The 72,089-nt window shown below is 37.7% G+C and overlaps 2 long non-coding RNA genes across 3 annotated transcripts; one reads left to right on the forward strand and one right to left on the reverse strand.

Annotated features, from left to right (window-relative positions):
• The first annotated feature begins 39,171 nt into the window (after positions 1-39,171).
• Positions 39,172-42,271, forward strand: LOC149663982 (uncharacterized). Of its 2 annotated transcripts, none has more exons than XR_016368345.1 (3): positions 39,172-40,152; positions 40,212-40,358; positions 41,742-42,271. It is a non-coding gene; the product is annotated as an uncharacterized LOC149663982 (long non-coding RNA). The 2 variants fall into 2 exon arrangements; XR_016368344.1 differs by lacking the exon at positions 39,172-40,152 and having other exon boundaries at positions 40,224-40,353; positions 41,742-41,817; positions 41,878-42,271.
• On the reverse strand, positions 40,211-42,709 carry LOC149663983 (uncharacterized). The gene is made up of 4 exons (XR_016368346.1): positions 42,369-42,709; positions 42,040-42,234; positions 41,417-41,977; positions 40,211-40,310 (listed from the first exon to the last, which is right to left on the reverse strand). It is a non-coding gene; the product is annotated as an uncharacterized LOC149663983 (long non-coding RNA).
• Between the last annotated feature and the right edge of the window lie 29,380 nt (positions 42,710-72,089).

A 72,089-nucleotide genomic window follows, 5' to 3' on the forward strand; every position in this document is an offset into this window, starting at 1 on the left:
CATAAGAAGGCCCCAACACTTATGAAAGGATTCGTTCGTATATGGGCGTAAAATAGTACAGACTGCAAACTTCATAACCTTTAAGGCGACTAACAGTGTGAAGGTTTTAAGACAATACGGGTTGCATACGAATAAATCCAATAACTCACATACCCCTACCATAAACATGGTTACATAAAATATTATCTCCTCGAATAACTGGGTAACGACCAGACGGCCATTTTTAGAGAGGCCACGTGTGGCGTTAAAAAACAACGACGGCATAAACGACATTACGGAGTTGTCCTAAACGCTGGGACGTACAAAAGCCAAGGGCGAAATATTAAGCATGACAGCCCAACCGCGTGGTAAACGCTAAGCCTAACACGGGCCTCGGTAGCTGATTCCCCCCATGGGCCACCATATGTAACGTTATATTACATGGGGGAGGTGTGAGCTAACATCATGCGATAGGTTCTGAGGTTCCGATCAAGATTAAAAATAATAAAGACTTCTTACTTTAGTACTTGAAACGATTTATTTTCAACTATCTTTGGCTTCTAACAGCGTTACCCCGGGATTGACTCTTCTTAACCGACCGACTCTGTAGCTCGACTCATCCAGCTCCTTAGCCAAGGGGGTGTTTCCCATTTATATACCCTCAATCTCGTCTCCTAGTGTCGTCTGCTAGAGGGCTTTACCGTCGTCTGCTACAAATTCTCAACATCAGTAATTAAGAAACAAACTCATTAATTCTAAACATACATAATTAAGTAACAGTCATTAATTCTCAACATCAATATTTAAGTAACAGTCATAAATTCTCAACATCAATAATTAAGTAACAAAGTCATAAATTTTCAACATCAATAATTAAGTAACAAAGTCATAAATTCTCAACATCAATAATTAAGTAACAAAATCATATATGTTTTAGTATCAATAATTAAAAAGCTCAGACAAATTTCCAACATTGATAATTAAATAACTAAGACAAATTTCCAACATTAAGAAAATCCCTGACGGGATTTTCTATTTATACTCAATCCGAAATCGTAATGTTAAACTCTATGGAGCTTAACATTATGAGGTGGAAAAATTTTTGAGAGTTAGACCCAAGGTTGCGCGACCAAGGGGTACACTTTTTGTACAGCCTAACTTTACAGCACAAGCAAAGGCTGAAAAGGTATAGTATCTCATTTCTCGTAGTGTAAGGTTAACTTGGCCGTTTTCAAAAAAAAATATTTTTAAACCACGTGCTAGCTTACGCGCCAGCACGCGCTGCATTTCAATAAAAGTTTCAATTCAAATCTCGCGCTTAATTTCACCATTTTGATTCTCTAATTAAGTTCACGTGACTTTTTTAAAACTCTTTGGGCCTATTTTTTGTCTTTCTAAGCCTAAGGTTAAATGATCACAAAGAAATAGCTGGAGAATTTTTATAATTTTCACATGGTTTCAACGAATATTTAGCATAGTGTGTTTTTATACAGTGCATTGTATAAATTCCAAATTCCAAATATAAGTTACGATTTAGTGAAATACTATATAATTAGTCTTAAAAAATTTGATGATTGAGTTTGACTATTTCAGAACTAATTTATTCCCAAATAACGTTTCTCCCCAAAAAGGAACAGATATTATACAAAAACGAGTTTTGCTTCGCAGGCCCAAAAAACTGCATTTATACCCATCCGCGACACTTTTTCAAACACACAAAGGGCCAGAAATTAGAAATTATTATATGTATTGCAATTTGAAATAAGTTTAATCGTTATGAGAAATTTGTTATGATTAGAAATTTTACAACAAAAACGGGTATAAATGCGGCGTTTCGGAACAAAGAGCTAAATCAAGGATGATTATGACTCGAGTTCGAACTGAAGTTTAAAACTTATACAAGATGTAACAACACACATATAAGAACACCTTTTCTGAATGTATGATAAATGTCAGAAATACGACACTGCTTTTAAAGCCACAAATCAGAATGAGGGACCTCATTTTAGGAGTAGTAAAGCGACATTTTACTCGAAATAAGCGTTCTTCTTACCTGTTCCACCCTGAAAAATTAAAATGCTAAAAGCTCATTTTGTATTTTTTCGCCTTAATTATTTGACAGGGATAAGTTTTTACGGGAACAGATTCTATATATTTTCATACGTGAAAATCTAAGCTTTCTTTATCTCGAAACGCCGCATTTATACCCGTTTTTGTTGTAAAATTTCTAATCATAACAAATTTCTCATATCGATTAAACTTCATTTCAAATTGCAATACATATAATAATTTCTAGTTTCTGGCCCTTTGTGTGTTTGAAAAAGTGTCGCGGATTGTGTATAAATGCAGTTTTTAAGGACTGCGAAGCAAAACTCGTTTTTGTATAATTGATAATTAAATAAGTTGTAATTACGTAACTAAAACGCATATTTTAAAGAAACCCATAATAAAGTCCTTATAATTGTTGCTGTCTGATAAGTTCTGTTCTCTTGTGTGAGTGTTGGCCTTGAAATAACTACGAATTTCTGACCCTGCATTAACGAATTAAAGACACTATCATATCGTATAAGGGAGTCACAAGTAATTTACTGCAAAAGTCGATGTATCATGGAAATATTCCAGAATTGACACACATTCATGAAGACAAAATGCCTAACAGATTTTACAATTACACCAATGTTGCTTCTATTTGATAATTATAAGTTCGAAAATCTGACCAGTTCCCTTCAAGAAAGCAAATCGTTTGGGAAATGGAAGTTAACGTTACTTTGCTCTACACATCCAGTGACTTTGCCCGAAGCTCAGTTTTCCACCAAGACTTACTAACCGGGATCGTTTGCGAAATGGCAGCGAACGTCTTTTTTGGAGCAGGTTTGCATTTCAGTTTTCGCAAACGAGCTTCTTGAATATATGTGAAGAACAAAAAACTATGTTACTTGCGTCAGTCAAACTCTCCCACGAGTCGAGTGGTTCAACATTGTAAACACATTGACTAAAGCAGTAAGAAATGTGACAATTAAACGCAATTTGTCCATTTTTAATCCTTTAACACTCGATCAGAAATTCTCAATTATTACAAAATCTTGACATATACATACATCTAGACAACAGAACTTGATAGACAACAACAACGTTAATTGATACATGACTCAAAGTAGTTATCGCCAGGAAACCAAGAGAGACCTGAAAACTTTTTAATAGCAAAATTACAGTACCACTAAACCCTCCCCCCCCCATCGAATCAAAAAGTAACAATCGGGAGAGTTCTCCCCCTTAATTACGTAACGAACATAATTGACCTCTTTTATACTAGAACTTTGATACTATAAAGCTTTCTCTTCTATTTACCTCTAAATATTCTGTACATAGTACTGGTAATACTCAATGGAAATGCGTTCATTGATTAAACCCAAAGTACTTAGATATAAAAACAAAAAGTACACTTCGTTGAAACTTGCTCGTGCCATGAAATATGAGAAGTCCTCCATTATCTCAGAATAGTGTCGACCCCCTCTGCATATGATTACCTTCCCGACCGTGTCACAGGGTCAAGCCATGAATAGGCTCATAAAGTAGCAGATGCTAGCTTTAGTACCAAAAGTTAACGTTTATATCGCCAGCATCATGTACTACTTTCTAAAACCTATGACATCAAGAGGCTCTTCCCTGATTGCTTAAACCATGTAATCGGTTAAGCGGATTGTAGTTTGCTTCTCAGTTTACATGTCGTCTACAGTCAAAGGCAGGGAATTGTTAATGAAGTGTACTTTTTGCATATATCTATACACTTTTGATAAAACCCTGTTCTTGTAACGTAATTTGTGAACAGCCCCAATAAGATTCATTTATTCCACACAGGAATATTGTAATCTGAAAAAAGTAACAATCGAGAACTCTCTCTTAATTATGTAACAAACAGTTTGGACCTCTTGTATGCTAACATATATACTAACATTTTGATAGTAAAGCTTTCCCGTTTATTTTTCCTCTTAATCAAAAGAACATACTGGAAATGTACTATTAATCCTCAATGGGAATGCCTTCCACTATAATTTTTAACTCTCTTTAAATGTGCTATTAGGTTTTTGTGTCAAAGCATAATTTGTTACATAAAATTTCCCATACCCTTTCCACCTCCCATGGTAACAATTAGCAACATTGATTCAAACAACCTCCAACCCTGTCCATGTTAAGTAATTTGTGAACAGCCCCAAAGCCCCCACCGCAAGAAGATTTTGTTATTCCACACAGGAATATTGCAATTTGAATTCACATTGAATTCTTTATTACACACGGGAATATTGCAATTTGAATTCACACTGAATTCTTTATTCCACACATGAATATTGCAATTTGAATTCACACTGAATTCTTTATTCCACACAGGAATATTGCAATTTGAATTCACACTGAATTCTTTATTCCACACAGGAATATTGCAATTTGAATTCACACTGAATTCTTTATTCCACACAGGAATATTGCAATTTGAATCTCTCTATTTCACACAGGAATAATTTACTGGAAATTTGCACACATTTCTCTATTTCACACATGAATAATGTACTGGGAATTTGCGCACGTTTCTTTATTTCACACATGAATAATGTACTGTGAATTTTCAGAAATTTCTTTATTCCACACAGGAATAATACAGTTTGAATGCGCACACTTTTTTTTATTCTATTCAAGAACATCGCCATTTGAATTTACACAGATTTTGTTATTCCACACAGGAATATTACAATAAAAATTCAAATAGAGGTCTAATTAACTTTTATTAGGATCGGCCGACACATGGTGGCATGCCTAGGTGAAACCATATGGAATGACCCCGTAATATTTTCATGTCCATTCATTTAAAGATTTAAATTTTCAATTCATGTAAAATCAATATCATAAAGGTGAAATAAAACCAAGTTGGCAGTATAATACATCTTTCTTATGTACTTTATTTTAATACCTCAAACATAATGACTACTCTTGAGTAATCTGCCTATACTCTCTGTAAGTTAATATGTCTGATACGTGCTTTATTGTAAGAGAGCTTCTTCTCGCGCGCAAAATAAAGCCAGCTATAGAAAATAGTCTTTCTTCATCTGCTGATGTTGCTGGTTCTGCTAAATATCGTTTAGCCATCAAAGCTAATGTAGGAAACTCGGTAACTTTAGACCTCCAATAGTCCAAGGATACATCAGGCTGAGTAGATCTTTGCTCAAGAAGATATGATTGCACCTCGTTCATAGCTGTCCTTCTCGAATTATCTGAATCAGATGTTGTTAGATTAATTAGGGTTAGGGTGAACATCGTGTAAAAGAAACTCGTTTATAGAAAACTTAAAGTTAATTTAATTAGGCATCAAAATATATTATACAATTTGGGGTTGTTAACAGCTCACGAAAATTAAACCGACTAGCAAGAAGCGAAGCAAAAAAAACAACTGATAATTATTATAACAGATAAGCGTTAAGGTAACCTTTGAACCAGTCATAAAAATTGCCGTCACGCCACCTAGGCTAGTAATATAGTTCACGATCGGGTCAAAGATCAACAAAACTCCCCCTAACTATATTACATTTCGTTCAACATATTTCTGTTAATATACATTAATAAATATTAATTGTGACATTTTTAAGCAGTTAACTTTAACATTAGCACGAACTTCTCAAAATTAGGTTTGGGTAACGCCTTCGTGAATATATCTGCTATGTTTTCTTTCGATGAAACATAGCGCAGAATGAATGTCTCTTTGGAGAGGATGTCACGGATAAAGTGGTATCTGACATCGATGTGTTTCGTCCGATGGTTTTCGACAGGGTTTTTGGTGAAGTAAATGGCTGCTTGGTTATCACAATAGATGACGGGCGTTGGAAGATGGATTCCAAAAATGTTCTGCAGTTCTGTCAGTACCGGCGTCATCCAGAGCAGTTCTTTAGTTGTTTCTGTTAGCGCTACATACTCAGCTTCCATAGTGGACAGACAAATAGATTTTTGACGGAAGGATCTCCAAGAAATAGGGGAGGAACCCAAGAAACTGATATAGCCGCACGTTGATTTTCTTGTGTCTCGATTTGACGCATAGTCGCTGTCGGAGTAAAATCGCAGATTAGCATCTTTCTCCTCTCGGTAATGTAATCCGAAATCCGACGTCGAAATAATGTAGCGTGCCAATTGACATAATTGTTTCCAATGATTCATTCCAGGGTTAGCGTTGAATTGAGATAGTGCTATTATGGTGTAGAGGATGTCCGGTCGCGTTCTATGTGCCAAGTAGAGAATAGACCCCACTAACGCTTGATACGGGATGTCTTTCATTTGATCGATATCTTCCGCATGTATGGGACAATCATTCCTGCTTAAGGTGACGTTGGGGTTTAACGGTAGGCTGACTGGTCCTTCACAACTAATATTGAAACGTTTCGTGAATGAGTCGACGTAGTGTTTCTGATGTAGTTTTAATCCTCCGGGAATTTCCTGCACTTCAACCCCGAGCAAGTAGTTTATTGGGCCCAAGACTTTAATAGTGTACACTGCAGCCTAGATGTTGATTACGTCTTGTTTTGCCACTTCAGATTGGGCTAAAACTACTAAGTCGTCAACATAAACCAGAACGATGGCTTTCTTCTGTAGTAGGTAAATACAATTTGTTCCTGATAGTTTCGAAAATCCATGCTCTTGAAACATTTGATCCAACTCTAAATACCACTGGCGGCCACTCTGGGGTAGGCCATATAATGCCTTTGATAATTTTAAGCAGTGTGTGTTGGCGTCCTCGGTCGCAAATCCAGGGATTTGTTTCATGTAGACGTTTTCGTTTAGCTGTCCATACAAGTATGCATTTTTAACATCAAGGTGACAATGAAGCCAGCCCATGTTAACGACGAATAGTGCCAAAAAGAGTCTGATCCATGTGAAATTGACCACCGGTGAAAAAGATTCTTCATAATCGACACCTGGCACCTGGTTGTATCCTTGCGCTACCAAGCGTGCTCGATACCGTGGCGTTTGGCCTTCCTTCTCCTTGATGGCGTAGACCCATCGGCATCCAATAAGCTTTGCATTTTGAGGTGTTGGGATGGTCTTCATGACATTTCTTTCGTTGAGTGTGTGTACTTCTTCCGCCATAGCTGTTAACCAGGTTTCTTTTTCTGGTGACGATACCGCTTCTTCATAGGATGTAGGAACTTGTACCTCCGTGTAATGAGTCTCAAAATATTCGTCCTCGTCCTCGGCATCATTTCTCTGTTTGGTATTGCTTCCAGATACATACAGAGATGGATCATGAGGTACATTCTTGTCTGCGCGGTATCGTTGGATTTCTGGTTTCGACCTCAATCGCTTTGCTATAGGCTCTGATTGAACATCCTTTTCCCTGTCTCTTTCGTCCTGTATCCTGTCTTCGTTGACGCTTTCGTCCTGTATCGTGTCTTCATTGTCACTTTCGTCCTGTATCCTGTCTTCATTGTCGCTTTCGTGTTCCGCTGGCCATAAAAAATGAACTTTTTCCTCAGGCTTTTGGGCGCTTTTCATGGCTTCTATTCCCATACGCTTTTCGTCGAAAGTGACGTGTTTGGTTTCCTTAACTATGTTTTCGTCAGGTAGCCATATGCGGTATCCTTTGGTGCGACGTGCATATCCCAGGAGAATGCCCGGTTTTGAGCGCTGATTGAATTTATGCTTCCTTTGACGTTTATGAATATGCATGAACGCAAGGCAACCTATTCGTTTCATATGTCTTCCGCTTGGCTTGATATTTCTCCACAGTTCCATGGGCACTGCATTGTCCAAATGGCTGTGTCTTAGTCGATTTTTGATATACGCCGCTGTCAGTACCAACTCGGCCCATAGGAACAGCGGGAGCTTGGCTTCAATCATTAATGTACGTGCCATATCCACTAGAGTTCGGTTGAGCCTTTCCGCTACCCCGTTCATTTGTGGTGAATATACGTTCGTACGTTGGTGTTTAATTCCGGCTGCTTGGCATACTTGTTCAAACCTTCTTGAACAAAACTCCATACCATTGTCGGTACGGATGGCTTTAATTCGCTTTCCTGTCTCGTTTTCTGTTGTCATTTTATAGTCTTCAAAGCAGCGCAGAACTTCGTCCTTCGTTTTGAGGATGTAGACTGTAGTGTGTCTCGTATAATCGTCGACGAAGGACACATAATACTTCGCTCCCCCTAGCGAAGTGACGGGAGCAGGACCCCAGACATCCGAATGGATCAATTCTAGCGCTTCTTGGCTGCCCACCGATCCTTGACGTGTAAAAGGTCGCAAAACGCTTTTACTCGTTTTACAAGCAAAACACGTGTCTAGTTGTCCGTTATTTAGCTTCAACCCATGTAGCATGTCATGCTTTCCCATGTACTTCAAATCTGCTTCATTGATATGGCCCAGTCGCTGATGCCAGAGTGTCAACACGTCATTAGCAGTGTGACCAACGTAATGGGCCCCCACCTTGTCTTCCTGCTGAATGATTTCCACATCCAACCCATATAGACCCTTCTGGAGTGGCGCTTCCAATGCTATGGGTCCGTTTGGAAAATATACCGTGCATCTTTGATTACAGATCTCTACTTTATAACCAGCTTCGTCGATTAAATGGGCTGCGATCAAGTTCTTGTGCATCTTAGGTGTGTAAAGAACATTCTTCAACTGGAACTTGTTAGCGCTATTGCCGACCATTGTTTTTATCCATACATCGCCAACACCCTCGGCCGTTGATTGCCCCTCACCAAGAGAGATTTGTTTTTGTTGCTTCGTGAATGTGGAAAACCAGGAACGTTCGTTGCACATATGATGCGTAGACGCGGAATCTAGCAGCCAGGTGTGGCTAGTTGTACTGTTGCAACATACCGATGCGTAAAACGCCCCTTCCCGTCCATCCTTTCCCGTATTCTTTGCTTTCGGTCGCTGGCTTTTCCCTTTTCTGTCTGTCCTGCATTCGGAGCTTCGGTGTCCCGCAAGTCCGCAATTGTAACATTTTCCACGGAATGCCGGTTTACCTTGTTGGTCGGAAGGTTTATTACTTCGTGCTGTCTTCTCCCCTTTCTTCACTTGCGCTGCAAAAGCATCGGCTGATCCTAGTTGCTTTTCCTTCAGCGTTTGACGCCCATACTCCGCCTCTAGTTTCGCTATCACATTTGAGGACAGAAAATCCGCATCATCCAAATGGTACAACGTTTGCACCAGTGAATCATAAGACGACGGGAGCGATCCAATTAACAAATAACAGAGATCCTTATCTGGAATGTTTTCCCCTGCCTCTAACAGCTGCCTCCGTACAGTCTTTACACGGCCAATGAATGCTGACATGGGTTCTTCAGGCTTGTACTCGAGTGAATAAAACTCCTTCCTTAAGACCCCGATCCTGGCTCGTGACTTCGGTTCAAATGTATTCTTAATTTTGTCCCATGCTTCTTTAGGCGAATTAATGCCATCCAATAGGCTCCGGTAGTCTTGCCCTAGCGTCATAGCTAGGATAGAATATGCTTTTGAAGCCTTACTCTGGAAGCGCTGTTGTACAGTATCTGGTGCCTCTGAATTCGGTTCCACTTCATCTCCCGTTATTATATTCCATAAATTGCGTTCCCGTAAAATCATTTCGATTTCGAATCGCCAATTCCGATAATTTGTTCCTTCTAATTTAGCGACTTGTCCTACCGAAAACGCGTTGCCACTGTCCGCCATATTTGTTACAAGTCTTTGTTCCACCAAAGTTCACTTAACCTGTCTGGCCCTGACACGCCAACCACGCTCTGCTACCACAATGTTAGATTAATTAGGGTTAGGGTGAACATCGTGTAAAAGAAACTCGTTTATAGAAAACTTAAAGTTAATTTAATTAGGCATCAAAATATATTATACAATTTGGGGTTGTTAACAGCTCACGAAAATTAAACCGACTAGCAAGAAGCGAAGCAAAAAAAACAACTGATAATTATTATAACAGATAAGCGTTAAGGTAACCTTTGAACCAGTCATAAAAATTGCCGTCACGCCACCTAGGCTAGTAATATAGTTCACGATCGGGTCAAAGATCAACAGATGTTAACAAGGCTAGAGATCCAAAAGGAGTGTAAGGCTTCGGAACATCTTCCGAAGTCGCCCTGTGTGTTGCTAAGTGTAACTTTTCCTTTAGTGCAGCCGCTATAAGCACATTTTCTGCAATATTTCGAGAGGGGCATTTGAATTTTTTATATTTTTCGTTCCAGGTTGGAGAAGTATAGCCACCTATAAATGGGGAAACAATTAAACTACGAAACTACGAAAAACAGCTAAGCAAAATTTAAAGTCCTATAGAAATTTTTGATATTTTTCAATGATAAAGCCTTTAAACGAGACCAATATTGTAGTCAATCGCTTTGCTTAAGATTTCATACCACTGAAAATAATAATAACACATGAGTTATATGCAACTAACTATATAAAAGTAATGTTCTTGAAAATCTAAAAATGGAATACGTACTATCAAAAAGCAAGGTTTTTTGGTTTGGGTCGAGGAGGGATGCTAATATGTAAGTGGTATCGTTAAGGACACTCTGGAATCGTATTTCCAAATTAGTGAGAACGGAAATTTGCAAGTCTGCAAATTTGTCCGTTTCAACTTCAAAAGTTTCCTTAAAAACGGATAATAGCCCTCCAATGACTTTAGACGAAATTAATCCAGATTGCTGAAAGTAATCCGTTGCTCTTTTTAAAGGCCTAAGAATTGATACTAGCTGTTTTGCGTCTTCAACATCATCTTCGGTGGGCAAGTCAAAGTGGATTTTCACTTTCTCCTTTTTCGCTTTCGAAAAAGTGATCAACATTCCTTCTACCATGTTATCCTGTAATTAAATTTCGAATTGTTTTGCATTAACATCATGGTCTGGTTAATTAACTGATTCAACTCACTTGGAGAAATCGTTCTAGGGCGAAAAACAAGGAATTCCGTCGTACACCACCCGTTTGCTTGAGATCTCGGCCGTTTGTTTTCGACTTTAATTCCTCGGTCCACTTTGGTAATCTCCGAAAAAAATTAATCTAGTCTTGCAATTTAGTAAGCAGTGGTTTCGTAACAATGTCGCGCTTGATGGCATCATTAATTGCTAATTGCAAAGTGTGAGCAATGCAGCACTTTCTTCGCCACGTCATGGTGTCATTCATTAAGCTTTCAAATTCTAGGCCCAGAAATTCAGTAGCGTACTCGGAGTCATCTTTCAATATCATCTCAAAACATTCCGATGGTTGTAAATCTAGGGTTGTTAGACTTTTCACATCAGACTGAATGGTTTTTAATTATAAAATTTTAGGTTTTTTTAGGCATACTACCTGTTTCATCTATATGAGATTCTTTAGATGGAAATAAACCATCTTCTTCTTGAATGACTCCATCTTTTGCGAAAACATCCACCATGTTAATAGCTCTTGTAATATTTGAAGCGTTATCCGCGCAAACACAAGAAATCTGAAAATAGTGCGTTAACTAAAGATAAACAAGAAAAATTTTGGGTGCCTTTACATTTGATTGATGGACACCGATTTCCATGAGCTCTTCTGTTAGTTTTTGTAGGATGGCTTCCCCAGAATGCTTGCCGGGGAAATAAGTGAAGGAGAGTAAAAGATTGTGAAATTTCCAGCTCTTGTCGATAAACTGGCATCTGATGCCCATAACAGACTGCCTCTGGCGGCTGCTCCACAAATCCAACGAAATGTGCAACGTTTTTTTGTCGATTCCAGACAAAACATTCTACCCAAAAGGAAATAATTCTCATTATTATTCTAACTGCATGTTATATAAAAAAGGCAAAAAATCTTACTTTAATTTTTTTACCGAAGGTTCCAAATCATTCACAAATGTCTGGCGACACTGTACTGTTATTTGAGGAGCAACCGCATACATAAATCTTTTCCACCCTCACTTTCGACGAGAGAGAAAGGTAGCGCACTGCTACAAATTAAATCAACCACGCCTTTTTTATAGGCAGGCTGTTGTGGATCTGTCAGTTTGACCTTTTTATCTTTTTCTTTGCATCATCCTGTGACATCCAATCGTCTAGGCATAGACCCCTCTTCTCAGCTCTAGGCCTTAAATATTAATCTGGGTGTTTTTCTAAACAAATCGTGTTAAATATGACCGAAGAGCGACAGAACCAATTATTTAAAAGTAGAATAAACAGGAAAAACCAAAAGGTTTTAATAGATTCTACTAATTATTTATCGTGGAACATCCAGGAAATATATAAGCACGGTTTTAAATATTCCAATAAATTTTCCTTTTCACCCTCTTTTTAAGAAATGAAATTAATATTACGTACCAAAATATGACGCTCAAAATTGTTGGAGCAATCGGATTTTAAGTATCCTTCGTTTTCTTTGCAATGTTTACACTTTAGCACCACTTTTTTCGAAGGTTCAAGAAAACTATGTTCGTAAACAAAATGCTCCTGAATATTCTGTCTTCCAAAACCACCTGATTGAAACTTTTTCAAGAATGCTTCATCAAAACGATAAGGATGTGCAATGGCTTTAACTAAACACGATGAGCTTGTAGCATTATCACTAATGCCAAGACTCTCAGGAGTGCTAGCAGATTCCGTGGATGAGAAACTCTCATCCGTAAATTCCGTAGTCCTACAACACAAAAATTATTAATTTACTTGACACTTCAAATATTTATAAAAAAAAAACTTTTAGTTCTCGGTCTTCGCCAAAGAAAATTCCGTTCATTCGAATCATTCCCCCCTCAATTCATCCCCCATTTCCCTCCTCGTTAGTGCTGCCAGCACTCTTCTGGCTGCAATTACCAATGTAAATGCTATACACTAAGGTTTATTTTTTGCTTTAGAAAATATGTTTATATTTAACTGGTTTAAAATTTAGATATAGTATAATATCATTTAAAGGGAGGGTGAAATGGAAAATCAAGTGATTTTCGATTCTTCTACTAATTATAAGAACAATCTGCACGGTAAAACGTTTAAGAAATATATCCGAATCATTTTAAAATTACAATTAGTTTGAGATTTCATGGATAATTTTAAATAAGTACCTCCGACCAATCACGTAGCGCCCTGCCTTTTTATTTACAAATAATTGTGGCACGCTCCGTGTCGAATGTAATTTTGGACGAGATTTGATGTGCGCTAGACATGGAGCATGCTACGAGAATTTTGTTAACAAAAAGGCAGGGAGTTACGCGATTGGTCGGAGGCACTTATTTCACTAATTTAAATTTTAAAATCATTCGGAAGTATTTCCTGGAAGTTTCACGCTGCAGAATAAAGTAATCGATACAAAATCACTTGATTTTTCCTTTCACCCTTCCTCTCTTTAAGCGCTTTCTTTTGATACCGATATTAATAACTTTACAGCCATTATATTGTACGCTGCGAGCATCCATGTTGCGTACTTTAAGACTAATTCTTAGACGATTAATAATAAATGGTTGTCTGGTGTTTTCTTTATCCCTTCTCTAAGGTTTAAGCATAAAAATACATAAACTTCGTGCAGTAGCTATTAATAGTTCTTACATGCCTAGTTTACCTACCCATTTACCTACGTGACGAAGGTGAATGGGTCAAATTTATATGAATACAAAATTAATTTATTTTTAACTTATCAAAAAAGTCACTCTACTTACGAGCTATTTGAACTCTGCGACATTTAAAGATGATTGAAGTTACTCGCAACACACAAACAAGAGAGATGAGATTACGCGGATAAAGACTAGTCACTCGAGTCATGGGCCAGAAATGAAATATTTAGATTTTATTTTTCAAAGTCCATTTCGACGGTACAAAAGGGGTAGGCAATGTCCTGTAGACGGCGTAAGTAAGCCGGGTAAGTGGAAGAGAAGAAAAAAATATGGTCACACCTGCTATCACAAAATCTTTATTTATTTATCCTCTCTTTATCTTATAGAATACCCATGGTATAGTTTTCAGACTTGGGGGATTCATACCATTTACAAAGGGAGGCTAAGCTATTTGGCATACAAAGTACAGTAAAACGTAGCCTTTCCTCCTGGTGTAACTAAATGGTATCAATCCACCTAGTCTGAAAACTATTTTTGTGCCTACGGTCCATCAATTCTATTTATTTATTTAACACTACAAAAATCTGTACAAAGTCAGCGGGTGGCTTGGATGGGAACAGCGATATTCAGATATAATATTAATGAGAAAAATAATATATGTAAAAAACTAAAAGAGTTAAATGAAAAATATGTATAATATGTAGATGACGGTGGAATGCCCAGGAATGGAGGCAGTTTGTTGAAATAGGCTGAAAGTTTACGTCGAAAGATCGACTTATTTGTTATAGAAATTAGTTCCGAGGATCAACTGTTCCAATCATCTATGACGGCCCTAGCAAAGTATGCTTGGCGAAAAGTGGTCGTGGCTTGACGCTTAAACAGTTTACGAGAGTAACCACGGGTAATTGGGTGTAAGTAATGGACATCTGTCTGTTTTTGTTATGATCTAAGTATTGTCGAATCGATACGATATCTAAAGAATAGCAAAGCTGCAATAGTAAAAGGCTAGTCCGACACGCATTACCAACACAGAGATGTTCTTATAACTTTGTAACAATTAAAAGTAAACAATTACACATAAGCTTACATATAATAAGGGGATATTCCGTTATTTATAAGATTAATAAATTGATGCTTAAACCGACAAAAGAGTTTCAAGCTCCCCTATTTCAACATTCAAAGAAATCGAGGGAAATTTAGAAAGCAAAAGAAAGTATTTTCTGACGTTTTTTTAGAATGGTCTTAAGGCACCGGGATATTACAATTATTGGGTGTTTTACCGAATTCTTTCTCTTTCAATCGCTTCTGGCCATAAGTTCATGTTAGAAACTTATAAGATGCGAAATTTAAGAGTCGCCATAAGTCTATGCCATAAACTAAAGCTTTCTGTACGTGTATTAATCGAGCGTTAAGTACGTAATGTTAAAATTAATAGGAAGCGATAATTGTGCATCGGCATAAGTCTAAGTTGTTAACTCATCGAGGTGATAATCACTAAAACTATCTGTTCTTCGATTCGCCGGAATATTACAATTACGGCATAAGTCAATTTATTAGGGTAAAAATTTTATCACTGTTTAGGGTAGAGCATCGAGGGGCTATTCGCTGTGATTTTATGAACTGTAAATCATTTAGGAATTGTAAGAGATAGCGCTATTCACTCATCAGGGTAAGGTATAGAGGGGTTATCCACTTGTACGATGTGGCTGCTATTACGAACCCTTGGGTCGTCTTGTTTCTTTGGTGGAGTGACACCATCTACCGATAGTTTCTCGAATTTGTATTTTATAATGGAGCTGTACTACCTTACCTATTATAACTTATTTCCCATTGAAAGAAGCCTTTAAATCTGCGGGCTGATCACATCACCGAAGAAAAATAAACTTCCCTTCTTGGGCAATGCTCTTTCCCTCCCCCACAAAAAACGTCCCTTCTTTGGCACTGTCCCTTCCCAAAAAAAGAAGGTAAACATGCATCTCCAGCCAGTTGCCTTCTTTAATTCTAAGAGGAAAATTTTTTCCCAAAAAAGAAGGCTCACCTCTCTTCCCGAAGGAGTACCTTCCGAATCTTAGAAGGGGGGTTCGGTGAAGTTGAAGCTCCTTCCCAGGCATTTTTGGATCTGGGGAGGGTAGTGGGAAGGGAATTGCGCCCTCTTCTACCCAAGCTTCTTTTCAAAGAAGGCGCCCTCTGCTTCTATATTGCCGCCCTCTGCTTCTATATTGCCGCCCTCTGCTTCTATATTGCCGCCCTCTGCTTCTATATTGCCGCCCTCTGCTTCTATATTGCCGCCCTCTCCTCTACGGAAAAGAAGGGTATAGAAGGCGCGGAGCCCCCCCCCTAAGGAAGACTCTTCTGAAGATTCCCATCACTGAGTGGTATCGGATTGGGTCAGGTAGACATTATTGATAAGTTATACAAAGAAAAGGTTATATTACTAAATAATATTTAAACATAAAATCTTTGCTACAGTGGGTTGATATTGTAACAGGATAATATTAGATTAGATTAATTTAATTTAATGATTTTGAATGGTTTTAAATTGTTAATGTAAAAACGTTATGGGCGTCTTAATTTAAAAAAAATAGCGCGCTTAAAAGTGAGAAAAAATGGAAGATGCGAAACTGATATTTAGAAAACTCTTCGAATATATTAATTTAAATCAGTATTTATTTAAAATTTGGATACGAGTGTCTAAATCTCAGTTCATAAAATCTGTTCAATGTTAACTAATAGGATGAGTTTGTCTCAATAGTTTCACCAGCTTATTAAAGAATTATATTTAATCACATAGCATTACCAACAGGGGTTACGTTTTTAGCGTGTTTTTTACAGAAAACACCATTGGGGCAAGACTAATACAGAGTACTAAAAACCCTTCACTAGAAAAATGTAAAATGAATGCAAGAATCATCGCCTTTTTTTCGTAACAATAGCATGGCCCTACAATCCTTCCTCCTCTCCCTTTCACGGTTATTATAGTAGGCAACATCAAAATTACTCCAGAACAATCGTTAACCTTAAACTTGCTCTAGGATTAACAATCTTACCGAGTTATAAATTACTTTAAAGGGAATATGAACCTATTAGTATATCTTTGACAGATATGATGCTCCTTTCTGGTACGAATATTGAAATTTTGGACTTTACGCGGGGTAAATTTGATATGGATTCTTTAAGCACGTTAGATTCCCTTTAATGTGTCTGGACTCTTTCCAAGAGCAGAACAGTGACGTCAGTTAAGTTACTGACGAATCTCTCCCTTTTTCTGATCATTGTATCACTGACCTCGTACCAGCCGTTGTCTTTTCTAACAAAGTTCATATAATGTCCCTCGGCCAACGATTCACCTTTAGTTTGAAAAAGCATCTTACTCATAGTGACATTTTGATTTTCAAAACTTTATATTTTGGTCGAAATCGTAATTGGTCGACCATCTTTGTAATCGCCACGGAGAAGACACAAAAATACGTACTTCCCGCTGGATATCAATACATCACGCTCTTGTATTTTTGGGTTGTTACAAAATACGCATGGCACTTCTGTTAATCTCATCCTTTTTCTAGAGATTTCCAATCAATTTTATCTCGATTTTCTAGTGGAAGATTGAAAATGTTGCTTTCAACAATATTCTCCGAATTTTGTTCAACTTGACATTTGGGGCATTTGGTAACGTTTCGCGACTTTGACCAAAAAAGATCTTTCAGAGCCTTAGAGTAATCGGCTTCCATTTCTTGGCTTAGTGTCGTCAAGAGCGCCATCAAAAATTCACTAGCGTCTTGTTGATCGTTTTGGGTAAAATGATTTTCGACAGCCATTCTCTGTTCCAACCCTTTGCGACTGAAACTTCCTTGAGAACTCTCGATGTCGTTTATCGTGTTATGGAGGCAACGTAAAACTGGTTTTTCAACGAATGATCCATTGTAAGATTTAACCAATTCTCTTAATTCCGGCACTAATAAGAGTAGTTGCAAAACGCAATTAGAATAGCACGTTACTTGATCATCATTAGCTAAACCCTTCAAGGGCAAACTATCCAAACTCTGTTAGGCTTTCCTTTTCTTCTTTGGTGTTTCTTCACATCTCTCTTCCTCGCCTTCTAAATGGCTTTTAGATAGAGTAGGTGCACTTCTTTTCCCACCTCGACTTTCTTTCGACTCCGTTATTTCCAAAAGAGGCGGATCTGGCCTATAATTTTTGCGAAGCCTGTTATACTCCATAATGGCACGTCCATCCGTCTTAATTTTAGTCGGATCGAACTGTAATAGATGAAGTCCGGCTAAGGACGTCACTCTCGATAAAGCGACGTACGCCATGCCCGTTCCAAATAAATTCGAACCCTAATCTATAATGGCGCATTTTAAACTCATGCCTTGGCTTTTTTGGATCGTAATAGCGTATGCCAGGATAGCAAAAATTAAACGCAAATTTTCTCAACTAAAAATCTGAGATATCGTCGTCGTTATTCGGTTCGCGATCTACTCTGAGAAAAATGCCAACAACGTTTCCTTGTTCGTCCATCTTGAATCCGGTTACGAAACCCATCGTACCATTGACAACGCCTTTTTCAAACCTGATATTCCTTCTGACCATTACTCGGCAGCCAACGCCAAAAAATCTTTCGGTAGTTGGACGTTCACCGGATGAATAGAGAAGTGATCGTGCAGATCATTGGCTTCTCCCTCAGAAAGTTTTCGCAACAAAGCCTCGGGCTGTGTTAAAAGTTTGTAGACGTTACCTGGCGCAAGGCTAGACTGATTTTCATCCTGCTCCTGTATGTTAGAAGCGATTTGGTCACCTTGGACGTCGGGAGGACCATCCGCTGGTCCTTCTGATGGAACCGCAGCGGAAGCGCGTGTCACCGCATCAGATCCATCGTTAAGAAACGCAAGTGGATCTGTTACGCTCAGTAATTCAGGGGGAGTCAATGAATTTTCATTTCCATCAATTTCTTGCGTTCCACAAATATATTCCTCGTTCATTGCCGAAATATCAATGTCTTTATACAAAGGATTAATTTTTTCAGCACAGTAAACGCTATCAACACTTTTTCGAGGCAAACAACCTGTTGCCAAACTTTTTGTCCGCAGTAGGAAGGGACCGTCCATAAACTACGTCACACTCTTATGGGGGGGAAGGGGTTTCTAAATTTGTGACGGTCCGTGACAAGGGGGAGGGAGGGGTTCTTCGATGCGTGACGTCACATTTATCATTGATTTTGTTACGAAGTCAGTAACAGGCAGATTGGCTCTCTTATGTTATAGAAGAAGAAAGACAACATTTCATAGTCCAACGTTACAATAATTTACCAAAATTGTTATTCCATCATCGCTTAAATAGTACAATATTTAAGCAATTATCTACTATTTACACCTTTATATAGCCAATTTAAATAGCGCATTTAAAATAAATAGCGTAAACTCTCTCATGTCTCTGTTTATTTGCTCCTATTATTTGTGAGGATGAATCAATCAACTGCCGATTGAAATGGTTTCGATTCTTTGGCAAATTTTCTAAATCTCAAGTTCGATTAGTCTGTTTTCGGTGACAGTGTCGAAACCTAAAAAGTGTGCCACTTTAACTAAGCTTTATGGAACTTTTTTGAATCTTGTAAAAAGCACATCCAGACATTAAAATTCTAAAGGTCAATCAGAGGGAAACAGCTTAAAACGGAAGAGAACTTGAATTTTCAGCCGAGCAAAATATTTCTGAGAGGGCGGCATATCACTCAAGAAATTAATCAAATTAAATTTGTAAATTAAGACAAATAATAGTGCGGAGGGGGGGGGTTAAAGAAATGTGACGTGGTTTTTAGGGGAGGGGTCTGAGAAAAGCGTGACGAAGCGTGATCTGGGGGGACGGGGGGTCAGAAAATGCTTTTTTTTTGCGTGACGTAGTTTATGGACGATCCCTTAGGGAGTGTGATAAAACAAAGGGTGTTCATTGAAACCGTGGTAATAGCCCTTTATGGTTTAAATGCGACTTCTTTCCGGTTGTTTATGTTACTTTTAAGGGTTTAATCAGGAGTTGCGATTAAACCATTTCCGGTTCTTTATTGAACTCTTTGAGGTTTAAAATCGGGTTGCAAATAAACCTTTTCCGGTTTAAACACGGCACCTTTCTGGTGCTTCATTACACTTTTTGGGGTTTAATCGGGGGTTGCATTTAAACCATTTTAGGTTTAATCACGGCGCCTTTCCGGTGCTTTATTGCACCACTCTTTTGTGTTTATTCAGGGGTTGCGTTTAAACTATTTCTGGTTTAAATACTGCAGCTTTCCGGTGCCTTATTTATCTCTTTGGGGTTTACTCGGGGATTGAGTGTAAACCATTTACGGATAAATACCGCACCTTTTCGTACTTTAATAAAGAAATAGACCTGGAGTAAAAAATTTAACCATAAACACAAATTATTTAATAGATCATCGTTATTTTTAACATCAATCTCATATTGACTCTTTCATGCATCTGGTGTTCTTTTTTAACTTGGAAATTGCATTTTGTATGATTTAGTTCCAAAAAGCTAGCTTCTATAAAATTTAGGGTTTTGAAAGATCCAGAGTAATACTGCACATCAAAAATCCAATAAGTTGCAATTAGAGTCATCATGGTGTTTGTGAAGTTTGAAACCTGTGTCACTTCTGTTGCATCAACAAAAATTTTGTAATCCGAGCAGGACAAAATTTTTGGCCCAGAATGTACAATGAGAGGAGTCTTTGGTATACGTGAAAAATCATTCTTGTGATAAAAAACCTTTCATGATTAATAAAAACTGACTTTGTAGACAAAGACGGGAAAAAGTAAGAGATAAGTGTAGAAAATTAAATGCCTGAAGTAACAGATATTAAATTTTCACTTTTGAACACATGATTATAAAACTTCAATTATTTGAAAAAATTCTTATCGTAGTTTTTTCACCAAAATTACTTTAGTAAAAATATTTTAATATGACACTTATATATCATTTTAAAAATAATACGCGTTTTCCATTTTTTTTCTCAAATATTCCAATCAGGTTGAGCCCTATAAGGAGAATAAAATGGACAGAAAAACGTTAATAGCTGATAAAGTAAAAACCGTATCAAAACAAGAAGTGTTCGTTAATTTCAAAGTTTTCGAAGTTTCAAAAATTGACGTAATGTATAGCTCTCTGAAGATCACGATCAATCTACAGATCTTTTCGACACTAATATGAACATCACAATAAAACTGCCTATGTTACTTTCCGCTTCGCAATATTTCTCATTTAAAAATATAAAAATGAAACTCGTAAATCTCAATTTTTTCAGATATGAAAGTATTTGAACCTTCTTAAAGACCATGCCAGTCTCTCCTCCCTGGTAAAACGTAGTATCAAGCTAGTATCCTTTAAAAAATTCTTGAAGAAGCCTTTTTCTAGAGCTAATATTGGGAGCAAAATACTAGGGTAAATAATGTTAAAAAAATTTTCCGCAAATGAAATTTTGGTGAAAAAAACTAAGATAAGAATTTTTTCAAATAATTGATGTTTTATAATCATGTGTTCAAAAGTGAAAATTTAATATCTGTTACTTCAGGCATTTAATTTTCTACACTTATCTCTTACTTTTTCCCGTCTTTGTCTAAAAAGTCAGTTTTTATTAATATCTGTTACTTCAGTCTTAATATTAATTAAAATAGTTTAGAAACCTTAGGAGAGAAAACGTTTTAGGGCGTTGCACTTTTATTAGTTAAAGCTTATGAACTGACCAAGCATCTATTACATAACTTCACTGCTTGACTTGACAATCAACGTCCAGTCAAACTAAAATTGCTTTCCCGTCATTTTCACATGCAAATCCCTGAGCAAGCGGTAGGGGACCGTCCATAAACTACGCCACACTCTTATGGGGGGGAAGGGGTTTCTAAATTTGTGACGGTCCGTGACAAGGGGGAGGGAGGGGTTCTTCGATGCGTGACGTCACATTTATCATTGATTTTGTTACGAAGTCAGTAACAGGCAGATTGGCTCTCTTATGTTATAGAAGAAGAAAGACAACATTTCATAGTCCAACGTTACAATAATTTACCAAAATTGTTATTCCATCATCGCTTAAATAGTACAATATTTAAGCAATTATCTACTATTTACACCTTTATATAGCCAATTTAAATAGCGCATTTAAAATAAATAGCGTAAACTCTCTCATGTCTCTGTTTATTTGCTCCTATTATTTGTGAGGATGAATCAATCAACTGCCGATTGAAATGGTTTCGATTCTTTGGCAAATTTTCTAAATCTCAAGTTCGATTAGTCTGTTTTCGGTGACAGTGTCGAAACCTAAAAAGTGTGCCACTTTAACTAAGCTTTATGGAACTTTTTTGAATCTTGTAAAAAGCACATCCAGACATTAAAATTCTAAAGGTCAATCAGAGGGAAACAGCTTAAAACGGAAGAGAACTTGAATTTTCAGCCGAGCAAAATATTTCTGAGAGGGCGGCATATCACTCAAGAAATTAATCAAATTAAATTTGTAAATTAAGACAAATAATAGTGCGGAGGGGGGGGGTTAAAGAAATGTGACGTGGTTTTTAGGGGAGGGGTCTGAGAAAAGCGTGACGAAGCGTGATCTGGGGGGGACGGGGGGTCAGAAAATGCTTTTTTTTTGCGTGACGTAGTTTATGGACGGTCCCGAACGCCATTCACTAGGATATATAGTTCGAGATTTTTGGGCCATGTCTTGGGACTCATCTTCAAATTTTTCTCCTCGTGTATTGGAAGATAAATTACTCTTCCCTTTAAACCTTTAACCGTACCGAACTGTATGTTGGAATTGGTTTTAGTACCTAACTGCACCACAGTGTGGAAGGGCTTCACACGCCGAATTAAAACTTTCTCAAACATGTTTAAATCAGTGACATCTGTCGGAGGAATGTCAACCAAGAAGTTGTTCAGCAAGCATCTTATGGGAACTATTCCCTTTTGTAAATCCGTAGAGCAGTAACGACATGGAAGCTTTCTGCCTCTCTTGTTTCTGAATTGTTCATTATCCAGCCAGCTCTGAAAATCAGATAGGCCTCGTTATCGAAAACAGCACTGTCTATCATTTTTACCTCTCCGAGTGACGATGACGTCACGGAGAGGTATTACACTGGCCGTGTCTGTCTGTCTGTCTGTGTGTGTGTCTGTCTGTCAGACCCCACGTGACCGCGTTCACAGTTTACAAATCGGAGCAAACAAATACCCGATTTCCGGAACGCGTTCGCGGTTCACGGAAATTTGGCCATTCATCTACCAACACCAGTCTTTACTAACTGGCTTCTAAGGACCACAATCTGCTAGTCTTTGTCCATCCCACATGGACACTAGTCTGAACTTGCTAGCTTCCAAGCACAACCATCTTCTGTTCTTCGTCAATTTCACCTTGACACCAGCTTCTATGCACCACCATCTTCTGTTCTTCGTCAATTCCACATTGACACCAGCTTCTATGCACCACCATCTTTAGGTCTTTGTCCATTCCACATGGACGCCAGTCAGTCCATTCTGGCTTCTTTTCCTTCGTCATCGTTTGGTTTCAAGATATACGCGGCGATCGGCTAGGGTTACGAGAAACGTCTAGCCTCCCAATGGCAGGGCTTCCACCATCGGTTCACGCGAATGCGTTTTTATCTATTATTATAATGGCAACGAATCGTATATATACCCCAAAATTTGAAGAAAGCGGGCAGGAGGGGCACCCTTCACTTTAAACGTCAATATAAGCAAAGTTTCGAAAGATAATAGGAACAACTTTATTTAAAACGATTTAACTATTTTTAAAGTTATTTACTGGCGATTAAAATAATTAATATCATTTATATTTAATTAATTATTTGAGATAAACTTATTTCTATGTGATGACACAAGTGAGAGTTTATATAGAACGAGTAATGAAGATTGCATCCGAATCGAAACACTACACGCATATCAAAGTAAATATAATGCGAGTAGGATGATACGATCTCTCACAAAACGATAACATTTCCTTTTTGCAGAATATTAAATGGAAATATTTTTAATATTTTTCGGCATTACGATTCTTTAAGTAGTTGTGTAGCTATAAAGCTCTGTTTCATCTTAATATTCCAAGAACAGGAGTAGCAAATTTCCAATTTAAATTTATGGTAGCAGACGACGTTCTTACAAATGACAGGCAGGGATTGTAGAATCTTCATTCTATAATAGGTTTTCACAAGCCCAAGGCTGAGGGAACATTAAATGCTTTTCTTCCATGGTACAACTATTCCGAAAATTTTCATCCCCCACTTAACCTGGGAAAAAATCTCAAACTATGGCTTTCATACAGCCGGGCTGCCAGACGTTCAGTGCGAATAAACTTACAAAACCAATCCATGTGGTTTGCGCACTGAACGCATTTCGACTTGTAGCCCAGGCTCTTATTATTTGAAAGCATGCAGGGCCGGAAATAAGCACAGGACACTGGACATTGTCCGAAAATTTTAAAATGTCGCATAATTGTTTTAAAAACGAAGGGGGTCACTGGACAATGTGTCCAATAAATATTTGCGGAATTTTCATAGCTTGAGCATGAAGATGCGATAGTATTTTGGCAATAAAATAAATAGAAAAGACGTTTTAGTAAAATATTTAGTCTCCTGTATTATTGCTCCATGGTGGCAGATTTCTAGAAGCCGATGGGGTAATGGAAACGGGGATAAGGGAGTTGAGATGGATTGGAAATGATGATGGGCGACCTGCGGCACCGTATCTCTCCCAATGTACCTCGCGCAAGCCCCTATCCTTCGGTAGGCGATTGCTAAGTGCTGCCGCGTAGCGAAATTTTATTTGTATGAGAACTAGCTTCTATTTTTAAGATACGCCCTCCCCCTAGTTTGAAAGAGATCTTTTTTACAAGCTGGTGTTAAAAAAATTCAACGGCGAAAAAAGTATTTGACAACCTAAGAATATATTTTAAATATAAAAAAATGCTGTTTAGTTTATACGCCCCCTATTTGTGAAAGACCTTTTTTACGCACTTTTATCATTCTTTATTTGAATTTCAAAGGTAGTACTTCATAATTCAATCTTCTGTAATAAAACACGCCACAACAGACATCATAAAAGACGCCAAGACTCTATATGAATTGATCCTCAACCCCGATAAAGAAGTTAAAAGTCTCATGACTTTAAATGACAACACCATCTTAGTTAAATCAGAAGACATTGCCGAGAATGAGATAGCTCATAAACACACTAATGTCGTCATAGCCTGTTGTACCACAACTATGGCACGCCTTCATCTTCTAAAACATCTCGAGATGGTAGGTGACCTCTGTTTTTATATGGATACCGATAGCCTGATCTATCTTTCACCAGATGGCGTTCCTATACTCCCAACGGATGATTATATGGCGAATTAAAAAATGAACTAGAACCCTACGGTAAAGACGCATATATTTGTGAATTCGGAAGCGCAGGCGCAAAAAACTTTTCCATGAACATTTACGATCCCGCAACAGAAAAAATTACCAATATAATTAAAGTTTAGGGATTCTACTTTAATTCATCAACCGAGAATCATGCAAATTTTGACATTATGAAAAAACTACTAGGCGTAAACAACCAGGGGAAATCTGAAATGAATTCTATCCAAGTACCCATTGGCCCCCAAATACGTCGCCTACCCAATCATACCCTCATTACAATAGATCAAACAAAAATATATCAAGTAGTCGTCGACAAAGTCAAGGTTTTCCCCGATTATACTACCACACCATAAGGTTATCAAACCAATTTAATTTAAATTTGATAAAATTGATTTGTGTGTATATATATAATTTTTGTATTTTAATTAATATGTTTGCAGACTCTATATTATTAATTGTGATTAGTTTTATTACACTCAGAATAAAATTTGCCATTACAGTGAAATAATTTCTTAATATATGAAAAAATATCTTTAAATAATATCCCCACCAAAAAAAGACGAGAGGGTAAAAAAACACGGCTCCTCCGACTTAACAGCGGCCGCCATCTTGTATGCCATACTGGCTGCATACTCTCTTTGGTACTCTGTTTTTTTCTTGCCCTTCCCTGAAGTCGATGACATCTGATAAAGTTGGTCTCCTATCATCAAGTTGATCATCTTTCCTATTCTTTTTATCCATCTTGGCATTTATAAAATCTTTTATCAGGGCATGCCCCATTTTTCTTAAATGAACTAGCCTGAATTCTTCCAATATTTCTAGTTGAAAAAGGCATTCTTGTACTTCCTTTATTGAATTAATACACTGGAAGAACAGTTTTCAGGTGTTCATCGTTAAACAACAATTCCATAGTTTTTTCTGAAAAATACAATGTCAATGAAAATCACCACCAGTTCATAAATCATTAGTTTAAAATTTTGGGCTGATGGGTAAGCATAAACCATTTTACTCACTTATAACATTTCGTTCATCGATTTGACAGATTTCTTTGTAGACATTGGCAACTTTTTCTCCTACTGCTTTGGCATATCCGAGCAAATTCTCATGCAGAAAGTGCATCTTGCCTCTATCCATATTATGCAAAGTAGTTGGGATAAATTGACTTTTCTTCTCAGTGTCACGAAGCAACAGTGCCAGTTTATAAAAAAGACTAGATTTATTTCTTTGGAAATTAGTTAAAATACTGTTTTCCATTCGTTTTTTGTGAAGATTTTATCATTTCTCCCAGTGTCCCTCCTCCTAGCCTATAAGCTGCGTAGGTTATATCTGTTTCTACTTGTCTCAGTCACACTTCTGTTACAGTTGATTCCACCATCCCGATAGTTCTTGGTAATTTACGTGATATTTCTCCCTTGTTATGAGTGTCTAATATTTCTCCGGCAATCCACTGAATTATGATTGCTATGTCTTCAATGACACCATCTGATTTATTATTCAGAAATAACCTCGTTATCGACATGACTGTTTCTTCGTCAGTTGACGTAATAGAAGGGCCACACTGTAGACGCAATGTTTTGGAATTTAAAGACGTCACATAACTCTGCCACTCGTTTAAAAATAGGAATAGCCCCCTAATTTAGGGTCCAACTCGCTGGGTTTAGAAGTTTCTTTTAAGCTAACAAATTTATCTTTCATTATCCTAAAAAGGACATCTAGATTCCCACTCTCCCTTAGAGTCAAAAATATACAATTTCGTTTCTCATAAAGCGAATTAGCCTTAAAGGCTTCTTTCGACTCAATTTCATCCATTTTGTAATCTTCTGGTTCAAAGTTCGATAATTAATAACAAATTATTATTAAAATTTTAATTACTTACCAGATCAGAAGTCTTTTAAGCACTTCTGTAAGTTCTGTTATCACTTACACGAACCTAACTCTAACCTCAGACTATGAAGCAGACGAATTATCAACTTTTCGCCGTAGCACCTCTAAAACGTGTATTCATCCGCGAATTCCCGCGAAAACGACCGAGCTAGGAACGCGGGAAAATATCGAGAATGTGACGCCTCGCGTATCCCTGCAAGAGGGCCACTCCTGCTATTTTCTCCTGATAATATTGATAGGTAAAATTTGCCGATGCACTTCTATAGTTATTATATATTATTTTAATCATCATTTTTTTTAACTTATCCGTCTTTTATTATTCTGCTTACACTATATTGTTTTGAAAATCATACTCGGGTTCTAATCGCTATCTGGTTTACATTAATAAATTTATATTTTTCAGGAAGTTTAGTTTTCGCGTACACTCTAAGATGTATCTTGCTTCTTCCTGACCATTAGTTTTACCATGCGTCATGAGTTTACTGCTTGCAAATGTATTGCAAGACATGGACAGTCGTCTGGAAGAGTGCCTCAACCACAATGGTAGACACTTCGAATTTTTACGTTGAGCTGTTTGCCAAACAGTTTAAAGGTTGCAATTTGAGGCCCAGGTTCTAAGACTGTTCGTAGGACTGTGCTTTAAAATATTTTGTTGCATTCAGGCATATTCTCCAGTATTCTTTTTGTACCTGCCTTGTCGCTCGTTGTCACTTGCATACAATAAAACGTGAATTCTAAACATTTATTTACACCCTGTATAATTTAGTATGACATCACCCGTTGGCAGTATTGGGGGTTGTACATAAAGGAAGCTGTTGGTTTGATCTCGACAACACTGTATGTGTATACTGTGTACGAAACGAATATTTTCTTCCATATTTCAATACCGTCGTTTTTAGCCATATCGTTTGATGTACATCTAACTATGGGGTATTAGTTTGGCTTGGTCTGAAGAAGAAGAAGTATCGTTCGTCTTTTTAAAGGAAGAGTGAAAAGAGGCATTTTTGATTTTCAAAGGGTGGCGATTCTCTATAACAATGCATACCGAATGCACTATGCACATATGAATGAACGCACTTCGAGTGAAAAGGGATAAATTGTGTTTAGGTGATATTTTTCATTCACTGGTGATTTTAAAGGTGGAAAGGCTGTTGATTTATCTATAACAGTACAATGCGGATGCAGTGTGAAAATATTAATGAACAAACAGCAATATATGTGTATCTTTTATGAACACCACAATTTGTCATATTGCCTTACCGTAAATGAGAGATTTCATTCTCTCTTTGAAATTTAGGTCGTCCTTTGCATAGGTTCGGGTAAAAATAGCATTGATAACAAACAATTAACGAATTTATTCTATTGATATTCGCTGCGCATTCCATGTGCATTCTGAAGGTTCTGGTTTTCATATTATCTAAGTTTACGCTTAATCACAATTTAACTTAAAAATTTACTAATTAATTTTGCCTATCCTTGAATTTAATAATAAAGACTTTTTTTGACAAATATTTGTTAGTACTTCTTTAATATTATGTTCAGAGCCGTCGAGAGAGTTTGCGGGCCCCGTGGAAAATGACGAAAGCGCGGGACCCCATCAAGACAGCTTCGGGAAAACTGACAGAATTGCCCCCCTCTCTTTCTCTCTCTCTCTCTCGACGGCCCTGATTACAAAATGAATGACCAAACATTTTCCTATTAATTTTAGGTCAGCACCTGCTAATCTGGAGCTGAGGTTCGTTTGCCGGGGGGGGGGGTATGGGAGCATTTTTTTTAACAATAGATGTGGCTTTTTTTTTTTAAATAATATAAAGCAAATTTAAGCAATCAGTCTGTATTTTTATATTTATTATGAAAGATTTTAGAGGTTATGAATGATTATTTCAATATGTAACCGCCAAGATGGTTGAAGGATATTCTCATTCTAGCTAAAGTCGGTACTAAATATATGTATCACTGCCATATACATCCATGGATTTAGTATAGAATTTTACGCTTCATGGATATATCACTGTAGCCTACGGTAAGGCAATTCAATTTTAACCACGTTTATGTCTTAAAATTCCCGTGCGTGGTGGTACAAGCTCGCTGATGACGAAGAAATTGAGGTAAACTTTTTATTTTTTTTCGGCGTGCGAGCTACTTACCGCCCTCTTCTTCTCTGAATGTTGGTCCTTCCTATAATTGATTGTTGCTCGCTCATATGGTCCCGCCACTTCTCAACTAGGCAAACGCCTAATCAAGACTCCCTCCCCGACGTCTCTCCTTACTCAATATTGACCCTATCACTAGACGACACAAAATTAACAACCAACGCTTAGTTTTTGATATTATTCATAACAACCTAGATTTAGACTTTTCATTATTTTTCACCAGCCATAATAATACAAGAACCCGTGGTCACTCACAAAAATTAGTCAAACCTAGGATGCTCACTACTTTCCGACAAACAAACTTTGCGTGTGCTATCATCGATTCCTTGCCCAATGATGTCGTCATTTTATCTAATAAATCCCAATTTCGTAATAAACTATTGGACAATTTTCGTGTGTAAATTATAAGGCTTAAATTTCTGTAAACCTTCATCCTTTAATGATTTTTACCTCTCCGAGTGACGATGACGTCACGGAGAGGTATTACACCGGCCGTGTCTGTGTGTCTGTGTGTCTGTGTGTCTGTCTGTCTGTCTGTCTGTCTGTCAGACCCCACGTGACCGCGTTCGCAGTTTCCAAATCGGAGCAAACGTGTTCGCCATTGCCGAACTGCTTTCACAGTCACGGAAATGGCTCCTCTACTTGAGTTGTCACACCACCATCTTCTGGTCTTTGTCCATCCCACACGGACACCAGTCTGTACTTACTGGCTTCTAATCACCACCATCTTTTGATCTTCGTCCATCCCACATGGACACCAGTCTGTACATACTGGCTTCTAATCACCATCATCTTCTGGTCTTTGTCCATCCCACTTGGACACCAGTCTGTACATTCTGGCTTCTAACACCACCATCCACTGGTCTTCCGTCTATTCCACATAGACACCAATCTGTATCATTGGCTTCTACTCCATTATCATCGTTTGGTTTTAGGATATACGCGGCGATCAGCTAGGGTTACGAGAAACGTCTAGCCTCCCTAAGGTAGGATCGCTACCAAAGGTTTTCGCATTTGCGGTTTTTCCTTACTATTATAATGGAAACGAATCGTATATATATACCCCAAAATTTGAAGAAAGCGGGAAGAGGGGTACCCTTCACTTTAAACGTCAATTTTAGCAAAGTTTGAGATGATAATAGGTATAACTTTATTTTAAACGATTTAACTATTATTAATGTTAATTATTGAAGATTAAAATAATTAAAAATAATTATATTTATTTAAATATTAAAGATAATCTTGTTTCTCAACTCAAAATTAATACGGAAAGAGTTAAAAAGCAGTCTATGTTTTTGTCTGTGTGTGTCCGTCCATTGTTACACTAGTGCGTCGCGTTAGCAGTTAGCCTTGTGTTGATGTGTTAAGAAATCATACAGAACCTTAATATTCCCTTTTTCCATAATATAAAGTGAATATGTGGAAGTATTTTTCGTAATTATGATGCATTTAGTACTTTTGTAGCTTTAAAGCTCTGTTTCATTTTGATATTCCAAAGATTTGTTTTAGAATTGTTATTTGAAATGACTGTTTATATATTACTTAAGCTATACTACATCTGAATATAGAATAATCATTGGTTTAGTGATTTCATGAAGAAAACTAAGACCTAGACTCCGGCGGGTATATAAAGTATCATCCGTAATAGTCTTAGTGAATCAAAGAGTAAATAATTGAGGCCTGAGGTGAAGTAAACTTTGGGCTTTGATTTTCGTGTCTGAAATGAAGAGACATCAACGGTTCAGAATGAGCCGAAAGTTAAATACACTATTAAATAATCAGGTTATGATTTCATAATAGAAGAAAAGATCATGGTGGCAATTAGAATAGTAAAAGGGCTAATGGTAAACGGGTAGTAGCTACAGACTTTTTATTCTCTTTATGGTGCGCATTGACTATTAGTGCGTCTAGCTATAATTTAGCTTTGGTGTTATTTAACGTTAACATTCATGTTGGCAAACTAAGAATATTGTTGAGGTGAGACGAGACGATAGTGTTTACACTGCAGACCACTTGTGAATGTAGCTATCAGATTATACGGTAAACAGCTGAAGCGTAGACTTCATTCCCTGTTCTTTTCCCCATTGACTGATTTCCATGTGTCCAAGATTTATCCTTATTGGATGTAAAATGTCGTCTGCTTTACTGTATTATTCGCTATGCTTGGAATACTGCTTCAATATTTCGTAAATTTTTACTTCAAAAAAGAGAAATAATTCCATATCTAGGTAAATAAGTTTGTAGTAGTAGACCTCTTGACTCGGAGAGGTAATATTTTGGTTTTCCCAACTTGTTAAAATATTGCATTAATGTGCAGGGCATTCCTAATCAACTGATACTAGTCTCTCTCTTTAATTTTTTTGTTTTGTTTTGTATTATTATTGTTATTTTTTAATATGACTTTATTAATAATATCGATCTCGCTTCACTGTATAACTACATTGTCATTCTGTCAATTGACTTATGTATAGACTTACGGTGTATACGTCATATTGTTGACTTAGTGGACTATTGCATTCAAAGAAATAAATAAATGTAGTGCGTGTTTTAAGGTTAGTGATATATCCATGAAGCGTAAGCTTCTATACTAAATCCATGTACTGTGTTTTTTCTTTAGCAGGGATGCCATATTGGGCTGGAAAGCCGCCAATTGGGCTTCTTCTCTAAAATATTGGCGGTAAATAAAGGGCTTGTCTGCTTTTTTATTTGGCTTTCTGTACTTAAATTACCGCCAAAAGGTGAAAATCATAAAATGCCCAAAAAACTGACAAATGGTACAGTCAAACCATTTGAGCAGCTTATAATTCGTCAATTTATGGTTAAGTGGTTTCATTTTGTTTTGGGTTTTAAAAACGGTGTAAGCAAAAGTCTTATGGTGTAAGTATGTAATATGCATTGAAATTTGTAAAAGAAAAACTAATTCCAAATTTTCACGATCAATTTTGGGCTTCTTTTTGGGCTGGATTGTTTAGATCTTAGTCAGTTTTTGGGCTTCTTTTCGTAATATAGATTACCGGTCTTTTGGGCTTGTATTCAATTTGATTTTGGCGGGTTGAAGGTTTTCAATCTGGCATCCCTGTTCTTAAGTTCTGAATTTCTGACTCCTGACTCTCCTTGCACAATATTTGATAATTTGACTTAACAGTTATCGAATGCTATCCAATACAATATTTAAGGATCTTTCAATAAAGAACGTAAGATAGTTTTTATTACGTTTATTGCGTTTGACATTAAAATAAAGTTTTGTGAAGTATTTACGAGTACTATTTATTGCCAAGGCCTACGCAGATAGCTGTAAAAATATCGCAATATTTTTGAATTTATAAATGATACCTGTCGTTACTTTCGTGAAATAATATATGGTATCTGTCGCCACTTTGGCACTATAATATATGGTACCTGTCGCCACTTTGGCACTATAATATATGGTGCCTGTCGCCACTTTGGCACTATAATATATGGTACCTGTCGCCACTTTGGCACTATAATATATGGTACCTGTCGCCACATTGGCACTATAATATATGCTACCTGTCGCCACTTTGGCACTATAATATAAGCTACCTGTCGCCACTTTGGCACTATATAAATATGCTTCCTGTCGCCACTTGGCAAAACAATATGGTACCTGTCGCCTATTGTCAAAACAATATGCTATCCATCGCTACATTTTGCGAAATAACATGCTATATCTGTTGCTACTTTTAAGAAATAATATGTTATCTATTGCTAATTAGGGGAAATAATATGGTACGTTATTAATGCCTTTTAGAAATAATATGCTATCTATCAATACCTTTTAGAAATAATATATTATCTTTCGCTACTTTGCCGACATTGTGTGTATATATTTGCTTTTCTAGGAAAAATGTCCATATATATTTACTATTCTTGCTTCAAGAGTAACGTTTTTGATTGCATCTCTCTTTATTATATTGTCAGTTAAGGGATTAAATATTTACCCTTTTATCTCAAAATACATCTCCAAATGGATTCGAGTGATGAGAATATGTTATCACACACGGATAGTGATCTCCCTAGTGAGGAAACACAGATAACCAGAGATAATCCATTGCCCTTTCAAACTGGAGTTTCCAATGTTAATGTGATTTATGCCCTTAAACTTTTGACATCTGTTGGAGATGGCACATTTAAAGGAAGGGTTATTAAACGGCTACCTAATGAAGGTATTAAAGGTGGTGACATTTATTTAGTCTATAATGAGGAAAATAGAAGCGATGTAATTGTTTTGAAAGATGATGAAATAAATTGGAGAAATAAAACAAATAAGAGTAAAAAGAAAGGGCAGAATGAAACGTTTTCTATACATAAGCGTTATTTCTATGTGAAAACTGGAAAATCTGCATTTTCCAAAGATTTTCAGAGACTTGTTTTCACTTTAGTTACAAGTAGTGGCCAGGACCTTTATCTATTTTTCTATAGAGGAAATGAAAAATTATGGTTTGACAATTTAAAAAAAAAGATGAAACCCAAGGCGCAAAAACAAGAGAGCACACAAAAAGGAGATTGTAAGGAACATAACAAAATTAATTCTGACCCAAAAGAGGGAACAATTGATAACTCAGAAAATGAAAAACTTATCACGGCTGAAAAGATAGGCCATGAAGAAACGGGTAACTCGAAACAGTCTTCTATTACGGACCATGTATCTGAGAACACTCAAAAGACAACCTAAAACTCAGAATTTGTCAAAGCTCACTCTACGCCGCTATGGCGTTCAAAAATACAGTCTTTACTAAAGACATTAAAAAAATTAAATTTGAAAAAGAACTTCAAATAATATTTAGCCTTCATCAATCCGTTGAACTGGGTAAAAGACTCCTTAAAGCTGCGGGCCCCAAAAGCACGACCAATCAGTGTCTTACATTAGAAAAAATTAACATCAGTGCAATGTATGTTACTGTGGTATCTATGAGAAACACTGAATTAGAGAATGATCCTTATTTTGATGTGTATTATTTACTACATCAAAACAGGTCGCTTAAAACTATTAAATATTTCTGGCAAGAGTTTGTTTGTAGAGATTTACAACTTGACAAATATTTGGGAGAAGTACCTGTTGTTGGTGATTATAGAGATAATTATTTTGAGGCAATCGTTGAAGAGAATAGCAACAAGGGAAATTGGTTCTTATATTCTCCGGATCAAATTCGTGATGACTTAACTCATAATCTAATAGGAAAAGGATTAACTGACCGATAAATTATTCGCCATATAGACGAACGTATTGCCTGCGAAAGGCTAGAAAGATTTGATCAAATGCGTGATCAATTTAGATCAGGTTGGACATTTGATATAACACATTTCCTTATTCTGTAATCGACGATGCATTGAGAAATCACGCTATCGCTGCTCAATTTAAGGAATACAATGCATTCCAATACGAAAAGCCATATAACAAAACATCTGAAAGATTCAATGACAATTTGAAACATGAGATTGAGAAAGGAAAACTAGATTATGACCAGGTCATCTTGATTTTTAGTTTAAAACAGCTTAAGACTTTACAATAATTTAACCTGGCTTATTCTAAGGAAGACGGTTGCTATTTGGTAAAAAAAAAACGTTAATCCCAAAATACTTGAAATTTTCCAATTGAAAAAATTAAATTCTGAAAAAGACATTATCAGTTGTGTAATTCAGGGAATATATCCTTGTTATAAAGCAAAGGCAGTTAAGAGGCCTAGAGTTGCTGCTTCGTTCAAAACTATTGCTCGACAATGCTTGAAAAATGACATGGTTCATTGGTGTCAAAGTACCAACGCCTACTACGTGGCAGACCCATATGACCCTGAAAGGATAAATATAGTAAACTTGCAAGACAAAGATCAGCCTTGCAGTTGCGGGATTTATCGAAAACCAAAGACCTGTTGTTTTCACATTTCTGCAGCGGAAATGCTATGTAAAGAAGATCCTCCGAAAATATTTAAACAACATAGAGTCCTTCAACTCAGTGATCTAAGCAAAAAAAGAAAACAAGTTGGGAAACCGAAATAAATCTCTCCGAGCCGAGACGAATTTACTTTCTAAACACAGGTCCACCAGCCAATGAGAAAAACCGGAAATACATCGTTCAAATTGGCGAAATATTGCCAAGGTCTTTAGCAAAGGCTTAAGCGTTTAATAATTTCCTTTGTATCCTCAATAATTCTAATGAGGACCTAAATGTATCACTTTCGGCTCACTCTGAACCGTTAACACCTCCTATAAGAGGAGGCGAAACAAGGTCATTTCTAGTTTAAATCTAGGGTATCTCATTTCACAGACCCAATAGTTTCAACACTTGTGGATAGACGAAGAATTAAGATCCATATTATATAATGAATATAAAAAATGCGATTACACTATATATACCTAAATGTAGTAAAGCTGAATTATAAAGTAAACACCAAATTTGAAATGTTAATATCAAAAGATGTTCTAGGAATATTAAGATGAAACAGAGCTTTATAGCTACACAACTACTTAAAGAATCGTAATGCCGAAAAATATTTCCATTTAACATTCTGCAAAAAGGAAATGTTATCGTTTTGTAAGAGATATTATCATCCTACTCGCTTTATATTAACTTTGATGTGCGTGTAGTGTTTCGATTCGGATGCAATCTTCATTACTCGTTCTATAAAAACTCTCACTTGTGTCATTACATAGAAATAAGTTTATCTCAAATAATTAATTAAATATAAATGATATTAATTATTTTAATCGCCAGTAAATAACTTTAAAAATAGTTAAATCGTTTAAAATAAAGTTGTTTCTATTATCTTTCGAAACTTTGCTAATATTGACGTTTAAAGTGAAGGGTACCCCTCTTGCCCGCTTTCTTCAAATTTTGGGGTATATATACGATTCGTTTCCATTGTAATAATAGATAAAAACGCATTCGCGTGAACCGATGGTGGAAGCCCTGCCATTGGGAGGCTAGACGTTTCTCGTAACCCTAGCTGATCGCCGCGTATATCTTAAAACGAAACGATAACGATGGAGAAGAAGTCGAAGCCGGAATGGACAAAGACCTGAAGATGGTGGTGCATAGAAGCTGGTGTCAATGTGGGATTGACGAAGAACAGAAGATGGTGGTGCTTACGAGCCAGCAAGTACAGGCTAGTTTCCATGTGGGATGGACAAAGACTAGCAGATTGTGGTCCTTAGAAGCCAGTTAGTAATGACTGGTGTTGGTAGATGTATGGCCAAATTTCCGTTCCGGAAATCGGGTATTTGTTTGCTACGATTTGTGAACTGCGAACGCGGTCACGTGGGGTCTGACAGACAGACACACAGACACGGCCGGTGTAATACCTCTCCGTGAAATACGTCACTCGGAGAGGTAAAATGAAATCCTTCATAGGGTTTAAACATTTTGTACCCGAACTTTAAAAAAATTGCTACAAGTCACTACGATTTTAACAATGTAGAATATATACTATACTAAAATTTAATTAAGTGAGGCTCTAACTGAAGCATTTAAATGTTTGCTGGCAATTCCAACAATAACGTTTTGGTTCTGTAACCACCCCTGGGATATTCTATTTCGAATACGTAATACGAAGCAAATAAAGTCGCCACTGCTTTGTGAATGATTCGCCATACAAATGTCTTTCCGTCATTGATGATTAGAATAAGTGAATATTTTAAAAAGTTTAAAGAGGAGAAAAACAACGTGTCATAACCGGTTTTAACTAAATTTTCCTCATTTTTATCATTATATGCTTCAATTACTAGTTTTGAGGCTGGTTCCAACTACGCCTTTTTGACGATGTGTTTTGTTAATGGAAGAAAGTATTGCATAATTTTTTCATCAAGGAATCTGGTGATTTTTGTGACTCTTGAAAAGTCTGAAATGATCTAGAATATTGTTGTACAAAATAATAGAAAATAAAGCATTACCAATGATGGTCAGTACAGGTATTTATAGACTATGGTCACATAAATAGATACATGAACCGATCATGATATTTTAAGGCTGAGTACGATGCAACATTAAAAAAAACGTTTTCTTCAAGTTTTTAGTATTTCAATTTTACTAAATATGGGCACTTTACTTTTTAGAGCTGTTATTGAAAAGATAAAAATGCGCTACCAATTGGATTGAAATATTATTAGTAAGTGCTGTTTCTAATAAAATCTCCCAAATAAATAGCGTAGATTCGAAGTACTCGTCTACCACCATAACCGGATTTTCAACCTGCATGAATCCGTCGTAAAACATCTACACAACGGGCTGTACGTAATCATAGTTTTCATTGACCTGTCCAAGGCTTTCGACACGGTTCAACATGATTTACTCATTCAAGACCTCAATATTTTTGGATTACGTGGCAGGGTACTTGAATGGTTCAAGTCCTATTTGTCCCAAAGAACTCAAACCTTGTATCACAATAATCAATATTCTGACAAATTGGTCATAAAACACGGCGTACCCCTGGGCAGTGTATTGGGCCCCTTACTTTTAATGTATATACAGCCAAACAGCACAAAGTACTGAACCACGCAATATCTTACGAGTATGCGGACGATACCGCCTTGGTCGCAGCAGATGATTATATACAAACTCTGGTCAAAAATATAGAAGACGATCTTAGAAATTTAAAATTGATACTGCAAACAAAAGGACTCTTTTTAAACAAAGAAAAAACTAATTTTATGTCACTCCTTCCCCCTTGTACTAACTATTAGACTGGAATCGCAGTCCATTCAAAATTAAACCGTTAAAACACCAAGGCTTATGCCTTTCAAGGAACGAGTGAACGCGGCCATCTTTGTTGTTTACATAGGCTCCCTTTTTCGCCAGCGAAAACCGAGGGAGGGTTAAAATATGTGCCCCATTTTATGGACAAATAGTGTCTACGTTTCCTAAGAGCGTTTATAGTACTAGAGGGGGAGGTAGTTTTCTCTCCCTAAAAATAGAAGCTCCGTGGTCTTACAGGTTTAAATTGTTTTTGGCATTTTAAAGTTTCATTACGAGATCTAACGAATCTGTTAATAAATAAATATTTTAACCGGTTTTAATTTTTAGGGTTAAAATAGAGTTTTCGTTAATTTCAAAACACTTAAGAAACGGTTTAAGAAATGTTGGGGAGGAAATTTTTCTTGTCCTTTTAGCGCACGCTATATTACGTCATACTAGTACTTGTATAGAAAACAAGATCACCCCGGCCATATCCAAATCGGTCACACCAAAACCTGGGAAAGAATGGTAGAAATGAGCGGAAAGACGCCCAGCCGCAAGGAACAATAGTTTTCCGTCTCTAAAGAGCGCAAAACTAAAAATAACCTAACCAAAATTAAATTCCATGACATTTCCAGGCTCTCCCTAAGTGTCTTAAGTCTTTTTTCCACGACCAATTTTAATCTCGCCCCCGCTCTGGTTACCGAGTCTGAATAGTACAAAATTTCATTGTAGGCGAATTTTTTCATTACCCAGCGTACAATTAACCTAATTGATTGGTATCACTAGGGATTAAAATTTACTATTACATTTCCTATTTATTCTGAATGTAAAAATGTTCACCCTTGTTTGACGTATTCGTAAATATCCCTTTTATTCTTACAGGGGAAAAATGCCTAGTTTTAGTGAATTTAGCCCTTAGTGTAAAGTAGTTTTTTTTGTGTCTCTACCCCCGTGATACGGGCAAACCGAAATGGACTACTCGAAACTATAAATGTTTTGTTGGTTTTTTATGTATATAAGTCATCTCGACTGAAATGGAGCCCCAGGAGTACGTTTTATCAAGTTTCCTTCCGTAAAAAAATGTTTCGTCACATAAAAATTCCAGAAATATATCACAATTTTTAGTCAGATAAAAATTGCATAACATTTAAAAAGTCATAGGACGCATTTAAACATTTCTTCCTTTCCTATCTGACCGGAAATAGACCTGGCCTGTCACGGGATTTTTAGAGCTACATTTTCCCCCAACCTTTCGCTCCCTTTCTTAATTCTCTCTGATCTTATTCAATACTGAAGGTTTAGCAGACTACTCTTTCTCCTCTCTTAATGAACTACTTTCCAATACAAGGACTAAGAATAAAGGAAGCTTCTGAGCTTAGTCCATGCTTGATATTGTCTAAACTAAGCCCCTTGAGTCTGGCGCCTTAGACCGCTCGGCCATCCTGACGTAGTTTTATGTAATTTGGACGTTTTATAAATTACATCACTTCCAGTTAATTTCATAAAACATTCCGTGTCAGAAGTTGGATTCCAACCCACGCCCTCATACGAGCACCAGCGGCCGTATTCTGCAGAAAAGTTAAGCTCCTCCTTCTGCCCTTGGCTCGCTGGTTGGACCGTCAACCATTGCCCTTGGCCTTTTAATTGGCTACGTCTACCGATGACGTTCCTTGCCTTGGCTCAGTGATTGGAGGTTCAACCGGCAAAAATAAGCCTTTGAATTCAGTTCAGTTTGAGTTTCAAGTTGAACCAAATTTCGGTGTAAGGTCAGTGTACAGTGTAAATTTGTCGCCAAAGGTCAGTGCTGCAACCTTTCACCGGAAACGTTTAAGCTATTAACGCCACCTATCGTATGAACTGAATAGTAATTTCGTGCCGTCTGCTCTTTTTTAATTTTAAATGACGTCAACGTATTTCAGACAGCCGCTTGTTAAGGTAACATCGTTTAATGTTGAGTAAGTTATATATTTTCACGTAAATAATGTGCTTGACATATTTGTATAAAAAATTAAAAACCAATTGTAATTGCTGAATTAAGCATTAAACGTCAAATCTTTCCCTGTTTCCATGTTTTTACTTTGATAACATCGAACCACAACTACCTAAGCGTAATGAAGGCATAACGTGAAGGGCACACAGATTTTTGTGTCAGTAGTTTTATTGGTAATGGTGAAACAGTAATTGTTTCATTCCTGTGTAATTTATCTTCAACTTTTGAAGTTGTAATTACATGTATATTTATATGTTCTAAAATTGGTAAGATTTATTTGTAGTTATTGTATTGAATTATACATAGTAATGAAACATGTTTAAAAAAACTTAAAACGGCGCCGCATTCCCTCTATGAGTTGAAGGTTGTACCCTTGTTGGTCATTAGTGACTTAGGTAAGAGAGGACAAAGATGTGATAACATATTACAAAGCAGGTAAATGATGTCCACCGCCAACAAAGAACCCTTTCCCGAGGTGACATTGAAAGGCATTCCTCAACAATATTCCACTTGTTATAGAAGAACGTGAAGCTCTGCGTATTGCAAATTTGGTAAGTTCTCGTAATGTATTAAGTATTAACCATGTTATTAACATTATTTTTTGTTGCAGGTGGGTGCAAGCTTCTTGAATAGCCTTCCTCCAGTTTTTGCTGAAGATTCCTCAAAGAGCCTTCTGCTTTCCATGAACATGGTGCTCATCCACTTGCCACTGAAGAACACAGAAATGGTCATAAGAATGGTTTCTATTCAATGTAGGGTATAATAGTCCACCTTCTGAAAATTTCATTTGGACATTTTTTTGAGATAGAGGGTTGCTTGAAAGTCAGTTAACCATTAAGAGTTACTGCGGTGTCCTTTTAATTTTATTCTTCACTTCAACATTTCATTGTTCTTTTTTCCATCATTCCTTGTTATTGTTTCAGCATGCATGGCCTTCCTTTATTGTTTCATTTGTAAATGGGCTAAACTTTCTTATAGCTTAGTCGCTGCCTAGTAAGAAAAGCAAAGAAACGCTCATAGCTTCCGCTAATGCATGTTTGGAGGCCCTACTCATGTTTGCGTCTGTTTGGCAAATAATGACTGAAAATGAAAGGTCTAGGAACGAATACGAAAAGCTAAGGTTTGAAAATTAAAGGTTTTGACTGGAAACCGAGAGTATTCAAGCCAACATCATGACCGAAGTGAAACATTGCAACCTGAAAATAATGACTAGTTTTGATTTTTGAAGACATGCTCAAGCGAAGCATGTTCTACTTTACTGTAGATAATTTCCTAAATGCCATGATAGGTTGTTTGAATAACGTCTCCCTGTATTTCGATTATTTTCAATGCTCAATTTGGCATGCACCCTCTTCATGACGGCATGAACTCTCTCTGATTATTGTATTCTCCTTTGTGATTTTATAGTACTCATTGTAGATATTCTATTAATTCATTTTCACCAAAGTTTCTTTAATATCCAATTTGACACGTACTTTTTTTGATTCTCTCATTATAAATAGTTATTTTTTCGCGTTTAATTTATTTGCGTGTATTTTATGATTTATTTCTCGCATACGTGTTAGTTTACTGTTAACTTATATTGTAATTTAGTAGACGCTTCATTTAATAAGCCAATTAAATTTATTGCATGGGTTATATGCATGCATTGAATAATTTATTAGATAGACTTCATAACATTTTTTAAATTAGTTGGATTTTTGTTATCATTGACTGTTATTAAAAGGGGTTGTGAGCCTGTGTGGATAGTGCTCGTCATCCTCATAGAGCTAAGTGGAGCCGGGGAGGGGTTTAAAAGAAGACAAAGTCTGTTACCGCCTTTAATGCTTTAAAACCGTTAATGGCATGTTTTTAATCTGTTCACATTAGAATTATGTTGATGATGTCTAGCCTTTACTCAAGATGACATTATTTATAACCAGCATGCCAGCACCCAATCAGTCCCGATACGCTCTCAAACCCAAAAATTCGGCAATTTATTTTCCACTTGTATTAAATTTTACATATTTCTGACTGTCAAGAGTTCATTGCTTTTTTCTGTTGCATGATTGCAATTTACATCCTCCGAAGTCTTCATGACCACATACCTATTTTAAATATAACTTAACTATTCTATTGTCATTCATTAGACCTATTTCAGATTTACCATATTCATATTATGAGAAACAAAGGGGTGATTATACCAATTGCTGCATACTGAAATGCTTACTTTTCAAGTAACTGTTCAGTGTAAATATGGTTACTGGTTATGTTTTATAAGTTATGTCGATTTGCAGTTGTAAAGCGCTTCCGCGACTTCCAGTGTTAGTTGCGAGACGCAAATGGCTTGACACTCTGGATAAGCTTTTTCGTCAGCAGTTGGAAGATATACCTCGTCTGAGAGAGGAAAGGATAAATATTGATTAAAGGGTATGGGTGTATCTCGCTCATCAACACACCATTCCATGAGAATATAATAAGTGCAAAATTGTTAATGCCACAAGAGCATGAACGAATCACGGAGTTGCTCTTGCGATTTTGGTCATGCTAAGTGCTCAAATTAGGCTTTAACCATTCAGTTACCACGGGCGATCAGCCCTCTCACCTTTTTACTGCAGTGACCTTTATACTGCGATCGACAGTTGCCACACAATCTGAATAAGTAATAAATAATAAAAGAAATAAATTAAATGGTGTGTTTTTATTTAAATCGGATTTTTAAGGGGGAAATTAAAGAGTTTAGTTGAATACTTCATAAATTAATTAATCCTTCATAAATTACACTCACCACTTTACTCGACACGTTGATCAACGTCGGGAGGTTGATAGAAAGTGTTGAAATGTCGTCTGCTGTAAGTGCGTTCAGCACATAGCGTTACCGAAGCAACCAGTAAAACCGGTGTTTAACCGGTAACTCATTTGTCAGTTTATGAAAAAACATTTTGAATTTGGTGTATAAATTTGATAGTTTACATCTGAGTCTGCGCGGAATTTGCACCAATCACTGAGCCAAGGCATGGAACGTCATCGGTAGACGTAGCCAATGAAAAGGCCAAGGGCAGTGGTTGACGGTCCAACCAGCGAGCCAAGGGCAGAAGGAGGAGCTTAACTTTTCTGCAGAATACGGCCGCTGAATACACAGATTCACATCGTGAATGTAAGAAAGTAAGCCCCTTGAATCTGGCGCATTAGACCGCTCTGCCATCCTGGCGTGGTTTTATGTAAGTTGGACGTTATGAATATTATACATTTTCGACTATTATTCATAAAACATACACCGTAACTGCTCCATTTCGAAATTTCCATTGAAACATTAAACTTTGTATTACCAAAGTACGAAATCCATGGGCACTTTTATGATTCTATATGGTTTCTTTTCTACCTTAATCAGTGAAGTAATTCATTAGGAATTAGTAATCTTAATTAATTAGTTTGATAAATAGATGCCTAATTTCTAATTGAATTTAATTAGTTTCTATGTCTAATTGCTAATTGGCTAAACACTTAGTTCGAAAATATTTATCTAATTTATAATTCTAATTCAATTAGTTTTTAGCCAACTAGCACAGCTCTGAAAAATATTTTATGTACGTCTTTTAAGGGTTAGGCATATGTTAGGGGTAATCATTTTGGCGATGTTAAAGGCTTCCAATCAAGGGGCTACTCACTCACATTTTCCCATTGTGAAGCACTAAAATAATTATAGCATAAGTAAATTAATTGTATTTGGGATTAGGGGTAACCATTTCAGTGCAAATAAAGGCATTGCACCAAGGGACTACTCACGTTTTCCGACATTGGCGCACTTAACTGATTATAACGTAATTAAATCAATTGAATTTGGAATTACAGTTTCCCATTTCATTGCAGTAAAAGGTACTGCATCGAGGGGCTATTCACACAAATTTTTTTATGCCTGCTAAGTACGGTAGGATGTGGCTACTATTATTAGCTATTATAGCTACTATTACGCCATCTTGTTTAGTTCTCAATTTGTTTCCAGCTGTCGAGATTGGTTTGACTTTATTAGTAGAAATTACTTTTTTTATAACAAACTCTATTCTCTGATTTGAGCGGAGAAAATTAAGTAAATTTTTACGTTAGGAAATATTCTTGAATGTCACTATTTTATTGTAAAGATTTTAAAATTTAAAACTACTTGAAGAAAATGATATAAAAATAAGTCATAAATCGTACACTTCCAAAATTCCTTTATTATAGCTAAGAAATTCAATAACAAGGTAGTTATGAAATGTATTGTTATTATTGTCCCGTAATAACGTGTTATTTTCAGTGCTTACCCCTTTGCCCGCGTGGGCAGATATCTCTGCAAAGCGGCCTCTAAAATCGAGTGACGTTTGCGCCGCTTCACCAAACATAGAAGGAAAATAGTGGCTACGAGCTACAAAACATAGTTCCCCCGGTTTTTACATAAAACACAACTGTTACCAAGCGTAGAGTGATGGTAACAACTAAGAAATGAAATGTGAAGTAATTTTTATGATAGAAAGATTTTAAGTCAACAATAAATTAAACATATGAATTATAAAACCATTATTGGTTAAATTTAACCACATGAATCACTCTTGATTGGTTCACTAAGTTCGTCTGCTGTATTATTTTGGAGTCATGGCTCCCGAGACTTTATAAGTAAACCTAGTTCCTTTAAAGCTAATTTTAAATTAAATGAATTAAGTTTGAACTATTTAATTAGGTTAAAGATGAAACGTGATTTACTGAAGGACTTTAAAATCAAAGACATTATCAATTTTGAAGATGACTTTTTCAAAGTTTGCCATTCAAAAAAGAAAATATTGGAAGACCTAGAAGGCAGTGGGAAATTGGACGAAGTAATTATAATTTTAGTTGATAAGTTCTTTGAACTCAAAGATAATTTCGAGATGGGCCGCACACCGAATTCCAGTTTTCTTTGCGCTTGAAAGAGAAACAAAACAAATAATTTATTAGTTCCGTACCTATTATTCAGCTTAGAAAATTACACAAACCTTGGGAATCCCTGGGCAAAGTACAAGATTTTCAACTAGATCTTTTAATGCTTCATCAATTACATTATAACTGATTAATAACCCTGGCTCCTCAGAAGATCTAAATACTTCTTTCTGCTTTGCTTTTTTGAATGGTTTTAGAATAGTCAAGCGTCCATCCATTGTAAAAAACAATCTGATAGGGGTGTCATAGTAGTTTCCAAGAATTACTAAATTGTCAGATCTGGTGAGTTCCAAATGACGCAACAACACCACTTTTCATACATTGGAAAACAATACAGGCTTAAATGAAAAAAATCCTTAATATACACTACTCATATTATTCATTTTTTATTCTATTATTATACTTACCGAGCTCTAATTTTGAGATGTAATCGTAAATTAGGTCTAATGAAGAAATAGTAATTGAATCATATTGGCATAACTTCAATCGTTTCGTAACTTGATCACCTCAATGTGTAGATTTTCTTTTCAAAGGGTTGGTTTGCGTCTCTATGGAACGTGTTATTTTCAAGTGAAAGTCGCACTGTGTTGTTCTATTACAGGTGTAAACATAATCGGTTTGAGAGCCTGTTATCTGCGTTTCCGTTACATTCCTGTTTTCAGTTGTTTGTGTCCAGGTATTTTTAAATCTTTGTTGTTTTGTTTGGGATTCTGCATTCCGCAAAAGGGGGTTAATCTGAACAGCTTTTGAAGAAGTTTCTTTCAGATAAAAATCGCATTGCGTTGACTGATTTTTGGGTTGAATAAGTGGAGTTAATGATGCTTTTCTTTTAGGCGGCATAGCCAAGGCTTAGAAGTTTATAAGCTTTATAAAGCAGAAAGTTATCTTAACTTGGGTTTTTTATATAAAAACTTTTAATTGCAATTATTTACTTACCTGATGCTAAGAAATGTTTAGGGAAACACTTAGAAACATCTAGATTTAATTAAAATTATTTAAAAAGTCGTTGAAACTCTAAAGACCTAAGACGACCCGAGTTCAAACCGTTTTTTCTCATCTAAGAAACCTCACTTCGTACTACTTTCAGAACTTCCGGATAATTCGCCTAGCTATTGGCTAGTTTTGAATTTGGGTATCTCATTCTCATTGGTTAGTGTAGACTACCGTCGTCTGCAGTGTAAATTACATGTTTTCTATTGCTACAGCTAGAACCGAGAATCAGTTAAGTACTTTTTGTATGAAGTCTTTTCAGACTTTTGATAAAACCATTCTACTTACCCGAGAAGAAATGCATTGAACATATTCTAGTATGTTCTCTTAAGGACTCAGGTCCAAGGCTCAACTTTTGTAACCAAAGGTTACGTCGCTTAGCGGATAATTTGTACGATGCTTCTCCTTGGTTTTTTAAAATGCCCGGTATTCGAAAGAAGCGCGTTTTCTGTTTTACTTGAGCAGCTTCTACAACTCTTCAAAGAACAAATTCTAACCCTTTTATTCTTAAAAACTGGGTACACAACACGTTAAACCGACGAGCCTATAACTACCAAAATGGCGTCGGCACAAGACGAAAGGGAATCAGAGCTGGTTCTGTGTTAACGCAGTTTGTTAAACCGAACTGAAATGACTGAGTTTGGGTTGATAGTGACTCTGTATTTATGACATCTCATTTTGCCCTCTATTGGATGTATCAACACTTTCGTTAAATTTATTACTTAAATAACATAAATTTTTAAATATAATAATCATATTAGCTAATTTTAATTATTTAACTTTAAATGAGTATGTTTCATTGATTTAAATTTCATTGCTAAAAATTATTTCGCGCGCTCTACGCAGCCTACGGAAAATTCTCTCTACTCTCTCTCCTATCCCACTTACAAAATCCAGTTGCAGATGGTTGGCGCGCGTCGGGAAGGGGAGGGTGTGTGGGTGGGTGGGTGGGTCTTGGATCCACATTCTTCTACCTCTCCCCCAGTAGCACAAGCCTTCCGCATAACAGTCGGTTAAAGGTCGAATAGTCGGTTTACGGTCCAGTCAGCTGTACCATGCTTATTCCGATACTTTTCCGACTCATGAAGCCGACTACTTCTTTTAGTTGGCAATGCCGACATCTATCTGACAGTTGGAACAGAGATGTTTTAAAGTAGGCTTGCCTACCGTCTAGAAAATTTCAACTTATTTTTTGCCAATTGATTACCGACTCTCTCGCGCTAGTCGGTATTGTGACGTTTAAGAAGAGTAAAATTAAAAGCAAAGTTATGCTTAGGCCGTTTAGCAACCGACATTAATCCGACAGTTGGAACTGAGATAGTTTCAAGTAGGCTTGCCTACAGTCTAAAGAATTCCAACACATTTTTTTGCCAATTGATTACCAACTCCCTCGCGCTAGTCGTTATTGTGACGTTTAAGACGAGGAAAATTAAAAGCAAAGTTATTCTTAGGCCGTTTAGTAACCGACATTTATCCGACTGTTGGAACTGTGGTGGTTTGAAGTAGGCTTGCCTACCGTCCTAAACATGTAACCCCATTTTTGCCAATTGATTACCAACTCCTTCCCGCTAGTCGGTATGGTCACGTTTTAAAAGATTAAAATGAAAAACTAAATTGTTGTATAGGCCTTCTTTTTCCGTGGGACGGTTTTTTTTGACTTTTACTCTTCCGCATATGCCACCAAATTTTTTTTGTTAAATATTTAACTTATACTATATTTCGACCCACAAGCAGAAGTTGATAATACTATATTTTTGGCAACACTAGAAACATAACGTTACAAAAAACTGCAAAGCAAGAAAACACATCTGCTTTTCTAGTTTGCATTTTCCCTCCTGTAATTTCTCGGGTCAGGTGACACGCCTCTGTTCTATTGGCGTAACTAAGGTAACGCCATGCACGTCATCATCGAAGAGGGCGCTGCAAACTTAAATGTTTATGTATACCTTCAGTTTCTTTGTTTGAATATAAAAGAAGCAAGTGTTTTGGGGCGCTTGGAGTTCAAAAACCTTATATATTAAGTATTTTAAATATTTTTGGTTGTGAAAATAATACTGAATTCCAAAATAGATCTCAATTTGTTTTAGTTAGAGAATTTTTATGCGTTTTCAAACATTTTAAGAGATAAATGTGTCAAGTAATACCCTTTAGAATTGAATGTTTTTCTTTTTCCTTAAAAATCTGTAAGTGTATATTTTTCATTAAGATTTTTGTAATTTAAGAGATAGTAACTGGCCACATCGAAGATATTAACAATGAATATTAATAAATGCTTTAATTGATGTAAATATTATACTCGCCCTGAAAAATTTTACTTTTTGTTAAAACCAATTAGCTAGGCAGCTAATATTTCCATTCGACTAGTCGTGTAATATCGAATACATTGTTTAATACTTTAATTTGTTATAATTGACCTGCATGTTACTTGAAATATTCAAAGTACAAATTCTTAAGTGGTGTTCATTGAAAATGTATTAAAGAAATTTCAATACTAGGTATCAGTATCCTTTACTATAAGCGAATGAAGCCTCGAGTTAAGGCTTGATCGTGGCAAAAGCGTCGGACCTCTTGCTGACAGGCGGTTAAGTCGACTCTCAAACGTGCTGGATGAGGGTCGTATTTCATTCGTGTCGTATCAGTCGGTAAACCAGTGGGCCGTCGTCCCACCGGGCGGACACTTCGACTCTCAAACCCTTACTCTACCAGCCCTTTAGCGACGATTTACTGTTCCTATACTAAAAAGCCGCGAAATCGTCGAATTGAGCGCGGCTTTAGGTAGGCATAATGACGCCGATATATAGTCGGCCAACAGTCGTTTTATAGTAGCCTCAAAACAGTAGGAAAACCGGCGGGCCGTCGTCCCGCCGGGCGGACATTTCGACTCTCAAACCCTTACTCTACCAGCCCTTTACCGACGATTTACCGTTCCTATACTAAAAAGCCGCGAAATCGTCGGATTGAGCGCGGCTTTAGGTAGGCATAATGACGCCGACATATAGTCGGCCAACAGTCGTTTTATAGTAGCCTCAAAACAGTAGGAAAACCGGCGTGCCGTCGTCCCTCCAGGCGGACATTTCGACTTTCAAACTATTACTCTCCCGACTTATTAGTGACTTTTTACCAACTCGTCGGTAACACACAAAGCCGACCATGTAGGCCCTACGTCGGCAGTGCTACTAGGGGATCTCTTCTCTAGACTCTAACTTAACTCGCTCTATATCCTAAGCGAGCGTAGCTACGTGGTAGCGCGTGCGGGCCTCTTCACTGACGTCTCGTATGGATCAGGACGTCACAGGTTCGTCTCCCGGCACCGACAGTAAAATAATTTCAATTGAAATAAAATACGTTACGCCACCTATGAGGTGTAACGTGAACTACGGGTGAATTTCGAGTTGAAAATTCGCGGCAAATTTAAAATTCGAAATGTTCATTTATGACAAAATTCATCAGGTCACAACATTTCCAGCCAGCCGACCAGCAGTGGTCGGAACAATAGTTTTCCAGCTCTTAAGAGCCGCAAAACTAAAAACTTGAGAACAGCCTCCTTAAACGCGCATTACATAATTCTTATGAAAACCGTGAGAGATCTTATGCAATTAGTGGCTCTCTCTAAACAATTGGCTCCCTACAACTAAATTTATTGTAGAATGTTATCTGGATGTGACTGATAAACCTCACGGGTATTTACTTTGCGATTTAACCTAAAAATGTCATTCCGATTTAAGGTTTAGAACAAATATTTTACCGGGAGAACAAATCGTCATCTATACTCCCAAGAAGAAATCTATATAATTAAACGACATTACTAAAATTTAATCATTCTTTACGATGTCACCACCGAGAAAAGTCAAGAAAACATCGGGTAATAAAAAGAAAAGTTTAGCCGCTATAAACATCAATTTAATAGCCGCTTTGGGGCAATTAAAAAACCTCAAAGAATAACTATTCTTAAAATAGCTGCTGAAGTTGGTTTCCTTGGGTCTACACGTACATCTAACATTGCCTGAATTTCCCAAAAGGCCTGACCCTCACCAAAACTAGCGGTAGCAATATTAACTAAATTGTTTTGGATAGGCATCATGCCTATATAGGTCCTTGGTTGAGGATGCCCCTGTCTATCGTCCTTCCAATCCTGTGTCATATCCTCGTAAATAAGCTGGTTATACCGCTTATAAATAGCTATTTTCTAATCGAGAAATTATTGATTCAATCAGCGAGTGTTGCCACAACGCCTTACAAGGAGCTGTCAATCTGAAACCAGACGTATGTAATAAATTGTGTAAGCACAAGAAACACATTCGTAAAATTGCTTGCAAAAATGCTCATTGGAAAGCCAAAAGGACAATATTATCTAAACAAAAAGGAAGCGGTTTCGTTAGCGTCCTCTTTCCCGTAATTTCAAGCCTTTTTGGCGGCTTATTCTCAAAATGAAAAAAAACCCACTAGTTTACGCTAATAAAATGGCATTAGTGCCCTTGGAACAACAACAACCTGAACAAAGTCATAGTCCACCAAATCAATTAATAACAACAAATAATGAGATTTCAAAAAAAAAATAGTGTTATCGGAGTTGGATAAGCAGATGATTATCTTAAATCGATGAAAGAACCAAATGGGTTTTTTTACGAAGAAACCATGAAACGCCACCAGAACATCTCAAAACCCCGCCCATCGAATAAACAAGACAGCTGGATTAACATGTTTCCCCTGAAGTATAGAGGAGCGGTCAAAAAATATTCGACCATTTAGCAAGTAACGCTGGGATGACGCGGGGATTCTCTTCGTGAACGACCTTAAGATCCCAGATTCAGATTTAGTTCAACTAGTTTATTTTACTATACAACCTACCTTCTTCAATAAGTACGGGGTAGTCTCTTCACTCGTAGGTAATCCACCGACGGGGTGGACAGAATTTCAACCCTTTGTGCAAAACTTTCTACCGCCAAAAAGGAATTCAACGCCCCCTTTAGCACGCCCCCCGCTCAATCAAGACATCATCAGCCTCTGTACCTTTAAAAATAGGCTTCGACCCCGGTCGTATTTAAGAGCGAAGAAGAGATTAACTTTTGACACTAAAGCGAGTCCTTTAATACTAAAGAAGCAGCCTTTTTATAGCACGGGTACAGTATGGGAGGTCTATCGAAGCTCCAAAAAGAAGAAACTTTAAAGAACGTATATCTCACAGCAAACACAGGTCAGGGTTCACTGGTTTAAACCCATTGTACAAGGCTGTCAAATCTCAAGGTATTTCGAGAAACGAAGTCAAAGCCTTTCTAGAAACCACTGACGTTTACACACTGCATAAATGGCTATAAATAAATTCAAAAGGCGTAAAATCTCCGTCTTTAACATCTCGGATAGAGTCGAAGTCGATCTAGCTGATCTAGGGTCAATCGCTAAATACAATGACTACTACAGATATCTTATGGTGAGCATTGACTGCTTCTCCCGAAAAGCTTTTGTAGTACCCATGAAAAGAAAACACGCGACCGAAGCTACGAAAGCTCTCGAGGTTATCATTGAACAAAGCAAATCTAAAGCCATCTGGTCCGATTTAGGTAAAGAATTTATTAATTCACGTACGCAAAAACTACTTAAGAAAAATAAAATCATTTACGGCTCTATGACGTAAGAAAAATTCCTCTGTCCCTTTGTAGAACGTTTATTTAAAACTTTGAAACATCGAATATTCAAAATGTTGACTCAATTCTCATAGATATATAGATCATTTGACAGACATAGTTAAAAGCTACAATGCCTCTTATCATTCCGTAATAAAAATGACACCCGACAATGTTTCCCCCTCTAACGTTCTGGAAGTGTACAAAAACATTTACAAACCGGAAATGAGTAATAAGCCTACTAAAAAGACGTAAAATTTCGTGTCGGAGATTATGTGAGAATAAGCAAACTTAAACCAGCATTTTCTAAAGGTTATGAGCCAAATTTTTCAACGGAAGTATTTGTCGTTTCCTCTATTTTGAACTTCAGAAAACCCGTATTATATCGTTTGAAAGATTTGGACGACAAGCATATAACCGGGTTGTTTTACTCTGATCAGCTCATTCGAACAGTGGAGCCCAAACTGTTTAAGATAGACACTATACTCAAGAAACGTAAACGTTAAGGGAAATTAGAATATTTCGTATCGTTTATCGGTCTACCTAAATCGCAGAACTCGTGGGTAACAGCCGAAAATGTCGAGAAAATCTGAATTCTACTTAACTCTACCTAGCGACGCTAGTATGGATGTCTACCCTAATAACACTATGGGTAGTTACATCACTAAACTACCCGATCCTATTAATTTACAAGGACAATGGGAAATTTCTTTAGTAGAAATAATATATACAAACAGTTTCTACAATGTTATGTACAAAACGAGTAAGAGGAAGGTGAGCAAGAGAAAAACACTTGAAGATTTAATCGAAGAAAGTAGCTCTAAAAAATTTAAAAACCCCAAGGAATGTGACGTAACCCACCTTGTTGAACGAAAAGAAGACGGCGATCTTAGTAGAGTCGAACGCTATCATCTACATAATATACCGGCCGGCTATTACAAATCACTGAACCACATTGTGTAAACTATCAATACTTCCAAAGTATGCGAAAAAACCACTTCTTTATTTCATATTAATGAGACGACGGGGCATGTAAAAGTAAAAACCGATGCCACTGGAGATACCAAAATTATCTTCAAAACAAAACGAATCATTAGCTGCGATTTTGGGTTACAGAAACCCTCTCAATATACAAGGGTTGAGCGATAGACCAGCCAGGTTAAACTACCACGTACCACCTCAATTATATATTTATTGCGATCTGGTCGAAGAACAAATTGTCGGTAACACCCACGCCCCCTCTTACGTATTATACCTATCGAAGACAAGAAACACGGGGATACCGTGTGCCTTACTTTTGTCTCACCCCATTACGTCCCTCTGTCATAACATTATATTAGCGAGGTTGGCATTTATATAAAGGACCACATGGGTGAATCGGCTTTATTTCAGTTCGGACTGTTGTACTGTAAAGTTCATTTAAGATGCGCAAGTCCAACGCGTTAGATAACAAAAGATGTGTATACACGGATTATTATACCCAACAAGCGCAGTCAGGTGGTAGTGGCCTTAACAGTGGCCGCCATCTTGCACGGTATAATGGCTGCATACTCTCTGCGGTAGATGTAGGAGCCCACGGATCAAGCTCAGACAGCGGCATACTTAAGTCGTCAGAAATCGGCCAAGCCCTGGAAAAAAAGAACACTGGGCATTCCAGGACCTTCTACCTTACCAAGAAGTGAAATTCGAGCCCCCCCCATGTATTGTTGGGTGATGAAGCGTTCCAGCGTAGGACTGATTTTCTCCGGCTATATCCAGGAAGGAATTTAGACTCGAAGAAAAGAACGTTTAACTATAGGTTAAGGAGAGCCAGGCGTTGCAGTGAAAATGTTTTTGGTTTATTAGGTGCAAGATAGCAGGTTTACCATCGAACCATAACCTTAAATCAAAACAACGTTGATAGAGTTGTGAAAGAAACTGTTGTGCTTCACAACCTTCTGATAGCTATCGACGTTGATTTCATAGATAAAAATGGAAAATTTTGTCATGGCTCATTCTCAACCTGAGAATTGTTTTACCGATATTGCCTGCACAACAGCGCGAAATTCTAGCCAAGAAGCGACACGAACACGACATAAGTACACATATTATTTTTGCAGTGAGGAGGGAGAAGTCCCCTCGCAATGGGAGATGCCTGGGGACACTAATCCATGAAGTGATAGTTAAAAAAATTAATTTGTTTTAAATCAATTTAATTGATATATAAAAGTATCATTTTACAAAATAAATAATTTATTCACACTGTACAAATTTAGTTTTCAGAACTATCTTCTTCAGTTTTTTCAGTATACTCATAAACTGTTTGAAGCAGTTTGAACTCACACTTGTTTTTATATTTAGGGCCAGCACGGCGCATCAAAACAGCTAGATATTTTCTAGTTTTTCTTCGTCGTCATCTTGAATCGTTGCATCTAGAATTTATGTCAATCCAATCAATCGAGGTCACAAAGTTTTAAAAATATTAATTCTTAAATTAGTAAAGTTCATCCAAACACACTCATCAAAAACTGTTATTTCCGTGTAAAGTGTTGTTGTTTGTGGGCTACTCTCCCTTATTTTGCGTTTCTTTGACGTCGTGGTATGTTTTTCTACCTATTTTGAGGGTCCGGCTGCAGCTGTCTCTTGCACAGAATTATCTTCCTCAATTTCTTCATTGATGAAACCTTGCCCAAAGTTTGATCAACCAAAAATACAATCATTAAGGGAAACGAAATGGGATTAGGGGATTAATACCTGGAATGCAGCTGCATCATTAGCTTCTTCATTTAATTTTGAGACATTAGATGTCGTGCTAAAGAAGTTCAAAAGTAATGTAACTCTAAACAAGCTTCGATATTAGCTGCAATTACTCTCTCTTGGCAACCGTGTCCATCAAAAAAAGCATTTGCTTGAATAGGGCCATTTGACTAAAGAAATGTCTCCTTCTTCTAAATATTCCTGGCCTGATTTCTTTACAGAAATTGCGTGAAAATTTACTCTGAATTGGTCTTTCTCTCTACAATAAAAAAATTCACATTCTTTAAATGAAATTTGACATTTCAAGTGTATTATTCTGTAATTCTTACTTTGCATGCCAGTTTCCAGGCTAACCTTCTCCCATGCGGCTTCTATAGTGTCTCTTTCCCTGTGGGTGGGATGGAATCTATCCCATAAAACATTATTGTTTCCGACAGATTCATTAATGCTTCTTTTTTCTCTACTTCTTTTTGTCTTTCATCCGCTTTTAATTGTTTCGCTTTTTCCTTCATGGATTTCATAACTGAACGGATATTAAATATAACTAAACTAATTGCACCATATCTTCTTTACGAGAAGGTTAGAAATTTAGGGTCTCAGTCAGCTTTTGCGCCACTTTTTCAGTTTCGTGGTTTCTATTGGATAATAATTGTCACGTGTTGTTTTGAGATAAAAAAAGCGGCCAGAAAATTAAACACATATTGATCGTATTTGACCCGAGCTGACTTCGACAATCAGCTACATCTATCGTCAAAAAGCGCGTAAAAGTAATATTCTCACAAATATGTGAACGAGCCCGCGAGAATACGGTTTAAAATTCAGCTTCTGACGTGCGCGTTCCGCTTCGACTTTTTCGCATTCTCGCTCGCTTGTGAACATACCTTTAGCAGGGAGGAGAGACTTGAGAGGGAGTATTAAAGTGAATAGGCGCGTTCTTTCGCTTCGTGGCTAAAATCGTCTCTCTCTGGCGCTGACTCAGGGACTCATGGCGGTGTCCGCGCGCATGCGTCAAATTTAAAAACCGGCTTTGAACTAGAAGGGGAAGGTCGTGTTTGAATTTCTGCCATGGTTAACTATAAGAAGTGGTTTTTTTTAATTGTTCAAGAAACCCTACGTATTTAACAAGACCCGACATGGTAAATTTCGTTTTCAAACCATTTCCAAAACCAAAAACAAAGCTTGAAATTTATTGTAAGTGAATAGAAGCTAGTGGAAATCAGTCTTCCACAAGCTAATATCCATCTTTTACATTTTTTTATCTGGGTTTTTGGCTTTGGAAACGCGTGGAAGGATATTCCTTTCATATATTTTTAAGCGAATACCTTGAATCATTCCTACAACCGTTACAAAAACAATTTGGCATTTTTATTAAGCCTCGGTTATAATATATATATACATATATATATACATATACATATATATACATATATATATACATATACATATATATATATACATATACATATATATACATATATATATACATATACATATATATATACATATACATATATATACATATATATATACATATACATATATATATACATATACATATATATATACATATACATATATATATACATATACATATATATATACATATACATATATATATACATATACATATATATATACATATACATATACATATATATATATATATATATATATATATATATATATATATATATATATATATATATATATATATATATATATATACATATACATATATATATACATATATATATGTATATGTATATATATACATATACATATATATATATACATATACCTATATATACATATATACATATACCTATATATACATATATACATATACATATGCATATACATATACATATACATATATATACATATACATATATATATGTATATACATATATATATACATATACATATACATATATATATACATATATATTGCAACGGATTAACCCCGGGAAAGTATAAGTGGCCGGTCTTGAAAAGGGGAATCGTTACAAGCCGCGGGAAATTAGAAATAGGGAAAAATAGGCCTACCTCTTTCCGAGCGGAAGAAATATATAAGTAAGGAAACACATACCTTTATGCTCTCAGTGAAAGATTTTATTGAAACGATTTATTCAAAACGATTTTAAAGTAAATTTCCAAAAGGATGACGCGACTAAATACGCGGAATTTTGTCGAACGGACCCGAGCCTGGTCCCTGATAGCGGTGGGCGAGAGAAAAAGACCGCGACGGAAAGAAAGCGCAACACAACAACTGTTGCTTAGAGAAAAACCCGGTGTTTTTATCACCTCGGTTTCGGCGCATACTAAAAAGGGGAGGGGTGAAAAATATAAGCTCGACGGCTGGCAGAACATAAGCAAAAATATCCAGCTCCGCCAGGCGTCGTCTGCAGCGGTGTCTGCGAGACACCGTTGCACACACCCACACAAAAAAAGAGAAGAGAAACGGGGCTGGGACAAAGCTCGGGTTCAGTACAAAAGTTATTATGGTGTAATATATTTTCTTTTTTTTTGTGATGTTGGGGCCTTATGGGCCAGAGAAGTCCACACGGGAGGTCTTAATACCGCGTTGCCGGTCCTTTTGGATAAACTTCCTGGGGCATACCATGGCACGATGGAGGCCTCTTGCGTGACACACGGGGCATTCATTTGTTGCTGTCGGTCGAGTGATATAAGGAAATCCTCCGGGGGTCACGGGATAAAGTCGGACGCGGTCCGACTCGAGCATGCCCTCCCAGGCAATGGAGAATAAGGTACGATCGGCTGGTGGGGCTCGTAAATATGGGAGATCGGGCACAAACAGTCTATCATACTCGGAAACCTCATACAGTTTTTCCTGGGGGATGGGTATGGGTCCGTAATCTTGATAGAGGCGCTCATATTGCGTATATAGAGGTAGTGTATCTCGGTACATGCCGAGACGTCGATGGGGAGTGCCATGATCTGCAGCGGTATCTGGAGGCGTACCTTCGGGAGTCGCGGCCTCGGGGCCGGGATTTTCGGTGGGCATAGCTGCGGTATCGGGTATCGTATTTGCAGCTGGAAGGACAGGCGTAGCGTCTGTGTCGGGAATTGAAATATCGGCAACATGATGGGTAGGAGCGTCGATGACAGTATCAGGAAGAATGGCAGCAGCGGTGGCAGTGTGCTCCGGGATTGGATCAGGGGCTGGGGCGCTCTTGAATCTTCTCGTTGAGGAATGTACCTTGGCGGAAGAAGGTGCGCAATGCGGTCCATGGTTTCCTGTAGGGTAGCGGCAGGTTGTAGCAATGGCGTCAGATTTACTCGTGGACAGAAGGGAGGCCTTTCCTCTTCTCGTTCTTGTCGTTCTAGTTGATCCATGGGGGTATCGGATCCAACTGTTCAGTCTCCTCCGGATGGATCTGCAACACATCCACCTCTTGCAGGGCGTCACGGTGAGCGCGACGGGCTCGTTGAGGTAGGAGGGGCTCGAGAGGAGGGATCGGGGGTTGTCCTTCTTGATGACGTACAGAGGCGGGATGCGGAAATATTCTTGCCGAAGGCAAAGAGATGGTTGGACACTCCCTCGGGATTGGATTTAAGAGGAATGCTTCAGGTGTAGGCAATGGTGTGGAGCCACGGGTTAGCCGTGGTCTCTGTGGCCAGGGACGGGAAGAATCGATCCTAGAAATGATCGCAATAAACAATTAAATTCCATAGAAGATGGCTATCAGTTAATGTGCTGTTTCAGTTCATCTAAGTTAAACTGCCGTTAAAATAGTTCGCCTTGGATGGGCTATTCGTACTCGCTCCCAAGGGGGTTTGGCTATAGGCATTCTCTTAAAACAAAAGTCACTCGGCTCTAAATCTCGTATTCCCTTCTCCATTAAATATTGACCAACTTCATTAGGGGAGCGTAACATACTGCTCTTTCGACCAGGGGGATAGTAATAAATATCCACATCCACTTTTCCGGGTTGGACTGTATGGCGGTAACATAGTTCGCGAATCCATCCTTTCCGGAAGGGTTTCTCATAGTTTGTGGCTCTATGCTCCGGAATGGAGGGAGTTATTAGGGGTCGAGTGTCATCTTCACTACTCGAAGATTCAGTTTCTTCTGCTACGGCGGAAGGGGGAAGATCGCCTTCCGGGCTTGTTGATAAGGTGTGGGCCTTCTGCATTTTCCTTTGAGGTCTGGTGGACGAACTTCCTGTTGTTGGCACTCTGGCTCGCTTTTTTCTTCGTCCGGTACTTGCAATTCGGCCCACGTTTTCGGAGGATGAACTTAATTCATCTCGCTCTTGAGCTCTCGGTCGAACTACTCGTCGACGTGATCTAACCCTGGGATCCTCAGTCGGTGGGCTTCTACTGGAGGTCTTTCTAAATTGCTTCCTCTTTGGTCTAATACCAGACGACGTTGTTGTCGGGTGACTTCTTTTACGGAGATCGTGGATCTCGAGTTCGTCACTAGTAAGACTACTACTACTAGACAATTTTCTTAATGGCCGTCTTTTTGGCCCTAGAGTCGTGGAGGAGGTCGTCAGGTGACCCCGTTCTTCCGGTTCCGGGTCGGATACTCTGTCTTCATCGGTAGACGTACTCAATTTCCGAAGAGTTTTCTTCCTAGGTCGGATCCCTTCCGTTGACGTTGTGATAGGGTGGTCCCTCTTCGTTCTCTCAGTCGTAAGCTTCGGAGATACTTGTGTGGTCGCGGAGGGAGGTATTGTTCCATGTGGTAGCGAGTCGGGTTCTGAATGTATTTCCTCCGGTTGAGGTACTTCTACTCGAGGAGCATCTGGAATAACCTCTTTTGGTTCCTGAGTTTTCCTTTTCGGAACTCGGTCTACAAATCGGAATGGTCCGATCATTTCTACAACTTCCTCGAATGACTCAGAGGGTGGTCGAGGTTTGTCTTGAGATACGTTGGGAGTATGCGCTCCTTCGGGAGGTGGTGTTAGTGTTGTCCTTACTGGAGTAACAGGTGTGTTCGGTATAGTGGGTTCCATATTCCGAACTCCTTCCGTAGAGACGACTTCTTCAGGAATTTCTCGCGCTGGTGTTCCTTTTGGAGATGATACTCTTGGCCTTAGCGGAGAGATAACTTCTTTTGGTCGCGTCTCCTCGCTTTCCTGGTTAGGATTTTCCGGATCGATTCTTTCTTCTCCTGGGGAACTGGATGTCTCGTTTCCTTCCAATGGAGCTTCTGGGGTTTGATATAACTTCAACTGAGCGATGTTGATGGGGCCGGTCTTTTGTCCAGAAATCATGTCTTCCAAAATATATACCAAGGGACTGCGCTTTTCAATAATTTTGAACGGGCCGGTCCATTTCGGACATAGCTTGGCCATTCGGCCAAGAGTGGCGTTGGATAGAGGATGAGTTACCTTCCATACGATAGTTCCGACTTCAAATTCAAGATCTTCCCTCCTGAGATCGTAGTATTTCTTTTGTTTGGCTTGAGCCAATTTGGAAAAGTTCTTCGTTAGTTTCCATTGGTCCCTGAGGATTCTTAACGTCTCAGATCGATCTTCGAATTCTTCAAGAGGCATACCAATGTCTATATCCCAGGGGAGTCTTGGTTCTCGTCCCATGTTTAGGTAGAATGGGGATCGCTTAGTTGTCTCGTGAGGAGCGGAGTTGATCGCGAAGGCGAGAGCATTTAACGTTTCATCCCATGTCCGATGATTATTTTCGAATTAAATGGAGATCGTTTCTCCCAGGGCGCGGTTGACTCGTTCGGTAATGTTCGATTCGGATGATATGGGGAGGTATGAATTGGACCAATGTGGAATAATTTGCATGTGTCATGCCATAAGGAGGACACGAACTGCGTTCCTCGATCACTGAGGATCTGTTTTGGTGCGCCCCATCTACAGACAAAGTTCTTGAGAGCTAACGCGCAGGCGTCTGCAGTTATCCTTTTCAATGGAATTAACTCGACAAATTTCGTCATGTAATCCGTGAAGACGAGGAGGTACTTGTATCCTCTTCTACTGACTGGAAATGGTCCCATGATGTCGACTCCAATCTTATCGAATGGTCCAGTTGGAACGGTGGGGATCATGAGTCCTGGAGTTCTGCGGTTGCTAATCTTATATTGTTGGCATAAGACGCACTCCTTGACGTATTGTCTGGATTGTTGTTAGGATGCTGGGTGCGTCTGGCTTGTACGCAGCCAGAGGTGGAGAGTTGCAAATCGCTTCCTTGATTTTCTTAAAAGCGTCGTTTTGTTCAGGGCCCCATTTAAATCTGATTCCCTTTTTCTTCAAGTTGTTAAGTGTAGTGCTTAAAATTATGAACTGTTTCGTCTTTTATGACATCTGATTGCGATATCTTTCCCGCAAAATCGTCAACAGTTCATTGAACGTCGTATTTACTTTCAGTTATTAAATCTGATCCGATAAGGTGATAATTTTCATCCGACCTTGTGCTATCTGAACGATTTCTAATCTTATATCTGTTCAGATATCTTTATAATTTTACAGATATCCGTGTTTAAGTTTGTACGCTGTTTATATATACAACCATTCCAGTACACATGAAAACCTTCAATTATTTAGTCAAGACAGAGATACAGAGATTCATGTAATTTTAGAAGCAGGGTACGCGCTTCAAAGTCCACGACACCCTTCCTCGAGACGGAGGGGGGTTATGAAAGAAGATACTGGTCATTGCGACAGAGATAAAAAGCAACAATGCAGCAACATCATCAAAACGTAGTTTAAGTGAGCCAATTAGATAATTTAAAATTTTGGTTATGAGTTGAAGGGATTGGATATACTGGGCAATGAGTCGGACTGAAGTTTAGACTAACCGTTCTCCATTCCTGCTAATAAAATAACATGGAACCCTTTTCTAGACTAGTCACTGTGTTTTGAAAAATCATAGGCACCCTCTCGCACGATAAGTTCTTTCTATCTTTATTAAATAGGTGGAACAAATTACAATCGCAACCAGTGTTGTGATTTTGAATAAATTGGTGCCACAAAAGTAATTGCCTGCTTCTATGAACAACTTTGCCTCGTATTTAGTGATGTGAAATTAATGTATATTTTAAAAACGGTAACTTACTGATTCAAATTTTGGGAAAACCTAAATTATAGTTCAGTCACTAAATTTGGTAGCCCAAAGTCGAGATGTTACTTAAAACTTTAAGCAACTAGTTATGCAGCCAAAGAGACTAACTCTAAGCTCATCCACGTTGATTGACCACATATACACAAACAACCTCCAACGCAACCTTGAAACCATAGTGGTACAATGCAGTGTATTGGATCACGACATAACCTGGGTCGTTAGGAAACAGACCTGACCAAAACATCCTAAAGTTCTAAAAGATGTACGAAACTTGAAAGCAATGGTTACAGAAAAGTTCACGGCTGAATTACAAGCTCTCCTTGATTTGACAACGGGGAAATTTTGCACCCCTGAAGATGGTGTCCATTATCTACAGACTACAATAGTGACCACACTTAATAAATATGCTCCGCTAAGAACTAAATTTGTCCCAGTAAAGAACGCTTCTTGGATGACTCCCCAAATCAAATCTGAAATGCACCTCCGCGATACTTAGAAGACTAAAAGTCGTAATCCCAACTGTCACGATCGCATACACTACCCTATATATCGGGGGCAGCGGAAGGTTGTAAACCAAATGATCAGAGATCGTAAAACTAATTACCTTAAGACCAGATTTAAAGAACCTGATAGGGCCTCCACCATGTAAGAAACCCTAAAACCATTCTTAAAACTAAAAGCAAGAAAGACAATCTCACGCCTAGACTATCAAAACTGTTCTCTCGAGGATCCAGATGAAATTGTCAACGCCCTGAACCATTATTACTTAAATATAATTGACAGCTTACTCGATAAGAAAGAAATACGTAGCCCGGACGCCACTGATACTAGTCCTCAAGATGGCTCAACATGTACTTTGCATACCTTTCATCTAGTGTCAGAGGCTAAGGTATTTACAGCCCTTAAACGTATCCAGCCTAATAAAACCACAGGAATAGATGACTTAGCCCCTGCCCTAATAAGGCACTGGCAGCGATATTAGCAGAACGACTCAAAAGAATAATTTACCTGTCTTTTTGAATGAAATATATCTCGAGATTTGATAAAATTTGCGCGCGACGTGACAATCGTGACGCGAGACATGGAGCGTGCCACGAGAATTTTGTTAATAAAAAGGCAGAGCGTTACACGATTGGTCGGAGGTCCTTATTTAAATTATCCTTAAAATCTGAACCTAATTTGAATTTTAAAATCATTCAGAAGTATTTCCTGAATGTTTCACTATGCAGACTGGTCTGATAATTTGCAGAAGAATCGATAAAAAATCACTTGATTTTCTACTTCACCCTCCCTTTAATGTGCTAGAAACGATACTACAACAATTAAGAAATGGGCTATTTTTTGTCTGCGCTTTCCTCGATTTTTCAAAGGCGTTCTACACCGTCCAACATAATCTCTTACTGGCTGACTTACAGCGAGCTGGACTAGGTGGAAATGTCCTAGCGTGGTCCCGCACTTATTTGCAACGGAGGAAACAAAACGTCTTCCACAGCGGCCACACATCAAGAGAACTAAGAGTTAAGAACGGAGTCTCACAAGGAAACGTGTTGGGGCTTATGCTCCTCAACGTATACACGTCGCAACTCCACGAATCTATACACCATACAACTGCTGTCGAGAATGCAGATGACACTGTAATCGAAAGGAAAAGGAGCAAACTTGCATCAACTCATTGAGACTGTCGAAGAGGATATCCTTCGCCCAAACACTACATTAAAAACAAGGGGCCTTGTTATCAACTTTGATAAAACTAAGTTTATGATTTTAGCTCCAATTAAGGCCATGAGAGCTGTTGCTGAGCACATTAATGTCATATACGATGGAGAAATAATGAGAGTGCGCCGCTTTCAATATTTAGGGCTCTGGTTCGATGAACTATTAAAATGGGATGGGCATATAACTTATATATCGAAGAATATACATACAAGGCTCTGATTACCAAGACCTCTTCAACCTTACCTAGTCTAGACCAAGACGCCTTGAGAACACTACTTAAGTGACTAACAATATGAGGATGTGTGAACCATTATTTTAAGCTAGAAAAGCAGTATGAACGAATGCGAAAAAGAGGAAAACGGGACTCCGAAGTAGGAAAGGACATTGTTTTAGTTTCCGAAAGGCTACACTTGGTTTCACTCCCAGAGGTTTGTAAACTCTGATCATAAAAATTTCAAAACTTTTTGATAACTCTTACCATTATACAATTACGGAAATTTGGTAAATTTCCGGTAATTTACGGACGGTAAATTACCTACTCACATCTCTACTAATACCAAATCAATTGTTTGGGAAAATAAACAGAACTGTTTCCCGCAATACACAATTTGTCTGGATGTTTTTTAAGTATATGCGTTATGAATACATTTCAAGCGTTTAAATTCTTAATAGGTATTAATCCGAAACTACGTCCAATGCCACAGATATCTGTTTCAAATGTCTACAATCTCGTTTTTATCTTTGATATGATGTGATCCGAATTTGTATCAGAAAAAGCCATCTGATCTGAAGTGAAAATGGCTCTAAACTGTTTAACTGATAGCTGAATTCAACCAAAGATATTTGATCTGTTCGGATCACGAAGCAGATAACTGTTTTCGGTTTAAAGCACTAGTTTTGTGGGCTTAGTGTTTGGTTAAAACCTGTTCGTGTTGTAATACCTATGAAGACTTTTCGATTTCATTACTCAATTCTATCTCACTTTTAATTTTCTTGGGTCTTCCCCGGTTTTTTTCAGTTTCAAGCCCTATGTCTTGTGTATGTTCCAATTTTAAACAATGTTCTTTCAAAAATTACAATCCGAGTCCATTCCAACTTGGCAGACGAAGGGGCAGACGACCTTTATTTGACCCGGATATAAATACAACGCCGTAGGTCTCTTTAGGTCTAAATTATCTTTCGGATCACAAAAGCTTACCATGCACTAGTCCCTTTTGCCAGCGTGCGTCCTATGATATTTTGCGCGCCTAAAATCCACCACCAGACTTCTTGGGAAGCTGTTCTGAAGCGTCATGCTAAAGTTAACTTCCCAAAAAGGGCAGATTCTCTTTACCCGCGGAACCAGGAGGTTCTATGAAAAAATGTTTCTCGCATTATAAACTTCATGATGTAGATAAAGTTATACTTTTTCTAATGTTAACTTAAGTTGAAGTTATTTTGTGCGCGACCGGCTTTAACCGTCCCCAAACTCCAAAGCTTCAAATTCCGCGCTACACAGTAGTAAAAAAATTATTTTAGAACAGTTAAAGATAGAGAGGCTATTCACTCTAATTTTTTGTAAGCCTTTTTAGTACGGTACGATGTGGCTACTATTACTAGCCCATTCCATGGGTCGTCTTGATCTTCTTCTACACACCAGGTTAAACAATGTGGCAAAATATATTTGAGAATGCACGTTGACTGCAGTCGACAATAAAAGCACATGATCAATTCCCACTGCGAAAAAAATTAGGGTCCAAATGAAATTTACTAGAAATAATAGCAGCGAAAGTCAATACGTGAATAATTATCTTACCCAATTACATCTCCGAGAAAAATACACCGATATCAATAGAATCGATGAAATTGAACATATTTTCGCATTTAGTTTGTACTGTTGAGAGCTTCGAGGAATTTGGGACCCAGTATTAAGATAAGTAATCAAGGTTGGAGTGCGTCCTCTATCATAAAATCGAAATTAAGTCAAAGGCAAAATAAAATTTAAATAATAATACAGTACATACATGTAATCATTTCCTCTACCCATAAGTTCAAAAGATGTGTTCCGTAAGTTTGCCACTGGTTACTGAGAGCTTGTTACGAACTGAAGTAGATGAAACGTCATGGATTCTCGTAAAGCGACGCCTGATGAGGCGCAGTGAAAGGTTTGGTACAGAGTAAATAGGAAGATGAACTGCAAAACCGAGTTTAGTCAATTCTCGCTTGTCGTTCCCGAACTAGCTCGAGCTGTAAGTCTCTAGCATTAGGAAGCATAGGCAGTGTCATACTTCTGGAAAATATCTTATAAACTTACGCTCTAACCAAAAGCAACGCTTTGGTCATTTCTAAATAAACAGCGACCCTGTTTGAAATTATCCACGGGATGATAGGGAGGGTATTGAGGAGAGTAAAAAGCTCTACGCAGAAAATGGGTAAAGATTTTTGGGTGTGGCGCACTCTTGTAAGCCAAGCTTCTGGGCTTCCTCATTCTGGCGTTGGAGAAATTTTCGCCATGTTGGAAAATGAGGTCAAAAATAAAGAAAAATTTCAATAACTGTGCTTCTACTTGCCCGATCCACAAGTCTCGCAACCTCTTGTCCAATGTGCACCGCCGCCAAGAGAAAGGACGCGACTTTAAATATATTTCTCGTGGATTGAAATTAATTAAAACAAAGAGATTTAGCAAGCTTGCTTACGGTTTATTTTTAATTACAGTTTGACATATTTAGAAACAACTTATTCTACGTGTAGGCTTATAACTATTCCTAGCAACAAATATCCCGGATAATGTCCGCGCACAAAAAAAAAATTAAAATGGATACTGGTCACAATATCACATTTATCAATTCGCGATATAAACTATTAATTAATATTAATAAGAGAGTCATAAGTTGAACCCAAACCAAAATAGACAAGGCCTTAGAACTAAACTGAACGTTTAAAATTAATGAGCAAAAACCTACGAATACCGACTTTATTTACAATTCAGAAGAGTCGGTAAACCGCAATTATACCCAATCAATATTTATAGAGGGAATTCATATATTCTTTTTACCGAAGAACGACCGCGAGTTAGGGGCTCAAATCTGGACCAGGACATGACCACTTACCAGAAGGAACACTTAGACAGTCACTTGAATGTCCCGTTGAACAGAAAACCGTCCATGGAATCGAATCTATTAGAAAACACGGACAAACAAGTAGAGGAATCCAGAGTGGATGGAGGTGGTGGTAATTGGAATCCTAATTAGTAATTACCCAATGAGAGACGTAATTAGAGAGAAGGCGATGGCGAAAGCAGATTCGATCCAGCCCAAAATGCCAGAACTTTTAATAGCAAACACAGTAGTTTCGTCGAGGCCAACGCCGGTTCGTACCGACAACCTCAACGACAAGCACCAATATCGAACCATTCCCCTAGTTACTCGAACCCCCAATGGAGTAGCTACAACGATAACTTAGAAGCCGGATCGAGAGCTTCGTCTTTGGATACGCCAAATCAGAGAAAGAACACCGGTCTATCGGACCTCGAATTCAGTCGTTACGATCCGCCCTTGTATCGCGAAGGAGCCATGACCAATGGAGGTGTCAATATCGACTCGGTCTAGAGACATCAAATTGAAACGGACGCCGCTCAGGGAGGGACAAATTACGGACCATACCGAAACAACGATGACCGCTACTGGCCGTCAAACGACCGACAAATGTCAAAATATCCCCGCAAAGACGGTAAATAAACCCTTTCAAAAGTCGGGCTCGGCTAAAATAGTGTCTGATGATTCTTAAAACACAAAATCTGGTGGTATGTGGACAACAAAGACGGTAATGGACTTCCGCTAAATTTGAAGCCTAACGTCTTTGCGTCCACAAACACACCGAATCTTAACCCTAAGTCAAGCGGACGAGGCTGCGTTCAACCCTCTTTAGAAAAAGGTCAATGAAGAATTCAAAAAGTAACCTGAGCTTATGTCCTTACAGAATCCCAAATGGTGCCATCTGACGTCGAGACGCGCGTTAAACAGAGTTCATTTCTTAACTGGTATTTTAAAGCACTTATTAATAAGATGTCTGGCAAAGAAGAAAATAAAGTTCTTGTATTTTGATTAATGGGGAAGTTACGGAGATGGGCGACCTTTTTACAAAGGTCAACAACGCGAAGATTTCAAGAGCCGACATCAAATACCCGTTTATCCGGATAGCGTCAATTCCGGCATACCTCACGACCACGGACCAGTTGTACGACCACTAGGTGGGTGGGTACACTCATGAAAGATTAAAAAATAGTCAAACTGATTTCTTTCGTCAATAGTTCAAAATGACGAAAGCCCGGAAGACGCGATATACGAGCCTCAGGCGGAGTTACCCCCCAGGACTACGTTACGACCAAAAGGTAAAGCGTTCGTAACCTTTTTGGGATAGGAAATTCTGGTTCTTGCAGATTATACGATAAAACACCGAACGACCGATGACCCAGCTTCAATAACAACTATTAAACAAGCCGAGGTCATTAGGTCAACCATCAAACCAGCGGCGACGAGCAAAATGAAACCGCAGCAGCATAGCGCCCATCCAAATCCAGTTCCGGGAGCTAGGGCCGTTTCTCTAATTAGCGCGGAAAGTGGTATGAGCATCGCGGAGTTGAAAAGGTCGGGCAGAGTTCACGCCAGGGAGTCTAATGGCGCCATTCTGGCCCTAAGTTTGGGCCTTTGCGTAACGGCGGTACTCTTTGTCCAGGTCGGTTGCAGAATGAGGAACATTCGAAAGCGATTAGCGCGACGCGGTCGTTCTTCTTTGACGCATGACGCGGACTATCTCGTCAACGGCATGTATCTATAACGTTAATTACTAATAAATACGCGTCAAGGAAATCCACCACTCGAAACACGATTCGTTTTATCTATTAAGAAATAGATACCAGTATTAGGTATGCGGGTTAGTCCGTGTTATTTGAAGCAATCGCGTTACCATTTCTGTCTTATTACCCATCCACTTCTCTAACGTCCTTACACGAGAGAAATATTGCCAGTGTCGCTTCATTCAATCTTTTCTTCCCCGATGGTAACGTTATTGCTTGAACGAGTTTCGAGACAGGAAATTGCAATATTAATTTGTGTAGGACCCTCATTATGTCTAGAGATGTATGAATATTTTAATATTTTGTTATAGAATGCAAAACTGTTAGTCGTTAAGTTAAATCGAAGAATTTGAATATTCCAGCCTGTATATGTATAATTAACATTTTCTTCTTAAATATTAACACCCGCATTTTCCCATCTGGTCTCCTTCGTTACTTTCCTTCCAACAAGTTCGCGTTTCGCCGATCTTCTAACTTTGAAATATACAGGGTGTTTCCAAAGGTTGGACCGTGGTTTTGCCACAAGGGACACCCCCTAAACAACTAACGATTAATTGGGATTTGGAAAATGGGGGGGGAGTCAAGCCTAGGTCAGGTATTTGGTTTGGTATAATTCAGGGCTGATACTGAGTCACGTTTTTCACTAAAAATCACTTTTTTCAAATTCGGTTACTAAAAGTCACTTTTCCGAAAATTAGTTTCTGTGTTTTTTATCTTCTCGACCACAACGTAAAACGTAGTATATTTCTATCGCCCATCTGAATGATAGTTTAATCGGAAAAACAGGAAAATTACATTTGATTAAACCCAAAAATCGTGGACCTCGCTTCGCTCGCTCAAGAAATGTTTGACTTAATATTTGAAAACAATCGAATTGAAGTGATTGTTTTGATTAAAAACTGCTACAATTGCTTTGCATTCTGCATGGCTTAGTTGAATTTCACCCTGGACCATTTATGATGTGACCTTTCCTTCGAATAGCCCATAGTATGGGCTTCATTACGACATAGAACTAAAAATTATCTTACAGAAAATAATTATGAAAATTATTCATCTCTGAAAAACATTTCATTCAACATGGCTCTTTATAATAGCTTAAAGTGTTAGTGCCATAATTTTCGTCATCCACAAACTTAAAATGGGAAAAAAATGGTTGAAAAATCTAGTTTATTATGATATGTTTACTTTTGTATTTGGTTTCGTAGCAATTTATAAAATTGCAATCAAAGTTTTGTGTTTGGAAAAGGCCTAGTTAAAATTTTGTTTCGTTTGATGACGTAGTAAGGAGAAATTTTCTCTCTAGATATCGCTCACGTGACGCCTGTTAGTGTCTCAGCGCCGCGTTGAGCCTATTTTATTCAGATTCACGCGGCATTAGTAGACTCGGGAGCATAGACATATTATAAAAAAGTCTTGGTTTGGACCAAGGCCGAAAAAAACAAACGATATGTGTGAGGTTTATCATTTGACTGAAGTTCAGATATTGCGATTTTTTTAAATTATTTTTATTCCTTTAATCCTTAATCAATATTTAATTCAATCAACTGATTTTACTGTTAATCGATCTATTCCCTCTAAATTAATTTAAAAAAATTACATATCTAGGGTTGGTACCGGTAATTGGGAACGATTCTAAATGGGAGCACTTTTTCTTTAAAATTTTTAAAGGGCTCAATTTGTAGATTGAATATCGAGGATTACGATAAAAATGGTTAGAATACTGTAGGAATACGCGGATGAAAGATACGGACCAATATACGCACCAACTCGGACTGATCAACTTAAGTTGATGCCAATTTTAGGTGTTTCTTATTACAATACCATCGGGGAATACGCTTTAGCGAGAGTTACAATAATCCCACGATAACAAACCTTTAACCATTGGATAGATCACGTTTTTCGCTATAAAATGGATATTAAAATCTCTGGTTTCGGTTCGGAATTCGATTCAAAACTAGAGTTGGAAAAAACCAAGTAAAAATTGCAAATGTGAACACGACGTTTCAAGGTTAATTCGAATCCTTTTTCGGCTATTTTACTAAAAGATTAAACGTAACAGTGGTGTAAACAAGCTACTTTCGGATAATATTAACTTTAAAATACATCATTGACCCAAAAAAATACTCAAATTTTGCGCCTTTAGTTAAGTTATCAATTTAGCCGTAAGAGGGCCGTAGCTACCACTACTGATTGGGCGCGAAAGCGGGATCGCGAGTCAGCTGTTATGCTAGGGGCTGAATAAAATGTGACTTCTCAACAAATTATGGAGCATTTTGACTCGGGTATTGTTTTTAACTATATTATCCTATTATCACTTATCAAATCTGCGTAAACTTTGGGACCGTCCATAAACTACGTCACGCGAAAAAAAGCATTTTCTGACCCCCCCGTCCCCCAGATCACGCTTCGTCACGCTTTTCTCAGACCCCTCCCCTAAAAACCACGTCACATTTCTTTAACCCCCCCCCTCCGCACTATGATTTGTCATAATTTACAAATTTAATTTGATTAATTTTTTGAGTGATATGCCGCCCTCTCAGAAATATTTTGCTCGGCTGAAAATTCAAGTTCTCTTCCGTTTTAAGCTTTTTCCCTTTGATTGAGCTTTAGAATTTTAATGTCTGGATGTGCTTTATATAAGATTCAAAAAAGTTCCATAAAGCTTAGTTAAAGGGGCACAATTTTAGGTTTCGACACTGTCACCGAAAACAGTCTAATCGAGCTTGAGATTTAGAAAATTGGCCAAAGAATCGAAACCATTTCAATCGGCAGGGGAATTTTATTCATCCCCACAAATAATAGAGGCGAATAAACAAAGACATAAGAGAGATTACGCTGTTTATTTTAAATGCGCTATTTAAATTGGCTATAAAAAGGTGTAAATAGTAGATAATTGCTTAAATTTTCTACTGTTTAAGCGATGATGGAATAACAATTTTGGTAAATTATTGTAACGGTGGACTATGGAATGTTGTCTTTCTTCTTCCATTACATAAGAGAGCCAACCTGCTTCTTACTGACTTCGTAACAAAATCAATGCTAAATGTGACGTCACGCATCGAAGAACCCCTCCGTCCCCCTTGTCACGGACCGTCACAAATTTAGAAACCCCCTCCCCCCAATATGAGTGTGACGTAGTTTATGGACGGTCCCTAATGGGGGATTCAAAGTTGTACAGTCGCCGCAATTAAAAACTTTCTCTCTCGCGACGTCTTGTTTCAATCATAAGCCGCAAATTATTGATCTGATACAATGGGTATAAAAAAACGTATCTTATATTGTTGTTTCAATAAATTTTTTACTAAGCGTTTTTTTTCACTCTCCACTTTCCATTTCCAACTGCTAAATAGGGGGTTTTGAATGATTGGGATGATTTTAAAGAGAAGGTGAACAGTTGAGCATAGCTCGTCCGAATTACCGAATGACATTCCAGTAAAGGGAGAGTGATGTTAATTGCAATTTTCTGAATACACGTCCCCCACGGAATCAATGCCTTGAGCCATATTTTTTAGGATAGAGATCCCCTTTAATGTTGCACAAATATATAATCAACAATTGTGGAATGAAACTTCAAATTTTCCTCCGGTGAAGATATGGCCACGGGTGCGACATTCTGTTCCACTATGGTTCGCAAATGCCAGGGGGTGGAGAATGATTTCTATCTAGATTAGTGGGCGATTCTTGATGTCAGTTTCAACATAAGTCTGCACGAACGTTTGGTTGAAAACGGCGCATTTCGGAGAGAACCATCTAGAAATTCAATGGCCAACCAATTCCCTCAATATGTCACCCATTGAAAACCGCTTGGTGGAGGAAATACAGGTTCACTGAAAAGGAGAATACCCACATTCAAAGCATAGCATGGGTCACAAAGTGGTGCCTACATTTGAGGAAGTGGTTGTGTTCATTGTATTCAACTAATTGGGATTCGCCATAACGAAGATGACGAACCTTTCTCAAGAAACACTTTATTTACAATGCGAAATTAGCATTATACTAAAGTTCCACTAGTCTTAGCAGTGTATCCGATGGCAAATTATGGTCTTTTTGAGAATCAATGGAATCTGCTGAGCTGCACGAAGTATTAAATCCTTGAAGGTTAAGTAAGGACGCAATGTAGAGTGTGTATATATTTTATTGAGAACTACCCAACCAACATAACAAGTTAAATAGAGAATAAAGACACTTTGCTAATTACTATCGAACATTTATTCTTAATTATGAACATGGTTAGGATAAATACATTTATGCGTTTTCATTTTTAATTTCATTATGCGATTAATATTTGATCATCTTACCGTTGGCGTTTACAACCTGTTGCATTCTCTGCGGCATTGATGAAAACAGATTGTTTATATAATCGGGCCGCTCACCAACCTCTTCCCATGCGGCCTGGATGATGGTGAAAAGTTCGTCCTTATCATTGGGAATTATATTGTTCTGGGATACAATCCTTTTCATAATCGCCCAGACGTTTTCGATTGGAGATAAGTCGGGTGAATTTCCTGGCCAGTTCATTAGATCTATTTCCGGATGATTCTCCTTCAAATACGCCATGGTTGCACGTGACTTGTGTATACTCGAATTATCTTGTTGAAATATAAATTTA

This window comes from Phalangium opilio, unplaced genomic scaffold (genome assembly GCF_054372755.1).
Source record: "Phalangium opilio isolate 3A_F unplaced genomic scaffold, DU_Popi_V2 ptg000061l_1, whole genome shotgun sequence".
Classification (NCBI taxonomy): Eukaryota; Metazoa; Arthropoda; class Arachnida; order Opiliones; family Phalangiidae; genus Phalangium; species Phalangium opilio.